Source organism: Eucalyptus grandis, chromosome 6 (assembly GCF_016545825.1).
Source record: "Eucalyptus grandis isolate ANBG69807.140 chromosome 6, ASM1654582v1, whole genome shotgun sequence".
Classification (NCBI taxonomy): domain Eukaryota; kingdom Viridiplantae; phylum Streptophyta; class Magnoliopsida; order Myrtales; family Myrtaceae; genus Eucalyptus; species Eucalyptus grandis.
The window spans coordinates 2,829,011-2,901,099 of NC_052617.1; the positions used below are offsets into that span (position 1 = coordinate 2,829,011).

The 72,089-nt window shown below is 39.5% G+C and overlaps 3 protein-coding genes and 1 pseudogene across 3 annotated transcripts in view; 1 reads left to right on the forward strand and 3 right to left on the reverse strand.

Moving 5' to 3' along the window:
- Positions 1-5,489, reverse strand: part of LOC104451382 (probable disease resistance protein At4g27220) — a 7,100-nt gene extending 1,611 nt beyond the window's left edge. The window contains exons 1-3 of the mRNA XM_039315960.1: positions 5,362-5,489; positions 3,888-4,472; positions 1-1,424 (exon numbers count right to left, since the gene is read on the reverse strand). The exon at positions 1-1,424 is cut by the window's left edge and continues 1,611 nt beyond it. Of these exons, the coding sequence (XP_039171894.1) occupies positions 1-1,424; positions 3,888-4,467 (2,004 nt within the window). The 5' untranslated portion in view covers positions 4,468-4,472; positions 5,362-5,489. The remainder of the gene's footprint in view (positions 1,425-3,887; positions 4,473-5,361) is intronic.
- Positions 5,490-23,037: 17,548 nt separating this feature from the next.
- Positions 23,038-24,402, forward strand: LOC120294921 (probable disease resistance protein At4g27220). Its single transcript, XM_039315961.1, has one exon. It carries the CDS (start codon positions 23,038-23,040, stop codon positions 24,400-24,402), a length of 1,365 nt encoding a protein of 454 aa, XP_039171895.1.
- Positions 24,403-34,221: 9,819 nt separating this feature from the next.
- On the reverse strand, positions 34,222-38,324 carry LOC104448291 (annotated as a pseudogene).
- Positions 38,325-45,685: 7,361 nt separating this feature from the next.
- Positions 45,686-50,647, reverse strand: LOC120294922 (S-locus-specific glycoprotein S6-like). The gene is made up of 4 exons (XM_039315970.1): positions 50,277-50,647; positions 49,927-50,175; positions 45,982-46,055; positions 45,686-45,882 (listed from the first exon to the last, which is right to left on the reverse strand). The coding sequence occupies exons 1-4, from the start codon at positions 50,645-50,647 to the stop codon at positions 45,686-45,688; spliced, it is 891 nt and encodes a 296-aa protein (XP_039171904.1).
- Positions 50,648-72,089: the final 21,442 nt, after the last annotated feature.

Below are 72,089 nucleotides of genomic sequence, written 5' to 3' on the forward strand. Positions count from 1 at the left end.
GCTTTGTAAGAAGACTTTCTCTAGGTGATTGGTCCAGAACTTATCCTTTGGAATTTCTTTCAATCCCATGTTGGCCTTGACCATGTGAGTTGTGCTCGTCACTATTTGCAATGCCATGTCCCTTATCAAGGGGTGTACTGACAGAGATTCTTTGTCTTTATCAACCCCCAGGCAAGCCTTTTTTATTTTGTCCAATATGATGTTACCTTTATTGTGCAATTCTTGCCGAGTGGCTATTCCACTTAACAAGCCCTCATCTATGAAAGATTCTATCAAATCCTTTTCGATAATTTTAGCTTTAGAGTACTCTCCAAAACAGAGTAGTAAATGCAAGAGACACTGCTGCACTTGAAGATTACCCAAGTTCATGTAACTGAGTTTCAATTTCTTGAACACATCAAGTTCCATCATCGAATTTTCTAATTGCTGCAACAAGTCTTTCCATTCATGCACTCCCTTTAGTCCCCTCATCTGAGTTGCAATCTCAATGATCCCAAGTGGCAAACCTCCACACTTATCCAAAACGGAGCTTGCGATTTTTTTAACTTCTGAAGGGAGTTCTCTCCCAAAGCAAAGCTTTTTTAAAAATAAGACCCAACAATCAGCTCGCAAATCTAGAGGACGTATTTTGACTTGTTTTTGGCAGACCATCTTATCACATACATCTAGCGATTGAGTTGTCATTACCAACTTAATGCTTCCTTTTTCAACTGGAATTCCCACATCCTCAATGTCAAAGTGCATCCACAGACCATCTAAACATAAGACAGCTCTCTTGCTCTTCAAATGCCTATTCAATATGCATGCCCTCCTCTTCACATCCTTATCCATTGAGAGATTGTCTAGTCCGACTGCATTGGCAACCTCGTTTTGTAGTTCATAGACGTTAAACTCCTGAGGTACAGTGACCCAAAACACATCATTGAAGACAGGATTCTCAAATACTCTATTATGGACATGCATTAAAATGGCTGTCTTGCCAACTCCTGCCATTCCACAAATGCCAATGAGGAAAATCTCACCCTTCATTAAATAGCCGCATATCTTTTCAATTGTCTTCTTACTTTCCTTGTCTACTAGCTCTGTTGTTACCAAGGGCAAACTTTTCCTACGTCCAGCAGCATGTATTGTCGACCCCTTTGGGAAGCTACAGTGGCCTAGAATATCTTCAACTTCTTTGCTCAAATCATTTACTCTTTCTACCTGCTGCGGACAAAGAGATCTGCCTTCTCGGAATGCTTGGACCATGCTCCAGTATTCTCCTCTTATCCTTTGTGCTTTCCTACACCATGTCTCCAACCCATCCATGTCTGCTTCTTGATTGCATAGTTCTTCCAGCTTTCTTTTCAGAGTTGGCATATTCTCGTCAACCAGCCCACAAGCACCTGGTTGACTATCCACGAGTGCATCATCTGTCCTCGCATCTAACATCAAGGAAATACTCAGTATTTTCTAGAAACATAATGTTCACAAAACAAAATGAAATAAGATGAAGTGTAAGGTTGTGTGTGTGTGTGTGTGTAAACAAATTATCAAGGGAGAGAAAGAGAGAAAGAAAGAGAAAGGGGGGGCGGTGCCTTGGGGGTCCTTGGGATTGGGCGAGAGAAAGAGAAAGAAAGGGGGTGAGAGCACTTGCCCTGTTGCTGGGTTTAGTTGCTATCGGTTTGCTTTGAGCTGTTGATGGAGTTCAGGTAGTATCTGGGCCTGTATGGGATGGGTTGAATTGATATTTTGGCCAGTATGGGATGGGTTGAATCGTTATTTAGGTCTGTATGGAAGTGGTTCTCCTGTATTTACATTAATATAAAAATGAAAATTGAAGTATGTATTTTAGCATAAATTACTCATGAAAACGCGTCATATTTCATATGAATCTTCCTGTTTTAAACAAAGTGCGATTCCAAGTAATATATATTAGTGTAAAATGTATGAACTCGATAACAGTTAGAATTTTTAATGGTAGTTATTACATGACATAAAAAAATATGTATGAAATCAACTCCGTTACTGTCGTATTAAGAAAATAATAAAATCTTTCAAATAAATATTTAAAAAAGAAAAAAAAAGACTTACAAAGAATGTTTGAGATTTCAATAATTGCTAATTTGCAACATTAGAGATTATTAAAACTAATCCTTTTTCCGGATGAAACTCATGGCATTGAATGGGGTAAGTAATCCTAGTTAAAGGCAAAATGAGTGGAGAGTGCAAGAAAATACTACTTGCAAAGAGAATAAGCAATCTCTTTCAATTTAGACTCCTAAGTGTCACTCCTAAAGGCAACACTCAAGAATGAGCTTGTTATTATATATTTTTATAGATGCTAACATTTATGTATCTATTCTTTTAAAATGTTCGAGCGGTACAATACTAGAAAAATTTAGATCAACCCCATAAGTAAAAAAGCAGAAGTTAAAAATAAAAGTCCCCTTAACCAGACCCTAAGTTGAATTTTGAAATTAAAACATTAAATAAGAGGAGATATACCTCATATCTACACCATATGTATAAAGACTAATATCCAAACTGTTCTATAAAAAAAGAACTATACTTGCTTTCAATTGGATCATTGATTGGTGGGTGACCCATTTGAACGTCACTCAAACGCGATGGTAACTAATAGCACCAGGAGAAAACTGAACCATATATTATCGATGGCTTGGAGACAATGCATGACAATATTTTGTCCCATTATCGTACTTGCGTTAATGTCCCAACAATTCCAACCATACTCATTCAAAATATGAAAACAAGCAATATTCATATCATTTAAATTTAAGATGAATGAAGGTGTTGTTAGTTAAAGTCTCATATAGGCGGCATTTGAATGTGAAAACAATCAATTAAAGGATGATTTGGAGGTAAGTATGAATCATTGAAAGAGCAAATAATTTACTGTACGCTGTCAGAAAATAATCATATGTTTATGATGACTTCTTTTCTGTCATTACATATTTTGTGATCCATCGAGAAGCAGAAAATTTAAATTTTAGGTTCATCTAATACCTTTTAGTTTGAAATTAAAGTATTTAGATATGATCAAATGCATGATCAAAGATAACTCCTATCTCTGTGCGGTTGACAGACATTAAAGGTTCCCATGAATGCAACGCTTTATTTTAAATCACTAACAGTATTTAGCATACAAACCCTCGTAATTTTATTTCCAATTAAGATTTCGTGTTGTTAATTTTCATGAAATGCGTTGCTTGGTCAAGAAATACGAGATCAATACACATTTGGACTTGTTGAAGGGGAAGCGAGGAAATTTTAATGAATTTTGTGAAGTCGTCGAGACAATACCAGTCCCCTCGACACATCGAAAATATTCTGAAAACTGGAAAATGCCTACCAAATGCATGCTTACCCCTTCTATGCATCCTCTTTTTTAATTTGGAAGTGATTTTGGTAATACGTCAGGGAAACATGGATGAAATATGAAATGATGTTCAAAATTTGGGCACATGAGATTGAAATTGAACCGATGCCTGTGCAAACTGATATAATTGTCCATTTCCAAAGTCAGCCCACTAGCAAGGAAAGTTCACTGATCAAGCGATCTTATATATACCTCCCTCTCCCTCCCGTGGTTCACATGACTCTGTTCATTTGTTTAAAAGTAAATGCTCTTCATGTAGGTGATTTGAGGGGATAGAGAGAGCCATGGCTCTTCAAGATTTGAATGTCACACTTGAAAAGCATTTGTCTGTTCATTTTCAAAGAACCATTGATTATTATTGACCGCTCTTAAACTCCTCTGTTCATTTTCTATTACTATTAGAAATCTAAACATCCTGCTATATCCAAATTCTTAGGTAAGGATTAGAAAACAAATTCAGTATCCTGCATGAGCTTTAACATATGGTGAATTTCGAAATTGCACATACCTTGTGGAACCTCTGTATTGGGTTCTCCCTCTCCTGCATTTACTGGGGCGAGGTCTCCACCGCCACTGGGATAACTCAAATTCCGCGGCTGAATGTTAGAATCACCGGCATGAGATTGAGGAGGTTGTGTCCAGAATGAAAAGTCCCCATGTGCAGTCATGTTTTGAGTAGGAAGATACTGATTGGGCACATCCATCTCATGCAAGGGACGAAAGTTTGATGAACTTGCACCTACAGTGCTTATGGCATCAGAGCTCATGTACGGCATGACAACGAATGAAGTCTCTCTCTGACCATCTTCATTGCTTGCAATCACAGGCTGATGCAGACCCACTTCAACGTTATCTGGTCTGAAGCTCGATTCCACCACTGTTTTACCCTTCAACGCCTTTAGGGCTTCCGATCTCACTTGGTCATCAACGTCCTTGCAGTCAGTGATCCCATATCCTCCAACTCCCGCTAAGTGGGCCTTGATCCTAGTCGCGCTTCCGGCATACTGCTTCTTGCAGAATTGACATTTCCACTTGTTGTTCCGCTGGAACTCTACATAGTTCCGAAAAGGGTCCGTCTCTCTGGGCATTTTACCTGTATCCCACAAAAGAATGAGCAGATATGTTTCAAGGAAGACCTTGAATTTGTTGGGTGAAGAATGACTCCGAGGCCTGTAAGATATTTAATTAATTTTGGACTTAGGAATTGGGTCAAAACCTTCATCAATCCCCAATTCTTTTAGAAAAAGGCCGTGCTTCAGTGACTCCCACCATCATTTCTACCCATATTCTCTTTTCACTCTCGGATATGAAGATGACATGTTTAATTGCGTTCTGGAAATTTTGCTCTTTAAATTTGTAGCTACTTTTTTGTTTATTTTTTCAGTGTCATCTTATCTTTGGGAACGTGGTTTTCTTTCTTGTTCAATGTTCATGGGTGTGTGCAATCTTTCTTGGGTAATCTCTCTATCATGGACTCTCCCTTCAGCCCCTAATCTTGCCCCTTGACTCCGCTTACAGCAAAATTTCATAGCCCGGGCTCAGCTGCACCCTCAAGTTTTTCCATTTACTTGGTTGGGTTCTTTACAAACTAATTCTAAGGATACGTGGTAAACTCTCCAGTTTACAAGCATCAAGTATGACTTGACCGGTGGCTTCCAAAAGCCAGTTTGAGTTGAGATTTGCAACGTAGTTCAGACATGGATCTATAGCATCTGGGACGAAGCACTTGACTGACCGCTCAGCTAATTATGAAATTTATTTTTATAAAGCAATAGAAGTCTTCGTTCTGGGCTCACCGGCACCACTATGTAGTAGAGAATACATTCCGATAAAAGAAAATCAACAAAACCCAGACAACCCATAAATCGACGATTACGGAGCGACATAAAGTAGAGGACTAGAGACCGAAGTGCAAAAATTTGGGTTCACAGGAGAGAAATGGGAGAACGAAAAGGTGGTAGAGATTGAGAGAAAGCGAGTACCTCCGAGCTGCTAAGAAGAGGGCTTGGGGTTGAATCCCTAACAGAGCGTCCGCAATGGAAAAAAAAGGTTAGCCGAAACGGAAAAAAAAATTGGGGGCAAACTCTCTGGTTTTGTGCAGAGGAGGAAGGAGAGTCGAAGACCTCGACGAAGATCCAGGAAAGAGAGTTGGACGATCTATATATATATTAATCTTAAAACGTCTAATACGTCTCAAGAAAAAGGTCATCTATATGTATTCCGGATGGGTGGGTCATACTTGACTAAGCAAAACGTTTCGACTGCTCAGTAGGAAATAGGGCCTTTATTAATAATAATAAAAATTAAGAAAACGTCTACAACGCCTCAAGAAAATGGTGATCTATAAATATATTCCGGATGGGTGGGTTGTACTGACGAAGCAAAACGTTTTAACCGCCCGAGCAAAGCTCCCAAATATAAATCTAGATAGGGTGAGGTTGGACAAGCACAAAAACACCCCTAAAGAATTCACAAATTTAGATTTAGATCAGGAGATAAAAGCTCTTAAAACTCAGAGAAGTCACTGCTTCCAAGGCAATAGGAACTCATCTTATTTCTTCTCGATTTTGTTAATCTTCTTACTTTGGAGGATCTGAAGTAATGGATTGATACCTAATGATGAAAGTGAAAAATATGCTGATAGAGCAAAATGGGTAGTGAGCAAGGGAAAAAAATTAGATGAAAACAATAAAACATTCTCGAATCATATCGGATAAATAATCTTAGTTGAGAATAAATAATCTTAGTTGAGAAGATGGAGCCTCCCTTTGACTGACCATTATTTTTCAGGCTTGAATGGCTAACCTAAAAACAAATTTAATAATTGTTTTAAATTCCTCCGGCTCTTAATGAATGCTAGAAGGATTGGTGTTTTTAATTTCAAATAGATTTTGGTTCTTTTCTCCAATCATCTCCTTAATGTTAATTTAGATTTCAATACATATTATTAATTTTTTTTTTAATTTCTCTTCCCCTGCCATCCACTAAATTCATCAATAACCGAAATTTATGTTGGGAGTTAGCCAAGGAGATCGAGAGGGAGAAATGAAATAGGGATGGGGTGTATCAGCCTTGACAACACATTTTAAAGGGACACGATCGCAAGAAGGTAGCAAATCACGGCGGCGTTGGAGCTCGAGAGGGGGAGGGCGGCAGGCCCCACGGCGCATGCCCCACCATCCCTCGCTCTCCGATGCGGTTGGGTCTTGTGACGTCGGCAATTGGTGAGGTGGACCGCACATCTATGTTGAGCCAGAGCTCCATTCAGCAACTCTGTGTCCCCATGCTTTGCTACTAATCAATCGGCAAATTGGACAATACCATTATTATCATTCTCAGATTCAATATGCGCGCCCTTCTCTTCACATCCTTATCATTTGAGAGATCATCCGGCTACATTGACAATCTTGTCTTGTGGTTCATAGATGCTAAACTCCTAAGATACAATGACTGGAACACATCATTAACATGACTTTCTTTACTAGTAGGCATTTATGGAACAGGGAGAGTTGGCACCCTTGAGGGTGTCTGGGTGAGTCTCCAGCAAGCTCATTGGACCTCGCCAAATCGGACATCAATGACCGCCACCAATGGACGGTGGCAGCTGTGGCGGCCAACGGCAGCGGTGGTGGAAGGAGAAAAGAGAAGGAAGAAGAACAAGAACAAAAGAAGAAGAGAAAAAAAAAGAAAAAAAAATTGAATTGCTTAATTTTTGAAATTGTTCTCTGAACAAAGAAATAACTCTATTTTACTCATTGATTTTTGTTCTCAAGAACAAAAATTTACCAAACAAATTTCTGTTCCAAATATATTCCTGAGAACAAAATAATAAAAATTGTTATAATTTGACAAGTTGCCAAACGCATTCTAAGACTTACATAATAAATTGGTTTACTTAGTGATAGGACAATCTGTAATTATTTATTTTCATTAGCAAAATCTTTTAACCACCCAATAGAAAATCCGTCACTTGACTTGGCCAACAAATTTAGGTCCCAAGTGTTATTATGCCTGGATTGTTAGAATTATTTTGATCATAATCAAATCCACACATTTTTGTTCAAACACAACATCCACGTAGGAAAACTAAACTCTTTCAAAATGTCCTCTAGTATGTTGGTCCAAAGCTTATGATCAAATTCCTACATTTTCTTCTAGTCTTGTTTCATCGCATGTGAACCGTCTAGTGCAGCGTCTTATATAAATCAGCAGCTGACACATAGCATTGCATCGTATTACGTTGATCCATGAGCTTTATTTCCATGTGGGAAGGAAGTTGTAAATTTGACGCGTGTAAAGTAAATGGTTTGGGAATTATTTGGCATTAACTTTTCCACCAGATGAATTTTTTTGCAAGCCATCCGACCATGTCATGCTGTATTTCTGATTTTGGCAATCCATCCTCTTTTAAGTGGATTTCCATACATCTATGCACTTGGATCTCAACACATTCTTTTAGTGGGAGCTTATATGGTCCTTTTAAGGGTTGATTCTTCCGTCATAATCCCATTGCAATTCCAAACTTTTTGTCATAAGTCTTATGGAAAGTATTAATAAAACTTCTAAGTTTTCAATCATTGACCAAGTTCTGTCTTTTTCATAATTCTACAAATGCCAACTCTTCTAGGAAAGAAGAATTATTTGTATTTGTATTTGTATTTGTATTAATTCAATATTAGGGATTATACGATTCCCTCCATATATTTTTTGCCCCTTAATTAATTGCTCTACGCATCACGAGGGTCAATCTACCTTGGTCCAAGAAAGGTAATAGGCCAGGTTGTCTAGTCTGTCAAGTCCCGCTCACGTGTCGCCCTTTCACACACAAGCGCGTCCTATTCTTTCGTTTCTTGCGTTTTTTTTTTTTGACAAGGTTTCTCACGTTGAATTCGCCAATTTGATTTATTCGTACAGCTTTCGCAATCCTAGGAAGGTGCCAGGAAATTCCCAACGTTTTGACCGATCATGTCCTAAATTGGGTCCATGCTGGCCCGGTAACCAATAATTCAAGCTCCAACCCCATTAACGTAGTAGCTTAAAGTTAGAAGCACCAACAATCAGAGGACCGTCGACATAACTCGTCCTTACGAAAATTTCCTAAAAAAAATCTTCATCCGAGGACAACTATCGTGTGCGATCGCTCCGCGCTGTCTGCTTTCGAAATGCTTCCTGTAGCTGCAACCAATCTGACCAATATCTTCTTCTACTTGACCTCCATAATGGAGGTTTTTTTTTTTTTTGGGTCGGATCCATAATGAAGTTTAATGGATCTTAATTGTGTGCCCTTTTTGCATATCTCTTTTTTTTTTTTTCACATCTCCTTTTTCAATGTGATGAAGGTGCGTTTGGATGGGCGTTTAGAAAGCATCCAAATTAAAAGTTCCCTTCAGCCAAAGAGAGGCGTTTGGCAACCAATTTCCAAGGAGCCTTTCAAATGAAAGCTGGCCCTTGGGAATGCTGAAGGCTTCAATTAATGAAAAAATTGAAGTTGTCGATTTTGCCCTAAAAAATTTGTTGAAAACCCACTTTTGTCCATTTTGAAAATAGAAAAAAAAAAAAAAAACCCTAGCTCATCCGCACTCCTCTCTCCTCCCCTTTCCGTCGCTTCGCTCTCTCCTCCCCTTCTCCCCTTCCGTTGCTCTCTCCTCCCTCGTGATACCGTTTCTTGCTCGAGCGACAGAGAGTCCAAGGGAAAGCGGCGAGCTAGAGCGGCAGAGCTTGAGTCGACACCTCGCCCGCGCGCCGGCCGGCCACGACTCCTTCCAATCGGCACCATCGAGCCGGCCGAACCAAGAAGCCTTCGTCCGTGCCCTATTTCTTGAGGTTCAGGTAGAGACTGAGATGGTGATCGCAGTCATGATTGTGGTCATGATTGTGGCCCTAGTCGATATTTTGGTGGTAAACATGCTTAAGCAATTGCAAATGCAACTGAGATCAATCTTGGTCGACTTCTACAGTGGCATTTGTGACTGTGGAGTGCAAACAGCTTTTTGGTGTCTAGATGGCTATTTTGAGGATAGGGCAAGAGATTCACCTATGGAAGTAATGCGTTTTTTCTATGCAAAGGAGAAGCTGCCTTAGAAATGAATGCTCTTTTTGGCTACAAATTTTCAGATGTCTTTCTTTTTGAAAAGGACTTAAGCGGCTAAGCTCTATGTTTTCTTATAGACATTTAGTTAGCACTCTATTAATACTGCTAAGCTCATGGCAGGATTCTTGGCTGTTTGTGGTGTTTTGATACACGGTCACGCTGCTTTCATGTCATATGACATGACTGTAGTCTTAAAAATGCTGAAAAGTCCTTTTGGCTTCAAGAAGCTATTCCTTTATGCAATTAACTCTGTAAAATCCTGTCTCACGTTCCCTCAAGCTAACCTCTTGGGTGTCCTACGTTGGTGATTTATAAGTTTTGGTGGCTTTTGGAGACTGCTATGACCTGGTGGGACTAATTGGGTCATTTAAAAGGTCCAAACTTTCAATGCCATATGGAAGAAATAGTGAGTACAGGGAAAAGGAGAAACCAGAGAAAAAGAAGTTATTATATCTTGGAACTGTACTACTCAGGATTTTTGTACATTGTTAGGGATTCTCAAGGAAAAAGAACAAAGATAGATTTTTCTATCCATGACTTGGACCAAGCACTGGGCACCAAGTATATATGTTTTCCTGATTGGATATTTAAAACATGTGATGTTCATGAGAATAAAAAAAATAGTTCTTATTTCGTTTCTGTGGTGTGTATTTCTATGTTTTATTAGTTCTAATATCATTTTTTGCCTTGGCAGTCTATGCTTGTTTTCTTCCATCCAATCAAATTTGGTATCACATTCACTTTTGGCAATCTGCTTGCTCTTGGGAGGTTTGTAATTTGACTAAATACTGCCTTTTGTTTTCTTACCTAGATAACTTAATTCTGCTTTTGGTTCTTAGTCATTGGCTGTGCATGCTTTGTACATTTCTGCAATTTGATCCCCATTGGTTGTGTCAGTATCTTATAATTGTTTGATTTCCTAGAAGTTAATGATGCTGTTTTCACAATTGAGTTTGATGCTCTTCTGATCTTCCTTATCACCTTTATTGCTTTTCTTCTTTTGGATATTTATATTCTTCTTCCTATGGATCCTTATCATCTTTATTACTTTTATGTAGTTATTGCTAGCCCGAATACTTGTAATTTGAACTAAATTGCTTACTTTTCAAAAAAACAGATACACTGCTCAAGAGGTGGAAATAAGCTCATCTAGGATTCTGAACAGCAATCTCTTCTTCTAGAGCCAAAAATGTTAGTCCCAATTCTATCTTTTTCTTCTGGGGTTTCAAAAAAACATATCTATGCTGTGTATTCATGTTCCTTGATGTTTGGTGTCGGTTTTACTTGCTGTTTGGTGATTGAAAGCTATCTTAAATGGTGAACTAAGTATGAAGTCCACACCACATGTCTCACTTGCATTTGTTTATATTGCATTTATTAGTAGATGGCAAGTTCATCAAAGGAAAAGGCATTTTGGAGCCTTGAAGATGTTGAAACATTTTGTAAGTTATGCGTTGAACAAATTGACAATGGCAATCGTCCCGCAAACAACAAAAGGGATGGATGGACGGTTATAATTAAGAAGTTTGAGGACCTAAGGGGCAAAAAGTATGATAAATGTCAAATGAAAAGTAAGTGGGATAATCTGAAGGAAGATTGGAAAAGATGGAGGACATTGGTTCTTAAGGAAACTGGATTAGGATGGGATCCAAAAAAGAATACCATTGATGCAAGTGATGAATGATGGGAGATGAAAATTCAGGTTTTTTCCATTCTTTTATTAAATTTTTTTAAGTTCATTTTTTAACTATAAAACTCATGAAAATGTTTATTACAACAGGAAAATCCTAAGGTTAGACCTTTTAGGATGAAAGGCATACATCCAGATCTTCAAGTTTTATTGGATAGAATGTTTGGAGATACTTTTGCCACTGGGAGCATCACATGGAATCCTGCACAAGACTTACATATTGATGAGGATGTTGTCGCCACACAATTTGACATTGGTGGTTCAGCAAGAGCAGGATTTACTGATGATAATATAGAGGACGATATGGGTGGAAAGAGCAGTGACCAACATCGAAGTGATAAAAGAACGTCGCAGAGTTCGGTGAGACAATCTCAAGGAAAGAAACAAAAGAAAAGTACGGCTGATAAGCTAGCATCGCAAATAGAGATGATTTGTTCAGCTATTGAAAGTAGAAGTTATGCCAAAGAGGTTGATCCTTACAAGGAACTCATGGAGACGTTGAAAGCTATACACGAGATAAAGCAAAATCAAGAGTTATATTTTTTTTGCACTAGATTATCTTTCGGAAAGGAAAGATAATAGGCAAATCTTTATGAACTTAGATGATGATCAAGAAAAGTCACGTGGCTCAAGTATAAGTTCGCATAACGTAGGGCTCACTAGGATATTTGCTATTTATATTTTTCACGTGTAATGTTATTGTAATTTAATATATATTTGCACTACTTATTTGTATTAGTTGGTGAGACATATTTATGCTACGTTATCAGACTTGTTTTTAATTGGTGTTTTTATCGAATGGAGTTTGCATACATATATATGATAAGTGTTTTTTTGTTGATGAATGATTTAAATAATTCGTTATATATCTTATTCTAATTCTATTTTGTTACTTTGATCAGTTATGGATTACTCTTCTGAAAGGGAAAACCATGAAAAAGAGGAAGAAGAATATTGGCAACTTTGTGTAGCTGCACATACTTGCGGTGTTAGTGTTTATCAGGCAATATATGGTGACAAAATACTGTGCATGACCTTATCATATACTGAAAATGCATGGTTGAGAGAGTTGATGGATATAGATGCTAATCCAGAAAGGTTTTATCAAATGTTTAGAATGGATAGAATTGTGTTTAAGAATTTAATGAATGATTTAGTGACACGATATGGTTTGAAAGGAACTAGAAATATTGATGTTGCAGAAATGTTAGGATTATTTCTTCATATTTTAGGACATAATATAGGTAATAGGTTAGCACAAGAGCGCTTTCAGCATTCTAGGGAAACCATATCCAGGCTATTTAGCTTAGTTTTGGATAAAGTATGTGAAATGGGAGCAAATTTGATCCAACCATCCGATCGACAATTCAAGGAAGTTTCAAAGAAGATCTACAAGATTTTTTCCACAATTTAAGGTAAGTTATGATTATACAATAGAAAATATGAATTAAATATAAATCAAATAATATTCTTCTTCTTGTTTTAGGATTGTATTTGAGCTATAGATGGTACTCATATTCCAGCGGTGGTACCTACGAGTGAGCAGTTTCGTTTTATTGGTCGAAAAGGAACACCGACGCAAAATGTGATGGCCGTGTGTAATTTTAACATGGAATTTACTTACGTGTGGGCCGGTTGGGAGGGAACAGCTCATGACACTCGTATCTTTTATGAAGCCATCAGGAGACATGATTTACAATTTCCTCATCCTCCAAAATGTTAGTTAATTAATAGTTTTTATGCATTAATATACGTATGTATTATATGTTGATTAAATTTACAATTTTTTTTTTTTGTGTAGGTAAATATTATTTGGTCGATGCTGGATATCCAAATCCCACAGGTTATTTGGGGCCATATAAAGAAGTTAGATATCATTTACCTGAGTTTCAACAAGGTCCTCAACCGTCAAGTTATAAAGAAGTGTTCAATCGTGCTCACTCCTCACTACGATTAGAAATTGAGCGAGCTTTTGGTGTATTGAAGAAGAAGTGGAAAATTTTAAAGGGCATGCCAAGTTATCCATATACAAAGCAAGTGAAAATTGTGATAGCAACGATGGTTTTGCACAATTATATACGGAGAAATGCCTTGAATGATACACATTTTGCTAGAGTAGATTTAGATCCCAATTTATATACAATTGATTCTGATAATGTAAATGGGGAGGGTAATGCTTCAAATGATGATGTAGCATATGATATGGCATGTTTACGTGATCAAATAGCTATGCATTTATGAAGTAATTAAGGATATTTGTAATTTTTAAGGATAATGAACTCTTTCCTCAAAGCATATGTTATCATGTTTTTATTGTAATTAACGTATTTTTATTTTAATTGAGAAAGAGCGCACGTAAATTTTTTCTATTTGATGTCTACGTGATCAAATAGCTATGCATTTATGAAGTAATTAAGGATATTTGTAATTTTTCAGGATAATGAACTCTTTCCTCAAAGCATATGTTATCATGTTTTTATTGTAATTAAAGTATTTTTATTTTAATTGAGAAAGAGCGCACGTAAATTTTTTTCTATTTGATGTCTACGTGATCAAATAGCTATGCATTTATGAAGTAATTAAGGATATTTGTAATTTTTCAGGATAATGAACTCTTTCCTCAAAGCATATGTTATCATGTTTTTATTGTAATTAAAGTATTTTTATTTTAATTGAGAAAGAGCGCACGTAAATTTTTCTATTTGATGTCTTTTAGTAAAAAAAAAATGAATTTTAATTTTAATAAAATTGTTTACACAACATCTTTAAAATTGTTATCAAATATAAATTAAAAAGGTTACAAACATTATTTTCTTAATTTTAAACAAATAAAAATATTTACATTAATCACCAAATGGGCTTTCTAAATGTGTTTTTTTACCAAACATCATTTATCTCAAAGTTGCTTTTCAAAGTAGAATTTACCAAACAGTCTTTGATTCTCTCCAAAGCCCTTGCGCAAACTACTGTATTTTCAACGCTTCCAACGCCGAACCAAACGCACCCGAAGTCTCTAGCTGTATGTGAACAGACTTTTCTTTACCAACACGGTAGGACTTCGGTCAAGAACCAGAACTTCTCGGATGGTGTGCTTCAAACAAGAATAATGACCCCACAGAGAGATGGAAAGAAAGAACCCATTAGTCTCAAAGTTGCCAATTTTATATTGGAGCTTGTTGACAGGGACGTTTCACATCTCCTTTTTCAGTAATGTGATGAAGTTTCTAACTGTATGTGAACAGACTTTTCTTTACCAACACGGTAGGACTTCGGTCAAGGACCGGAACTTCTCGGATGGTGTGCTTCAAACAGGAATAGTGACCCCACAGAGAGATGGAAAGAAAGAACCCATTAGTCTCAAAGTTGCCAATTTTATATTGGAGCTTGTCGACAGGGATGTTTTGATGACTATATTATGGTTCGATAACAATTGGAAATTAATTCGACCAAAAAAAAAACAATTGAAAATTAATATGTAGTCATTTGACATGCCCAAAAGCGTTTAAATAAAATGTCAAAAAGGAACTGGGTTTAATGTTGTCCGGAGGGCAAGATAGCTGGAACAGATTGCATCCCTCGCTAGGCTTCAGTTGGAAGAATTTGATGCAAAAGGCAGTTTGGGTTCTCTGTCCACCCCACAGGAAATTCGCAATAAAGACTGAAGTCACGAGATGATTGATGCTATGGACTATGAAGCGGTCCATATAGTTGCCTTTACAATATATAAGATTATGGGAAATCCATGATTTACTAGTCTATTCTCTATTAATATCATATTACTAGATTCTAAATACACATATATAGCTTGAGTTTGTGATGAACATTGACAAAAAAGTACTATACAAAAATGTCAGAAAAGACATAGACATTCTAGACAAATTAAGTATGAGAAAAATAGCAATTTCACCTTGACAAGCACAGTTACTAAGTACTCCAAATTAACCAATTCAAATGACTTGAAGAGGTGCATTCGATTGACCAGGGAAACAAAGGAGTACAAAATGAACACAGGGTAATAAGAATAGTAGGGATTCATGGAGGTACTTGAAATGTCTTAACATATAAGTAATTATAGGATGAAATATTGATATAATTTGAAAAAAATAAAGAGCAAGCCTGGACCATAAAAAAAAAAAAGAAAAAATATAGGAGGACTTACTTGAAGAGTACTTAGCACATGCATCTCCTTCGATACCTCGATCTTGCTCAAAAGGCAAATCGGATATTGCCAAAGGTTCAACTTTCCCCACGAGAAGCAAAGCAATGCATTCCTTGGTCCTCACATCTTTTGTGGACGAGAACAAAACTCTAACTCCGTCGGTTCCCTTTATTTTAATAAACACATTCGCCGAAAAAAAAAAAAAACCACCTCCATCTCCCATGGATGACGCCGGTCTTGTGATAGCTCTTCATTTTGTTTGGGTTTTGGCTGAATCTTTTTTCACTTATATTGCTAATTTAGAGCGCAACTTTTTCTATGAACCATTCAGATCAGTAGATGGGGGTGTCTTGACATCTCAAGGGATGGGATTTACAACTCCCTCCCGCCCACCAAAAAAGAAAAAGAAAAAAGAGAGAGAGAACTTAATGGACGTGTCTTGTCTGGTTTCACCATCACTTCTGGTGGGAAACTGGCAACGCATGTGACACGCCCTGTACGCTACTTACATACTTTATGGATAGGTCAAGAATGTTGGGCAGTGTCGTGAGGTCTGTTCGACCTGAGAGAAGGTGAGGCAAAATGGTATCATAGCCTTGTTGACCAGGGTCTTGTAAGACACGTGCTCAATTCAATCTATGATAACAACTTTTTTCACCAAAATCTATAATATCATTTCTAGATGAAAATAATATGTTTGTTCGGATTATTTTTCAAAGTCCATAAAATCTCAATGGTACCAAAACGTTCAAACTTGCCAGGTTTTTATTTACTTTCTCAATTATATATTTTCATGCTTTAAGGTTAATATTAAAGTTCAGCTTACTCGTGAGGAAGGCTGTTAAAATATTTAAATACAAAATAACATTTCATTTAACAACTTAAAATTTTGAAATAATTAACACTAATCACAAAATCTCACACATATCTTACTACATCATACTTTGGAGTCATTTGATGGCCAAGTTTGCTGAATTTGGTTGGATTTGGTCTCGAAGCATTTGATTAGTAAATTTGTCGAAGTAGAAGGAATTACTTAGACAAATTAAAAGTATAATAATGTAATCACAAAAAGTGTGAAAGTACAAGGGCTAAAAGTAGAAATTTTCTTTGTTCGAGAGATACAATTTTCTGCAAATTCAACATGGAGTTGAGGGGCTCGGATTTGCTTTGCAAGCCCCCTGCGTTTGTAGTTGAAACCCTAGCAATCAAAGAAGCTCTCGTGGATAAAGCTGAGGTGCGAGTTGAGTTCTGCACAGGTACACCGAACTGAAAGTCTTCTACACGTGGAGATAGCTTTAGACAACTTAGACTTAGGGTGCATTTGGTTCAGCATTTAAAAAGCTCATTGGGAAAATGAAAAACAGTTTAACCTAAAGGGCCTTGGAGGAAATGCAAAGACTGTTTGGTAAATTCTGCTTTGAAATGCAACTTTGAAAGAAATAATATTTGGTAGAAAACACATTTGTAAAGCTCCTTTGATGATTAATCTAAATATTTTATTTTTTTTTTTTTTTTTAAATTAAAAAATAATGTTTGCGACTTTTAAATTTATATTTAACAATCATGTTAATGATGTTGTATAAACAATTTTATTAAAATTAAAATTTCTTTTTTTTTTTGCCAAAAAATATCAAATGGAAAAAATTTATGTACTCTCTTTCTAAATTGCACAAAGAATACTTTCATTACAATAAAAACAAAATAACATATGCTTTGAGGAAAGAAACTTATTATCCTTAAAAATTACAAACATCCTTAATTACTTCCTAAATTCATAGCAATGAGAAAAAGCCTCATCCAGAACATCATCCCCATATTCATAGAGCTGAAGAGATTACTCGAGAGCAAGAACAGCCCCCTCACAGGTTCCTCATGGATTGCCTCCGTCTCCTCCTCAAGGACTACAAGAATGAGATAGAGGGGCTCTATTGGTTGCTCATAAGCAGCTCCAAAGAGAGCTCTTATATGACATGCAGAAACATGAATTTGCAAAGGCCAGATCAGAAGCTACAGAGACCGTTGCTGTCATGGAAAAATCAGGGAATAATCATATGCCTCAGGCTTCCAATGCTCCCAGTGGAGTGTTGCGCCAAAACAAGTCCTTTAATGAATTGCAGAGTAATTCTAGAGTGGCTTCGGCTCTGGCAGACGCTGCAGCTGAGGCCACAGCACGGTCTGTGCTCAGGGAAGTAAACAGAGGGACTTCCACGCTAGCTCTTAGTTCTCTCAAAGTGCCCAAGGTCAAGTCTTGCAATGGACCAACAGGTAGTGGGGGCACTCCAAGCAATCGTCCCAGAGAAGTACTGGAATCTTTAAGAAGGCAGCCCTTTGGTTCTGATGATGAAGGTTAGAGCCAGCTAATGGATCATGTGCTGTTCTACTTCACTTGAAAATGAAAGCCATTGTAAATTATCTAGAAATGTTGTGCAAGTTTGTCCCATGAATAGCCATCAAACAGAGCAAGAGACCATGAGCTAGAATAAAAGGAATAGGATTCTAATCGATGGACATTTAAGCGAGACAATCCTAAATTCTTTTACTGCATTTGGAAATACCCAGATTTTCAAAGTTTAAAACTAACAATGTGTGAGGAATGAGAGAAGCAAAGCAATAGCAACCAGAAGGCCCAAACATAAAAACCTCACGGATAATAAATGGAGTCAAATAGTTAACAATTGTTGAATATAACTGATACCATAGGTGAACTCAATTTCGTTGGTCGATTAGCTCTACAGTAGCAAATAATACGAGGATTCAGTGGAGGAACACCCAACAAAAGCAGTAAATAAAACAAAGAGAAATTTGCCAATCGCAGATAACTTAATTAAGTGGCCAAAAGAATACCGAAACGCCATGAATCTATGCTCTCATTCTAATTGAAAGCACACTCACCATTATGATTCAAGATGATGAAGAGAGAGGGATCCGGTATGACAAGATTCAAATGGATGGTTGCTTTTATTTATTTATTTGGCTATTCTTTTCCCTGGAGTGTGAGTTCTCTCCTTTTTGTGGCCCTGTATAATGCAATAGAAAACAGGATTCAAATAACAAACAATTAGATCTGAGAGATTTACAGATGGGAAGATCTAACCTGAGAACGGAAACGAGAAAAAAAAAAAAAGCAAACGGATCTCAGACGGAGATGCCAGAGAGAGAGAGAGAGAGAGAGAGAGAGAGAGAGAGAGAGAGAGTTTAAAAGTATTCGTTACCTCGGGGAAGCGATCGAGAGGATGGGATTTGTGCTGAGGAGACCGCCACTACCCAAACCTCACTACCCACAAGCAGGGGAAAAACGTGCGAGGATGCAGGGAATCGAGCAGAGGCGATGGCCTGAGTGGTCGCGTCGGAGGGAGGGAGGAGTCGAATTGCGAGCTGCTGCGTCCTCCGTTTCAGAAGATCGAAGTAAGAACAAACCTAGATGAGGAGAAGAATCGAGCTGAGGAAACAAACCCAGATGAAGAGAAGAATCGAGCGGAGGAAACAAACCCATATTTTTCGTCGGCAAATCTGAAGGTGCTGGAGATTGTCTTTAACGGATCTGAAGTCGGCGTCGTCGTGGGGCTCTCAGGAGAGTGAGCGTGAGGACTGGAGCGTGTGTTTCTGGAGGTGCAGGGAGAAACCCTTGGTTTTGTTCTTTTAGAAAGGGGTAAATTTGGGTTTCTAATAATTTTTAGGATAAAAAAGGGACTTCACGAAATTTCATTAATGGAGGACTTCAGCATTCTGAAAATGCTGAAAGCTCAATGCTTTAGTCTCTACGAGCATTGAGCTTTCAGCATCCCCAAGGCCAACTTTCAACTCAAAACTCATTGAAAAATGGTTGCCAAACACCTCTTTTTTTCCCCAAGGAGCTTTCAGGGCTGAAGGGGCTTTCTAAATGCCCAACCAAACACGAGATGTTGTGAATTGTGTCATGGGCCAAATGAAATCCCCTTGGACTTCTAGGTCCATCATCCAGGGATTGTGGTCTTCTATTGGCCCAACTAGGAGCAGAATTAAACTAAAATATGAGCCAAGAGAAGCAAATTGTGTTGACGGATTGGGTGCCCACCGACCCGAGCTCGAACCCTTCCATCCAATTGGGTTGCTTATCTCCCTTGTTCCTTTGGTTAATTTTAAGTTTTGAATTTGGTACTAGTTGTAATTCATTTTAAAGTTAGTAATCTAAAGTTATTTTCGACCCAAAAAAAAAAAACATAGACTTGGTTGTGCCACCTAGTGAGATAGTCCCTCAAGCACTGGTGTTACGGTAAACTCACCTTTCATGTCCATGAACTGGTGGGGTTCTTGCTCTTGCGTAAGGGCAGTTTACCATTCACGTTGGTACTTACATGTTTAAATAAGAGGATCGGAGTAAAATCGTCAGTAACATGATGGCTAGACATTTCTTTTTCTACATTTCAATAGCAGGGGTAGTAACTTTGATCCATTGTAAGTCTCTAATCGTAAGCCATATGTTGCCATGAACAACATGGCAATGCTGTTGAGATACGGACGGTTCATTGTGTCAAGTACAATGCCTTAATCTGAAAATAACTACGAGTCGAAGTTCGGTATAAGGTGTTCTCATCAAAGCGATGCAACCCATGCTTTAAGGCAACACAACATCTCGAAAGAGATGCTCTTGCAAACATTCTCTCCTTTTAGAGATAGATTTTGTCATCCTCGTTTCTCACGTCCTAAGGCATAACCAAGAAAAATTCGGACGAAAGAAAGCGATCGTGTGTTCCCGTAGTCAATGCTGCTGTCATCGCCCGCGACCCTTAAATTCTTCTACAAAATCTGTCTCATTATAGCATTCTTACTTCTCCTAATAACGTAACATGGTGATAGATGTGAAAGCTAGAATGAGCACCTAGAGGGGGTGAATAGGTGCCGAAACAATTTTGCGAGATAAGTGCAGCACAAATTAACAAAAGATTATGAAAAGGAAATTCCTCTCTTTTCAAATAAACAAGTTACGATCAAAGTAAAAGAGCGTAGGGAAGAGAATATGAACACAGAGATTATAGTGGTTCGGCTTAATCCAAGCCTACGTCCACTCTTCCGCACTGACAGCTCACCGGCTGATTTCACTATGAACAAAAGAGTTGTTATAGTAAAGCTCTTCCTTGATTCCACAGTGTAGAGACTCTACTACACTTCCTCAAGGTCTCTCAAAGATATAGACTCTCTTTTGCGTACAAGATTTCGCTCAACATTTTAATTGACTAAGAACAAGGAGCTTGGACTTTGGAATTCTTCTATCGCGCACACACTCGAGCAAATGAACGTCTTCCTTATATACTTTTTTATGCCATCATACCTGTTGGCACTTACCAAAGGAATTCTTCTAATCTACCCGTTAGACAGAATCAATTAGGAAGATCTTCGAGCTATTTAAGGAACATGACGATAGCCCATCAATTCTGCTCGCCCATATAATCAGGATCTTGGTTTTCATAAGTAAAACATTCCAAGTATATCTCGCCAATGAACAGATCCACAATCCCTAAATCAATCTCGATTTGAATAATGGATTCCGACATGCTATATCCAGCCAGGAGATCTTCTCCAGTCGATAAAGTCAAATCCTTAATGAAACATCAAGTTCTGAATAAGTCTTCTTCGATGGTCTAGAAACTGTCAATGAGGATAGACTTTGAGTCTTGAGTCTAGCAATCCAGAGGTCTTCAGACTTTGATAGAAGAGTCTGCAAGTCTTCGTACTACACTGATGGAAACGTTTTGTTAGCTTCAAAACACTCAAGGAAGTTTTCTCGAACAATCTCCCCATTTTTTATGGTGACAAAACTTTCTTGCAGATTTGGATAACTTTGACCTGCAAAACATTACTCAAGCAAGTATGCATATCTCACAAAGATAAATGGTTTAGTAATAACACTAGAATCTGCATCCACAGAAAGTAGGTTAGTCTTGTAGATGAACAAAGCCATGAGATATCAATAGTACTTAAGATAAACAAATGTTCAAACAATCAAATCCAAATCCAGTCCAAATCCAAACAGCCAAACACAAAAATCAAGTCAATCAAACATAACCAACACAAAGGTTAAAAAGTGAGTTCAAAGTTCAAATCTGCACCACATCTTCTGCACCACATCTCTCCCCCTTTTTGTCAGCATTAAAAAGGTAGAGATGAAAAGAGAATGGAATTAAGATTGCTTGAGAACACGAACAAGCTAGAAATCTCCCATTGACTGGACAATGCCTTCCAGCTTTTTCAAGTCCTCCTTCAGTTGCGCCACTTCTTTACCCTTAGCATTTGCTTGAACTTGAAGAGCAAGGGCTTGGAGTTGATCATTCAAGGAAACTAAAGAAGCTTGTCCTGCATTCTGCAAGTTCTGAATTTCGTATCCTAGAGCATATATTTGACCTCGCATCTCCAAAAGAACATCAAGTATTCTCATGAAAGTCTGGCTGAATTATCGGTCTTGAGTACCGACTTCGCACGATCGGGCGGTGTATAGCGGATGATGGCAAATCAGCATGGTCACGCAGATTGGGCGATGAAACATCGTGTCCCTCCTCAGGAAATTGAGAGGCATAGATGTCCTCTGGATTTGCTGGAGAGCGGCTTACTCCTTCACTGGTGACAAGGAATGAGGACGTTCCTCTCTTCTCAGGATCTCCCCCTGTTTCCATGCCTTCGGGTGGAGAATAGTGTTCATCATGCTCTGCTTCCACTTGATCTCCTCTCTCCTCTTCTTCTTCTTCTTCCTCAATTCTTTCCTCCTCCGCATCTCTCTCCTCTGCTTCTTTCTCCTCTGCTTCTAAATCTTCTCTCTCTCCCGAGTCCTCTCGTACTGCTTCATCCGTGTCTTTTTCCTGTCTCTCAATTGATTCTAGAGCAGAACGACTCAAGTTCTTCAATGCCATTGCAGAAATGGTAATATCATCCTCATCCTCTTCATCCTCAATGATGAGAGCTCTTCTTTTCTTGAATGGAGCGACCATGGGCTCCTTCCTTTTCATTTTTGCAGCCGAAGAGATTTGATGAGTCTTAACAAGGGTTTTCTCGTTAAATTGCTCCAATGCCTTGTTGAGCTCCTTCAGACGCATTTGGATTGAATCTTCTTTCCTTTTTGTTTAGCTTTATGAATCTTCTTATCATGAGAGCAAGCTCTTCATCATCCATATAGTCTTCAAAATCTGTGACATCAGAATCATCATTAAATTTTAATGCAATGAATTTCTTACCTTTAGGATCTTCATCTTCGTTGATTTGCTCCACTTCATAAGACTAAAGAGTCCCAACCAATTCATCGATGAAATGATTTCCCTTGTACTGAGGCAGCTGGTGAGGATTGTTTGCCACCATATCAACAGGTGGTTATGGTGACGCAAGAAGTAGAAGACCTTATGAGACATGGCAGTTTCCCAAATGGACTATTTGAGCCGATGGAGACTACATTTAGTAAATTGTTAGAAGGAAAGATGGTGGGAGAGACATTTCAGAGAAATATTACAAAGATTTTGGAGTGTCTAGCAAAGAATCAAGTATCCCAATTAGGCATTTATGGGATGGGGGGTGTTGGTAAAACAACTACTATGGTGCACGTATATAACATACTCATTGAAAAGGCAAACTATCAAAATGTGTTGTGGGTCACTGTGTCACAAGATTTTAATGCACAAAAGTTATAGGAGGACATTTGGAAGAAACTGAAATTTGACACACCACAAGAAAAGGACGTGAGGCAAGGAGCAGCAATGTTGTCCGATTGTTTAACGAAAATAGGGAAGTCTATAATGATCCTCGATGATGTGTGGGAATATTTCAATCTTGAAGAGGTGGGGATCCCTGTTGGAGTAAATGGAATTAAGTTGGTCTTAACCACTCGATCCTATGATGTATGCCGCCAGATGCTTTGTCAAGAGAATATAAAAATCGAACCTCTATCCAATAAAGAAGCCAAGAGTTTATTTTTGGAGGAGCTTAAATTCAAAGTGGACCTTAATTTGGAAATTGAAGTAGTTATGGACTCCATTGTTAAAGAATGTGAAGGCTTGCCGATTGGACTCATCATGATGGCAAGAAGCATGAGAGGAGTGACCAATGTGTTTGAATGGAGGGCTTCCCTGGTGAAATTGAAAGAATCAAGTATGGGGCAAACATGTATGGAGAAGGTCTTAATGAATCTGAAATTTAGTTATGATCACCTTGGTAATTCCAATGCCCAACAGTGTTTCTTATCTTGTGCACTTAATCCAGAAGATAGATTGATCGATAAGTTCGAGTTGATAGAATTCTTTATCGACCAAGGATTGATTGGTGGATTGAATACAAGGAAGGAGCAATATGATAGAGGCCTCACCATATTGAGCAAACTTGGAAATGTTTGCCTATTGGAAGATCATGGGCACGAGATGAAAATGCATGATTTGATTTTAGACATGGCATTGCATATCATGAGTACAACTTCCATTGTAAAAGCAGGAAAGAGGTTGAGGAGGATTCCACCAGAGGAATATTGGACGGATGTTTTGGAGAAAGTTTCTCTGATGGAAAGCGAAATTAGTGAATTTCCATTGAACATGTCACCAAATTGTCCTAAACTATCAACTTTACTACTGAATAGAAGCTTGTCAAAGGATGTGGTCCTCCTTGATTCTTTCTTCAAACAGTTATGTGGGCTAAAGGTTCTAAACCTGAGTGGATGTCAACTAACAGAACTTCCAAATTCCATCTTAGAATTGGTAAAGTTGAGAGCACTATTACTAAAAAATTGTATGTTTTTGCGCCGTATTCCTTATCTAGGGAAGCTCACATCTTTAAAAAAGTTGGACGCTAGTGGTTATACTGTTCTTAAAGCACCCGAGGGTTTGGAAAAGTTGGTGAACTTGAGATATCTTGACCTTACCAACTCATATATTGCGAGATTGCCCAAAGGAACACCGGACCATTTACTAGACTTGCAATGTCTTGAAGTTTCGGTAAAAGAAGAAGACATTACAAAATTGGGGGCATTGGAGGCATTTGGATGCTCCCTTCAAAATATAGATGATTTCAACAAGTGTGTGAGGTTTATTGAGCAGAGTGATAGCCCTTGCTATTACAAACTCGAGGGCATCTAGGATCACTGTTTATTGCGAAAGTAAGTGTTGACACTCAATTGGGGATTTTGGGGAGGAGAGTCCACATTTGGGAGTGGGGTCATGCTATTGTGAGCATGGGGGGGGGGGCATGCACCAGCATTTTTATTTTGATTCCCCGGGATGTGCAAAAAATGATAATGATGAAATGCAATGGTATAACAAATTTGTCTAGCATGGGTCCGCTTAAATTCCTTTAGGAGCTAAATATAAAAAATTGTGAAAACTTAGGGGCGTTGTGACATCCAGATTTTTCAACCCTGTCTTCTACTGAATAAATCGGACATTTCATTGATGCGCTTATAGGGTTATTCTCAGAACCGATCACTCTCGAGATAATTAGACTATCTGGGGAAATTATTAAGAAATTTTAAGGCAATAGACTTGAGAACTCGATCAGGAATCGGCTTCTCGACCGTGTCCATCTTTAGAGGTCATTACGGCATAGTTAAAAATTGATTTGAAATCGAGATAGACTTGATCGATAGAGATATGTGGCTAATCGTGGGTGACACCACCGAATTAGAAAATTATCGTCGGCCGACACTAGACTGATTTTCTTATTGTTTTGGTACCCTGTGTCCGTATTTGGGTCATCGAGAATTTTCACGATAATCAAGAGTCGCCATTGAGTCGAGTGGGTTCATAGTGGCTCGAAGAAAATCGACCACGGGTCATTTGCACTTAAAAATATCTGAAAGTTACCCAATAGCCTAGATCACGCTAAAAACACATCGAATAGAAATTAATCGTCGATTCGAGTCCGATTTCAGAAATTGAAGTTTTGGTCATGTCACAATTAATTCTAGAAGTGTCGACTCAATCTCAGAAACTTTTTCAGAGATTCCAAGACTTTTACGGAAAATCGTTGCGGACGCCGTGGAAAATCAACAGAAATTCAGATAGGCCAAATTAAAGATAATTTGGACTTCCAGGCCGAGCCTTTGAGTGTCAGGGACTTGCAAAGAATTGTACGGGATTTTTCTTCAGAGAAATTGGACCTCAATTTGGAGAGATTGGAATTAAAATTGAGTTCGAACTTAGTTAAAATCGCATCTTAAGATGGGGGTGTGCAACATTGGTATCGATTTGGATTTAATGGTGATATTATCTTATTAGAAAGTAAAAAGGGAGCATTAGGATATTTTTTAGGGCTTTTGGGGGGACAAGCATTTAAGAGAAGAGATGTTTGTGTTGATCTTTTCTTTGGCTTGTGGAACACGCACAAACGGCTGGCTTCCATCTTCTCACGCGGACGACCCCTGCCTCAACCGAAGGTTTATTCTGCTTTTGCTTTCAACTTTCGCTTCCTCCTTCCTCGATCAGTCCCTGCCGCCTGCTCTACTTTCGGTTTTTCCCCTGCGAAGCTGCCATCCGCAACCGAAGCCTCACGCTTCTGCCGTTCAACCATCCACGCGTCTTCAATTGCTGCCACAGCTGCTTCAAGTTCCCACGCCAGTCAACTCCAAGCCTTCTTTTCTTCAAATTGTTGACCAAGCTGCTGCCACGTTGAGCCAGCGAAGTGACGCCGAACGAAGCAACTCGCAAGCCAGCTCGCCACCTCCTTCGGTCAAGCTTCTTCACCCAGCAGAACTAGTTGACCCGCAACTCCCCCGTATCGTCCGCGAAGCCTCACCGTCCACGCGTCCGAGTTGCTTCCTTTGGTCTTCACGCCCCAACAGCACGCGTCCAGGAATCCACCGAGTCAGTCGAGTTTGGCCAGCGAAGCAGCGTCCACGAGCAGCTTCCGTCTTCAGTCTTCTCCAGCGGCGTGCCCTCAGCCTTCACGAAATTGTCGAGGCCCATCTTTGCCTTGTTTGGCCCACCTTCATCAGCCCAGCAGCTCATTTGAAGCCACCGAACAGCCCAGCTTCCAGTTTGCATTTTGCTCAACCAATTGAGACCCACAATTTCCAGCCCACAAATTGAAGCCATCTTCAGCAAGCCCAACTCAATTTGGGTCCAGCCCAAAAGCAAGAACAAATCTCAGTTGGGCTGAGATTTGTTGGGCCAAGGTCAAGGCCCGGTCCAAGCCCGCCAGTATTGTCGAAAGCCCGATTTCGGCCGCCGTCGCGGTGTTCCGATACCCACTTTTAATCAAGTGAGTTTTACTCACTAATGCTTTCTTAGCTTGCTAATTATGCTTAGGGTTGGTTAGATTTAATTAAGTGCAATTAGGTGATTAGATTAGGTTAGAACAATTAAATTAGTGATTTAATGATGCATGTTAAGTGTTTAGACCTAATTATTAGCAAGTAGAAAGATTCGGTTATTTATTGAATGCATCTCGGGATTTTTCCCGACCCGTTTCGAGCTCCAATCAGGCATTACGGGCCTAAATTGGATTTTTAATATTTATTTATTTAATTTTCGAAATTAATTACTTAATTAATTATTTTTCCGGAAATTCAACCGGGATGGCCGGTGCCCGGAATTTCGTGCTGATTGTCGTGATGCAGCCCATTTATTTAATTGAGCTTCAATTTATATGGAATTGATTTAAATTGTGAAATTTGAGGATTTGTTCTAAATTGTTTGTAATTGAATATTTGATTGGTAGATGGCCGAGTATGGGTATATAGCACTAGTTACGTTGATGGGCTATATAATAGAGAGAATGGTGAGAGCTAACTGAGTATATTATTGGCTGAGACCAATCAGATACGATATTATTGGACATACGTGATTCAGTGATTAGAAGTATCACTGGCGAAAACGGCGCCTTAAAGAACGCACGTGAATGACTTATAGACAAACGTGGTTTGGTGATTAATGAAATATCACTGGTGAAAACGACACTTTAAAGAACTCATGATGTTGTCTATTGCCGATGTCATCTTGGCGAAAACGGCGCCCTAGAAAGGACACGTGGTTCAGTGATCAAGGATATTACTGGTGAAAACGGCGCCTTAAAGAACGCACGATGTCGGTGATCGGTATGTCATTGGCGAAAACGACGCCCGAGAAACACATGTGATTTGATAAAGGAGTATACCATTAGAGAATTATGGTATGAGTAGAAATGACTTAGAGATGGTTCGAATGACATGTAATCGACTAAGTCGATTGATTAATGCTTGATCGGATGTTGTGAATTGTTTGAATATCTATGTTTAACCTTAATTTGCAAGTGGAATCTGAGGCCAAGGTAAGTTCTTTGATCTGTGCGTGTTTAGGCAGCCCATAGTGTATTGGCTTACTAATCGGGTCTTAAAGGGTAGAACTCGCTGATGAGTGATCTCATTGGTTATTGAATAACCATTTCAGGGCCCTGAGGAGGAGCCAAGGAAGAGGAACCTGAGGAGGAGAAAGATTTTTGAAGAAGAAGATGATCCAAAGAGGGATCTTGAGTACAACCGGGATGTGGATTGAGATCTCATCCCTTTTGTGAACCCTGTCTTAGTGTAGATAGGTGTGAGACTTGTTTGCTGTAAATAGTATTGTAAATATACTATGAGTTGTGCTGTTAATAAAAGTGTGGTTGTGAATTTCAATATGAAAAATATGGCATGCTTTTCTATCCCATTGTTTTATTGTCTGGGCATTTAAAAACTGCTTCCGCATGCATAAACGAAAGAAAGGATTGGTGATACTTAGTCCTAGGACATTGCACTTTAAAATTGACTAAATTAAGGGATGGGTGTGTGCCCAAGGATCGGGGCGTGACAAGCTCTCTATGGAGAACAAGACGAAGAAGTAATCGACATCCTTGCCCCGGCCCTTGCGCCTCCCCACTTCCCCAACCTTTGGCTTTTGGGAATATATAAATGTCCGAAACTGAAGTATCTCTTTGGGCATGGGTCTAAATCCAACCTTCCGCATCTACGAGAGATTGGTATATGTGATTGTGAGGAAATTGTGGGGATAATAGCAACAATTACATCCCCACCACCACATCCGCTCCCACTTTTCCCTAATCTCAGAGAGATTTCCATTCAAGACTGTGATAAAACAAAGAGAGTGGTGGAATCTGAGTGGATGCCCCACTTCCCTACTCTAAGAAGTATCAGAGTAATCAAATGTGAGAAGATGGAGGAGATAATCGGACGTCCTATACCATACGTGCCAGTTGAAGAGATTTCTCTCGCATTTCTTAACGTAGCAAAATGCAATAACATGAGAAAGCTGTTTCCGCATGAGTAGCTGCTCCATCTTTGAAATTTTCTAAGAATCGACATCGAGGGCTGCGAAAAAATGGTGGAGATGATAAGCGGAGCGGGACAAGGCCAAGAAGGAAGCATAACGACTCCTGTAAACAACACCCCTTCATCCTTCCAGCCTTCTTCAATTTCTCTCGCAAAGCTAAAGCAGTTGAAGCTACTCAATCTACCCCAACTGAAGAGCATATGTGAAGTCCCAATAAGCTGCGATTCCTTGAAATTTTTGTCTGTGTACAGATGCCCTAAACTGAAGGGGATTCCTTTGCAACTGCGACTGTGTGAAATTGAGGAGCTTTTGTATATTTGGGTGGAAGAAGAGGAAATGTGGAAGACGCTGATGTGGGATCATCCCAATGCTCAGGCTATTCTTCAACCTTATCTCTGAAAAGGGGAACACACGCTATTGATCGTTTTTCATCGGTGCCTTCTCCAAATGCTATAGGTTAATGAGTTTAATTGATATACAATTTGCTTCACTTCTTAAAAGTCCTTGTAAAGATGTAGCTTTTCTGTCTATATAGTCATGCAGCTCTAATAGTGGCCTTTTGCAGAATTGTCCACCGAGGGAAAGGATCTCCAGCGACTCTGCTCTTGAAGAAAGCCCTGCTACTCGACCATGCTTTCCTACAAACTCAACTCTAGTCGCCATATGAATTGACTTTTTTCGTGTAGCCATACTTTGTGTATTTTGAACGCGATCACATTTTTTATTGGCTACTAAAAATGAGTCAATTCGGTCGATATTTCAGGTTAGTCAAAAAACAACAGATCTGAATATTTGGGAAGCCAAGGAACTAGCAGAGTTTGTTTCCTAACTTGTCTTATAACTGAAAGGACAACTTATTATTATGGATTGATCTTCCTAGAATTTGGCCTTCTAAGAAAAGAGAGAATTTTGGGCAGCACTAACTTTAATCTATTTGTGTTTAGAAAGGATTTCAACTATGATATTGCTCTACGATTGAAAATGTTGTGCCACATATGCTGCTTTGCTCTTTTGGATCAGACCAACATGACCCCGATTAAACTTGTTTCGACATTAAACTATCGGGTATAGAATACTTGATCTGCTTAGTTGTATCATCTGTGGAAACGTAGGCCAGGGAGTTTTCTTTTCAACTTTTGTTGTAAAGATTCACCTCAGCCCCACTTTGAGTTAAGATGTAAGAAGACAAAGAAGAAAGAATTGCACAGCTATCACCCCTCTTTTAATGGTTCAAAGTCGTGGATGGATGGAGAACCCTACAGCTTTAGCTCAAGTTGCCAAAAGATCAGAGCAGTTACCAGTTACCATTAGCAAGTCAATGGCAAAAACCAGATCTCTATGTTCATGGAAGGAGTTTGAGCTATTGTCTAATGATCCAAATTTAGCTGAGTACATGAGGTAGTTAAAGCAAGTAATGTTTTTGTCATGCTCTGGGATCCAATCTATCCTCTCATCTGATCTAAATATGCTAGGAGGAAACTTTCTTTTATCATTTCCAGGTAACTGATTGCTTTGCTACTACAGGAAATTTAGGTATTTAGCCAGCTTAGACATCCAAACATTTTGCAAAATTATGGCAGTGAAATTGTGAGTCACCTTTCCACGGCATCTACATGTCCCAGCTCAATGGGCATTCATTATTTGACTCTCCAAAATTTCAACATATTCATACACACTCAGGTTGAGGATTGGCTTTACATAGAATGTGCACATCACAGTTCAATAGACAAGTATATCCCGGAGCATCTTGGGACCCTAACAGAATCAGTTGTCTGTACTTTTTTACTCACCATATTTCACTGGATTGGCTTCCCTGCATGTTAACAACTCCATACATGGGTAATTCTAAACCTTTGATCAAGCATCATGAGATGACTTGCATACTGGATTAGGACGATTGGACCTTCTTCTTTGTGCCTACAGACCTGTTAAAACTCTTTGTCTTGCGCAGGGATTTAAAGGGAGCTAATTTACTTGTGGATGCATCTAGGATAGTCAAACTTGCTGACTTTGGGATTGCTAAACATGTGAGTTTCCACCTCTTCACTGCAAGACTATTGAGTGCATGTAGAAATTCCTTGCTGATCTGTGGCGCTTTCAAATGTGAAGTCAGAAACCCAAGGTGACTGCGTACATCTCATTATTGGTTTGTGGCATTTCATCTGTGCAAAAATCTATTATAGATGGATGAAATGTTATTGAGTAATTTTCTTCACTTTTTTCCCATTGTTTTGGGTAAAGTAACTATGTTGCATAAACAGGGAAAGATTTCTTGCTGTAAATAGATGTTGAAACCTAATGAGAGTTCTTTCCTTTTCTATTGGTTTTTAAAAAGTTCCTAAGAGTGGTAGTGAATAGAATGCAATACCTTTGGCGAAAGGTTGTGGTGTTGTTTTTGCTGCTCCTCTGCATTATTCCAAAAGAAGGATTGAATTTAGTTACAGTAAAGAAGGGCCTCCTTCCTAACATGGGGTAAATGAAAGTGTATAGGTCCATAGAACGGAATTCTGGACAGTAGCCAAGGTAGTGTTGCTCTCTTTTTGAGTTCTTAAGCATTAGCTGAAATCATGTTGTTGATTGCTTCATGGTCCTTTTTCTCAGTAATGAGCTAACATAAGTTGAAAGTGGTTGATTCAGTTATCAATCTGATGTATCTATGTCTATAAAAATGTTGCTATTTTATCTAGTGTTCCATGAACACACCAATAGTTTTCGGCTTTACTAATGCCGTACCATTTCTTAGCTAACCGGACAAGCAGCTTACCACTCTTTGAAGGGAAGTCTAAACTGGGTGGCTCCAGAGGTACCCTGCTTTTGTGAACGCGAATGCTACGTTCCTTTTTTGTCATGGCGGAATGATGAAATAATTTGTCCTGCAGCTCATACAATCCTTAATGGCAAATAATTACAGCACGGATCTCGATCGTACTGCCGACATGTGGAGCTTGGGATGTACTATTTACTGAAATGATAACTGGGAAACCTCCTTGGAGTGAGTATGAGCGGGTAAGTATGCTGCATTGCTTTTTCATTTTCTCTGTTTGTCCTTCCAAGGAAGATGCTTACAACCAAATCGGTGTCTCCATTTTCTGTTGGAAGTTTGGGATTGTACGTATTACCATTTGGTATGTGATCTGTGTCATGAGTTTTTGTTTAAGGTTGAATCATTAATGCAGGTTCAAGCTATATTTAAGGTGATGCGAAGTTCTCCAGCAATACCTGAAACATTTTTTGCCAAGGGAAAGGATTTCCTGCATTGTTGATTTCGAAGACAACCTTCAGAGAGGCCTTCAACTGCTATGCTACTTGAGCATGCTTTCTTGCAAATTTGAAGTTGCTGATGACTGACTTATTTCAAGTGCCATACGTTATTTCATTGTCGCAAAATGGATGTTGTCCTGTAAAGTTCCATATTTACTAAACCAAAAGGATCACAAGGTCCACATATGTGATGAAGTACTTGCATATCGACAAAATAAGATGCATGTTCCTCTTGCATGGTCTGACTGGTAGCATACCAATCCAGGCAATTTTGACAGTGTTGCTTAATCTGAACCTTTTACTACAAAGTGCATTCTTTTCATAAACATTTTATTCATCAAAATTGAATGGTATTGATATTGCTCCAAATAAGCAATAGATCAGCGAAACACAAGGAAGAAAACCCAGAAAAGGAAAAAGAAGAAGAAGATCGAAGCAATAGTGCATCAGAATTCCTAAACTCATTTGGAAAGCAAATACTTTGTCAGCTTGGTGGGAGGAACATAGGCAGGTTCGGCAAACCTGCAATGTCTTAGGATTGCAGAAGTGAAGGGAGAAGCATCAAAGTTATGGGCATTGGAGGCTCTTGATTCTTCCTCCTTCAAGAATGTCGTTGATCTCAACAAATACATGAGATTTCTCCACCCAAAGTGGCCCTCATCACCATCACCAAATTCCAGTGAACCAAGAAAAGCCACTGGTCTACCTGTGAATGTGAATGATGATGATGATCTAAGATTTGGAACTTTCGAGAGGAGAATCGGTGTGGATTGTTGCGATTATGCTCTTTTTAGGGCGGCACGGGAAAGTCTTTCCCCTTATGGTTTTGCTTCCAAGTGATGCTGTAAGTTTGCCAGGTTTTTCCCCCGATGGTTGTTTGTCACTTCCTGGAATGCTTTTAGGATAATTTTGCATCTTGTGTCTATATAATGCAAATAGCCGATGAAATCTGTTAAAACAGTTCGTTTATGAGATTTAATGGGCTTTATATTTATATAATTTACTTTCACTAGTTCAAATTTTTAAGTCGGACTTTCTCTTATGTGCAAATAACAATTTCTACATGCAATGCAGGATAAACAAGCTTCTTTTTTTTTTTTTCCTTTACAATTAAAGTGATTCCTCTATCCTAATGTATACCGGAAATATATGACATGAATGATACAATTTGTAACGGAACAAGAAACTCCTTGAAATTTTGCAAAGTCGGAGGCATAGCTCAGATCGAGCAATGACTCTTGGCCGCATTGGATTCTCTCTTTGTTTTCGTTTTCTTTTGTTCTTTTCCTCATTTTTCAACCAACATCCTAACCTTAAGGCGCCTTTTCTCTTTTGTCCCCCAGCTTTTCCCTTTTCTTTCGTACAACTTGCTCCTTTTCCTGCCTTTTCTTTAATTGTGTGCTCTGCCCAAACCCTTAATGAAGACAACTAATTGGTGTTTAGTTTTCCAAAGTGTAGCATTTTTAAGCACCATCATCGACCATCAAGTTCGCTAAACTCAGTCATTAATTAACTATTCTTGTTTAAACAGGAGCTGCACCAACGTGGAAAGAAAAAGATAAACAAAAACCCAGGCAAGAACTCGTTGGTTTCCAAGACTCCGTCATGAAAATTGAAGAAAAGAAACTATGAGTATGTGCTGGATTTTTCTCTGCTGCCGTGTCCTTTTTGACCCACTTTTGGCCCAGAATTCGACCTTTTCCAGCTCTCCCTTTCTGTTCCTTTTGTGTTTTTTCACACTTCTAATTTCCTTCATTCACACACGAAGGAACGTCGTATTGAAAGTGGCCTCCTTTCGGCCAACCAGGAGGAGGAACGGAAAGGACCTTACTTCGAAGAGCGGGCGCGTCCAAAACTGTCATAAGAATTCCCATTTAAATTCGCCCAGGAAAATTCAGAGTTGGGTTGTGTAATAGGTTGGTTCACAAGAATTACACTCTTATTAGAAAGGGTAGTGCAATCACAAGAATGTGAGATCACACGGGAATACAATGCCCCAAAAACCTAAGGGTTCACAAAATGTTACAGAATCACCGCAGGGAGCCTACTTGTCCTTCTCAATAAGTACAAGACCACCCTTTGATAATCAGAGGACATTAAAGCAGTGTTGTATGAGTGTCTTTAATAACGACTGACAGATAAACACAGGGAATTAAGGAGGAGGTGGAGAAATAATAACTCAAACAATGGGTGGGGGTGTTTGAGACGTTTGAACGTTTGTCTGTTGTATATCCCCATATAGGAACAATGTGGACAATATTGTAAAAGACTGGCATACTTACAATCTTGTTAATACTGTGTCTATGCAATTGGTTTAGAACTTTACTTCACAATTACAATTGCAGAGACAGCAGGAGGCAGAAAGATCGGATGAAATGTCATAGGAAATGTTTTCTAGCAATTGGATGGCCTGGAATATTTTGGGGGCAGAGATGGACACATTTCATTCAACTGTATTGTATCCTGGCAGCTCCATTCGATACCTACCTCATATTTGACAGAACAGAAGCTCCATGTCGTCCCCATCATCGCACCACTTAGGCAAGCGGCTTGAATTATTCTCAAAGAACCTTAGTGAGTAAGCATCTTTTATCTGCATAAAAGACAATGCTATTCACAAAATGTCAAACGGGATTCCTCATGACAAAAAGTCATGCTTCAAAAGGCAAACTAGATTATAGTTTTCTCAATCTTTGAAGAAAGTGACATCCATATCTAGATAGTAAGTTCAAGCAATTATGGTCAGAAAGATAACCCAACTAGGGCCAATCAGATTGCACTTACAGTGAACTCTGTAACTTGAATGGAGCTAGAAATTGGATCAAAGAGTCCTACTGCTTTGTCCATTTCAAGAACAAAAACTACACATGAGGTGGACTTCCCGTCACTGTATACCCAATCGTCTTGCTCTGGAATTGTCAGCAGTTCAGCAAAAGATGAGCCCCTCATTTCAATTTCGACCATTAGATCAAGAAGATCCAAGCCTTGTATGCAACACAATTGTAAGGTAGCCATAAATTAGAGTAAGTGTAATTACAACCATCTAACATTTGTTAACTGAATGTCATTTAAGAGACATCGATTCCAGTTGCACCTCAGTGTGCAAAACAAGATGCATAATGTCATACAGACAATTGCAAATTGAATGGGATGGTACCTCTGTTCCTAGTCGCTTGTTGAGTGCTTCATTCCACATGTTTGCAGCATAGGCTGGCTGCATTTGGTTCCATATTGTCATAACAGAAGCAACCTACAATAATACAATGCTTTTTTATAAAACGAGTGAACCGCACTCCCATCACACAAATAAAGCACCCACGTGGCAAGCATATTATATGCATCGTCGGTCAAGCTGATAGCAACTCTTAAGAAAAAATGAACGAAGTCTACTGTTTTGCTGTCTTAATATCATATAGGAGGGCATAAAAAATGAATATTTGTCAAACCAAGTCAGATTCTTTTCCGTAATGTTAGCACTCAACAGAGTCACATGCTAATCTGCTATTTGGTGAGATCACTATTTATTTTTTAGCCATTTATTTCATTCAATTGAATTCATTTGAAATCATGGCATGATTGTCTAATTTCAACCAGGCTGTGTTGTTAGGATCTAAAGCACAGCATCATTATATTTCAGGGTCTATCAAAGTAAGGGTAAATTGCTGTTTAGCAGTCATGTTGAGAAGCAGAAACTATTTCGTATCCAGCATCGAAGAATCTCAAGGCATCTACAGATATACCTTGAAAGTAGCACAAGGCCTTAGTGCTAGAAAATTGTCTAAGACAAACTGAATGCATCCACAAAATATGTATAAACACATATGCACGTACACAATCTCTGTACCACATGAGCGTCCAATGATGGTGGATAATTTGCATCGATGGTGTCTATCTAGCTAAAAAGCATGTTGTGATAACCATATGGTTTCCCATTCATACTCTGTGCATACTTCCATGCAGCAGTCTCGTTAAATTTGGCTCGCATATCAGGATGCAGTGGAAGCAATGCAATGTGGGGATTTGACTTGTCTTTGTTAAGCTCAACTCCCACCATCCATCCCATGGTAGCACAGCAATGACATCTTCTCCCTGCAATGATAAGAACAATACAAAAGTTGCATTATCTCCATTACTATGTTGGAATTCTGTGGCACCTGCCCCCTCCACCAACACAAAGGAACCGAGCATGTAGCAATAACCCAAATGTGACATTAAATTTGTTAATCAAGGTCTGCCTCAAGTAAAGGATGTCATTTCATCAAATTCTACTTACAATCATCGTCAGTAGGTGGCCGTGTCGTGTGTAAAGATGGTCTTGAAGTTTAGTAGAAATAGTTCAGACACACTGTATTTTCTATGTTACAAGTATGATGATGCTACAATAGAGCTTCTAGTAGAAGCCTAAATAGGATATGCTCCAATTCAACATGAAGCTAAAGCAGCATGTCATCGTTTGCTTACTCATCCTCTCTTACAATCAAAAGTTTCTATTGGAGCACAGAAAGGAAAGACCTGTCTTATTATAGAACATAAGATGAGCAAGGAGATTTAAGGACATAGAGCGTGACTAAAGCACACTTAATATGCAAAATGGAACGATCTCAATGGGAACCATATTTGTGAGAGAGGAAGTCCATGATTAGAGAAAAGTTACATTTATAAAGTAATCACACAAGAATACAATGCCCCAAAAACCTAAGGGTTTACGAAATGTTACAGAGACACTGCAGGGAGCCTACTAGTCCTTCTCAATAAGTACAAGACCACCCTTTGATAATCAGAGGACATTAAAGCAGTGTTATATGAGTGTCTTTAATAACTAATGACAGATAAACACAGGGAATTAAGGAGGAGATGGAGAAATAATAACTCAAACAATCGGTGGGGTGTTTGAGACGTTTGAACGTTTGTCTGTTGTATATCCCCATATGGGAACAATGTGGACAATTATTGTGAAAGACTGGCATACTTACAACCATGTTAATATTGTGTCTATGCAATTGGTTTAGAACTTTACTTCACAATTACAATTGCAAAGACAGCAGCAGGCAGAAAGATTGGATGAAATGTCGAACATCAAAAGCAATCCGTCAATGTATGGAAAAAAAGAACAAAGAGGAATAGATAAAATGCTTAAAAACAATCGCAATCCCTTTCCTCAAAAGGCTTTTTCTCCATGAGTCAATATAAAAATTAGCCCTTCAAACTGAAAAAGAAATACACTAACCCATATCTGTTTCCAAATTACCTGTTCATTATCATGTCCATATTCATCAACCCAAAGCTTTCCTTCAGATTCCCTTAAGCACACAGCTGTGTGACCAGCATATGCACCACTGACCCATTTCTCTAGTCTCAAAACCACCCCACCTCCCACGGATTTTTGAAATTGCAAGGAAGTCTCCAGAGTGGATATCATCAATGCTGATGTTTGTAACCCAGGGCTAGGGACGTTGCTGAAATGAAGCTCCCATATGCTTCTGGAGAAAATCAATGTTAGATTTCTCCCCCCACCCAGTATTTGAAAACAAGGGAAACACATCCCACAGCGCTTGAAAGGTGCCTAGCATCCTGGCTTGCATCAGAAAGATTGACACTCCTCTACTTTTCACCTGTAATTGAAATAATGGAAAATCCAAGTGTGACGACTCACCAATATGCACATGCAAGAGCAAAAGAGAAAAAGGATAATTGCAGCTTACATATTCAAACTTAGCTTTTCCTCCCCACTCTTGAACTTGAATGTGTGCTCACGAGATAAAAAATAGTAGTCCCATGTCACATGGTATGGGGTTGCAAAGACATAAATATCCATACATGTCCAGCTATGAGCTTTGCTGACCTGGATGAGCAATCCCTACAGCTAGTCATTAGTTTCCATATTCAGCAGAACCAGATGCAAAAACAAGGACTATCGAGCATCAACATGAGGCAGTGCCCACCCAGATGGGAATTGCCCCCATAAGATAATCTGATTTCACATCAAACGAAACAACCATACTCATATGAGCAACCAAATCACTAAATCCTTCTTCAACCACCTGAAACCTAGACACAAAAAACTCAAGTGACCAACCATGGAACCACCAATTTGTGGAGCTTAATCAAGTACAAACAAGCAGATGAAAGAAGGAGAAAAGAAACCGCAGCAAGTGACGAAATTCACTGAAAAATATTGAAGTAAGACAGCTCAGTTGATAAGAAATGGAACATAAGTAGATAGAAACTTAATCCAGTTCAGTACTTTGAATCAGTTAGAAAAATCAACCTCAAAGTAAACAAAATAGAAGGCTCAAAGTAAGTAACTAAGTTAACAAGAATTTATCGGAAACTGTCAAAAGCTGGCAAACGATGGCCACTGGACCCCCATCAACAAACCGATACAACCTCACATCTCCCAGAATTATCACAAAATCAAATTGTAGCAAATTGAACTGAGCACTGAGAATCGACCAGAAAACCTCAAAAGCTTGTGAACAGCGACCATCTCTCCGCATTACCAAACCGTCACAAGCTCAAAACTCCCAAAATCATCCAGAATCACGCTCAAAATTGGGAGAGAGAGACAGAGAGTTTTCTCCGTCCGGGTCTCCCCGCCCCCGGCGACCAGGATCACGTATCAAACTATCAAAAGGTTGATATGATACTGTAGAGGCAAGAGCAGCAGTTCGTTTTGATTGTCCTTGGACGCTTGGTAGTTACTAATTAGTGTGCTTGGCCAAGTAAATGAAACATTAAAGCATAATCGGAGCTGAAAATATTTTGCATTTTTATATTGTGTATTAGTTCCGCCAAAAAAATCTTAAATTATATCTACCGTAATGATATTAATGTCTTAATTTTTTTATATCACAAAAAAAACCTTTAAAAAGGTTTTAAATGAGCATTGATCTCACGGCGAATAAAAGTTAAGATTTTTAGAGACAATCTAAAGGCATTTTAATCTTAAATATAAGTTTTGGGGTAGGGATCAGCGATTAGAAGTCTAACCCTTTGGAAGTGAAGATACTTCGACACCATATGATTTGCCCTCATGTTCCGTGGCAATATCCCATCCTCCCTTCTTTTGTACTCCTTATATATGGAGAGAAGAATTTTTCTCAGCCACTTCCATAACTCTTTCCAACCATACTTTTTTGAAGCTACCCAATGAATCAGCCACAGTTAAATAATTTAAATAATTTTAATATATGGAAAGCAAGAACTTAAATTTATTAAATAACCGGTGCCAAACAAAACTTGCCGTCAAACTGCAGCCATTGACATCTTCAACTACACTTGTATTGCATATTCGCTCTCTTCTATAGTCACGATGATTTTCACTATCCCATCTTTTCAAGACTTAGCTAACATAAAAAATCTCCATCCTTGGATAAAAGTGGAAACATCATAAAGAAGCAAGTGCTTTGAAAAACTCTTCTAGATAACAAAATCCTGAGTATTTTGTTAATGGTGTAAATCTTAATTTTGTATGAAGCTATGCGTATGTTGTCAACTTGTCGGTAGGGATTCGATGTTTAGCTTAACTTCGTAGTGTCCATGTAGTCTTCCTCGTTGCTAGACTGTGTCTTGAGCTTGAGCCCGTATACGAGAGTCTAACCCACATTTGAAGAATCTATTGATCGGTCACGCACGAAATGCACAGTATTCTGTTATTAATTGATGTGCACGCAAGTATCGGGCTTTTCTCTGCTATCTCCTACTTTGTCCCTTTATCAATTTTTCTATTTTTGTTCGAATCCCCTTTTATCATTAAAGGAGCTGAACGTCCATTTTTCACCTCCACACTTAACCAAATCCATTGGCGCTGATTTCGGGTTCTTGCTCGATCAGCGAAATGGGGAAACTCGGAACCGAAATTGGCGCCGGAAACGGTGGCGTTCTTGAGGCCTAGCCTCAAGATTCGAGTGGCATGGAGAGGGTGCTTCCGTCCCAAGCTCTGCCGGAGAACGTTGACGCTCAACGGGGTGATCTGAGGCACGTGCGGACGGGCTTGGAGCAGGACGGGCAAACGGGGCCGCTTTGGATTGGAGTGTGAGCTGTTTCCGCCATTTTCATGGAACTGCGAGGGACGCTGGTGGTGACCTGGTTGGGGAAAGGATGGAGCTTGAGGAGGATGGTGAGGGACACGTATTGAAACCGACTCGACTTAGGGTTCAGGGACGAGTTTGCAAATCGGATTCGGGTTGCGAAATGGACGTGCATCTATCTAGTATGGGAATTTTTTCTAGAAATTGTGAGACGATTTCGGGAATTTGACAGAAACGAGAAGGGATCAGAGCACGGGGCAATTTAAATTTATTTTGGCCAAACGTTCGAGCAAATAGTTTCTTCGCCACAAGACTTCCCTTTTTCTTTGTAGATCTTAGCAAAGGAAGTCCATCTGCTCTTCGGAATCTCGGACCGTGATCGATCGCAATTATTTGGGCTTCAGATTGTAATAGCGGCCTTGGAGTTCCTCCTTTCAGCTGCTAATGAAGCTACAAAACTTAACATGAAATTGCCTTCTTGGAATTTGCACGTGTCTTGTCCAATTTAAATTTGGTTGATATTTCAGGTTAGTCGAAAAACGACGGATGTCAATATTTAAGAAGCCAAGGGACTAGCAGAGTTTGCTTCCTATCTTGTCTTATAGCCGAAAGGACAAAATTTATTTATTATGGATTGGTCTTCCTAGAATAAAGCCTTCTAAGAAAAGAGAGAATTTTGGGCAACGCTACCTTTAATATGTTTGTGTTTGTATTTAGAAAGGATTTCAAATATAATATTGCTCTAACTTGTCGATTGAAAATGTTGTGCCACATACACTGCTTCACTCTTTTGGATCAGAGCAACATGACCTCGATTAAACTGTTTTGACAGGAATAGAATATTGATTTGCTTAGTAGTTGTATCATTTCTTGAAACGTATGCTGGGAAGTTTTCTTTTTGTCCTTTGCTGTAGAAATTCACCTTAGCTCCACTTTGAGTTAAGATGTCAAAAGATGAAGAAGTAAGAATTACGCGTTAATCACCCCTGTCTTGACGCCTCAAGGTCATGGATAGATGAAGAACCTTGCAGCATCAGCTCAAGTTGCTGAAAGAACAGAGCAGTTACCACTTGCAAGTCAATGGCAAAAAGGCCAGCTTATTGGACGTGGCACTTTTGGAAGTGTTTACATTGCAAGCAACCAGTAAGTTAGCTCCAGGAAACTTCTACATTTTGCATTTTTTTTAGACATCCATTTAGCTAAACTTTGATATGTTATGTGACAAAGAAACCAGAGCTCTGTGCGGATTGAAGGAGTTTGGGTTATTACCTATTGATCCAAATTCGGCTGAGTGCCTGAAGCTGTTAAAGCAGGTAATGCCTGGGATCCAATCTGTCCTCCCATCTGATCTAAATATGCTGCAGAAAGCATCTTTAATCATTTACAGGCAATTGATTGCTCTGCTACATTAGATTTTTTTCAAACTGTTACACAAGAAATTGAGGTACTTAGCCAGCTGAGATATCCAAACATTCTGTGGTATTATGGCAGTGAAACTATGAGACACCTTTCCATCGCATCTACACGTCCCAACTCAATGGTCATCTATGATTTGACTCATCAAAATTTCAACGCATTCATACATACTTGGGTTGAGGATCAGCTTAACGTATATCTATAATATGCACATCATGGTTTGATAGACAAGTATATCCAGGAGCATCTTAAGGCCCTAACAGAATCGGTTGTCCACAATTTTATCCGCCATATTGTGACTGGATTGGCTTACCTACATGTTAACAACTCCATACATGGGTAATTCTAACCCGTCATTAAATGACTTGTATATTGGATAAGGATGATGGGACCTTCTTCTTTGCGCCTGCAGACCTGTGGAAAACTCTTTTGCCTACTCAGGGATTTAAAGGGAGCTAATTTATTTGTGTATACATCTGGGATAGTCAAATTTGCTGACTTTGGGATTGCTAAACATGTGAGTTTCCATCTCTTCACTGCCAGAGTACTGAGTGCATGTGGAAATTCCTTGCTGATCTATGGTGCATTTAGTGGCAAATGTGAAGTCAGGATGACCGATTGATTAGGTTAGCACAAAAAGAAAAAAAAGGAAAAGAAAACATGCAAGCTTGTTATTCTTCATCTATGCTCTCTTGATGCGTACTTCTCATTATTGAATTGTGGCATTTCATCTGTGCAAAAGTCTATTATAGATGGATGAAATGTTATTGAATAATTTTCTTCACTTTTTTCTCCATCTTTTTTGGGTAATGTTACTATTTTGCATTAATAGGAAAAGATTTCTAGGTGCAAATAGATGCTGAAACCAAATGAGAGTAATTTCCTTTTCTACTGGTTTCTGAAAAGTTCCTAAGAGGTGTAGCAGATGGAGTGCAATACCTTTGGTGAACGGTTCTTCTCGTGTTGTTTTTGCTGCTCCTCTGCCTTCCAAGAGAAGGATCGAATTTAGTCAAAGTAAGAAGCGCCTCCTTCCTAACATGGGGTAAATAAAAGTGTACTAGTCCATAGAATGGAAATCTGGACAGCAACTAAGGTATTGTTGCCTCTTTTCAAGTTCTGAAGCATTTGATCTTTTTGTCAATTATGTCAACGTCCTTTTCTCAGTCATGAGCTAATATAAGTCGAAAGTGGTTGATTTAATTATTTTTTGTTGATCTGATGTATGTCTATGTCTATGAATATGTTGCAATTTATGTCCAGTGTTCCATGAACACATCAAATAGTCTTTGGCTATACTATTGTCGTGCCATTTCTTAGCCAACTGGACAAGCAGCTTACTGCTCTTTGAAGGAAAGTCTAAACTGGATGGCTCCAGATTTACTTTGCTTTTGTGAACGTTTAATGCTACATTCTTTCTTTGTCTTGGCAGAATGATGGAATGGAAATTCCCGCAGTTCATAAAATCCTTGACAGTGAATGATAAGAGCACGAATTTGATCGTACTGCTGATGTCTGGAGTTTGGGATGTACTATTATTGTAATGATAACCGTGAAACCTCCTTGGATTGAGTATGAGCAGGTAAGAACGCTGCATTGCTTTTCATTCTCTCTGTTAGTCCTTCCAGGGATACGCTTCCAATCAAATCTGTGTCCCTGTTTTCTGTTGGAAGTCTGGGACTGTGTGTATTACCATTTAGTATGTGATCTGTGTCTTTAGTTTCTGTTTAAGGTTTAATTATTGAAGTAGGATCAAGGTATATTTATGGTGATGTGAAGTTCTTTACTAATAACCTAGACGTTATCTGCCAAGGGAAGGGATTTCCTGCCCTGCTGCTTTCGAAGACAGCCTGCTGGAGGCCTAGGATTCTCTAATTTCTTAAAATTGATTTCTGAAGCGAAAAGGAAATGAGGGGTCAGATTTCTTTAGAAACTTCCGAAATCTTTTGGGGCTGATCTTTCGGAAATGCAAATACTGGACAGAAATTAAATTGGGGTAGGTGTCAACAAAAAATGGGCCACATGTCAAGCTTGTGTAAGCTCTCTCGGAATGCACCACGATACATGTATTAATAGATTTTCCATGAGCAGTGCTGTGGTACCACATTTTATAGAGGACAACAACGATCGATCTTGGGTATGAGTAGATAAAGCACATTTGGGATTAATCCCTCGATAACCACAGAAAATCCCCTCATTGCAAACCCAGGCTGGTGAAGAATCGTTTTCGGATAGCGCTGGTGAGGATGAACGGTCTTCTAACAACGGCAGTGAGGATGAATCGTCTTCTGACAACGGCGACCACAGTGAATCCTTCTGATGATGGTGGAGTTAACACCAATGCCACGTCATCCTGCTTGATCGATGTTTAAGGTATCTCTGGTTCCTGTGGGATGACGTGATTAATTAATGCCTTCTGTTCCTATCTGAAACAACCTTCTATGTTCATGTATTTCTCGGATTGTATACTCCCTCATCCCTAACTTGATAAGCATTTGTCTTTCTATTTCTCTGATCCCCACTTGAATGGACTTCTTTGTCTTCGTTGCTTGACTACATCCTCTCTCTCTCTAGCTTCAACGTTGTTCACTAGAGCTGATCTCAGAGCTCGGATCTGATGAATTGATCTTCCATAGCAAGTAGCCAGAGTCGGCAGGGTTCTTGATAGATAATGTCGTCCTCCTTCTCTCTTTAGAGAAAACAATTCTTCCCCAAATTGGAACAAATATGCTTTTGAATGTGTTAATATGAACGTGTAAGAGATTCTGTTGGTGACAAAGAAGCAAGAACACTTGCATTGGTAAATGTAGTGGGGATTGAGTAGCTTCTACGTGTCACTCAATGACTTGAAACTTATTGAGGGGACTTGATAAGCCATTGGAATTCTATTCTGTGACCGACAGCCAATTTCTCTACCACGAAAACAATCGTTGATGTAAGGTGCTGGAAGTCGAGTTTGAATGTGCAATTTAAGCTGGCTTTTGTCTTGAAGTAGAAATGCAAGTGCCTTGTTTAATTGTGAAGCAGTAAATACTCTCTTCACGGGAACTTTGGCTGCACGGTTAACAAGCGCACTGCCTGATCGACAAATATCTAATCTCAGTTGAAGCACAGTCGCCGACTTTTTAATAATTGGAGACGGCATGTGGCTGCTACTAGCTTTTTGAATCCTGTTACAGATTGATTATGTCTTGTTATTCGTACCCTAAGAATCTAAGATGTTTGAAAAATGCAGTTCCTTCTTGACTGTTATAGATTATCTCTTACTTGAGGAGATTGGAATCGCTGTTACACGGATGGCTCTGTGAATCACGTTCCATTCCTCATACAGGAAGGCAGAGATCAGCAAGACAATTTGGACCTCTCTTGGTGCGTATGCAACATCTTCACATCACGAAAGTGAAGCAGAGGAATAAACAAAACTTAAGAATGTGGGAAACATTTTACGGCCCGTTCTACGCTCCGGTGCACCTTTGCATGGGAAACCAAGTGCGTTGTCAATAATTAGATTGAAGTGGTTGAGCGTCAACTGTTCGATCAAAGTGTCCGTGCGTCAAAATTTCGTCAATGTCAATTGCGGAATTGATCACAGAGAAAATAGCCATGCCGGACCGTAGATCAGCCAACATTTTATTATTTTGTACGAAGTTACTCAAATGGTATTAAAAATTATTCATATTAAAGCTGTTCGTGTTATGTAAGGTGGCCAATGTACACATCAACGATTTTCGGCCAAAATGGGCTTGATGTACATAATTAGTGAAATGTAAAAAAGTTTATGACTTAATTAGTAAAATCAAAAAGTTTAGAACTGATTGACAAAGTTATAATAGATTTAAAACTTTTGGACAATTTTCTCCACAACAATATAATCAAATTCCTCCGTTCCCCAAGCCGGACCCCCAATCATTTCTTCGCCAAGTGAACCCTTTTTTCTTTTTCTTTTTCTTTTTTTTGTGGGTTCAACTCCCATAGCCTCATGCTCTCTGCTGCTGTAAAAATTGCACGAGGCCAACAAAGCCAATTCTTGGTTGGATTATTGGATTGTAATCAAGATTCATGTAACGCCCCAAACCTCGGGCACGCAACAACCCCTTCCTTGGTCGATAGAAAGCGATATCCCAAGACTCATCGCCGACCCTTCAATTTTAATCGTTCATTATTCGCAAGCAGAAAAGGAACCATCTCCCCATCAAACAAATAATTAAGCAATCAAACAGGGATAGTGAGATGAACAACAAAAACACAACATCTACTCATATATATACATTTTTACATTGGATTAACCTAGGAGGATCGCTTCTGATCTACAAGCCCAACAGAGGGCCAATCCATCCTCTAAGCCAGACCAAAAATAAACTAGGTTAGATTAATCCAACTATACACAAAAAGAACCATCGGGCTCGGCACTACAGTCACTCAGATCCAGCAAACTTAGACTCCGTTGATTCAAAGTTGGAGCCATACGGGTCAGTCACTAGGGAAGCGGAGCCAGGATTCTCCATTGCGCCGTCAGGAGGGTCTAGCTCCATGGGGTCCCGATCAGCGTCCTTGGGGCCCCTACCGTGCGACCCGTCAAAACCTTTTAGGGGACCGATCAGCATACCGACATCTTGTATAAATCACGCCAAGAACCTATAGGGTATCCATTGCCCCGGTCCTTCATCCACCCAGATGGTGGAGAGATACTTCTCGTACAGATGCAATCAACCTGGGAAGCGGTGGTGCGTCATGACAGTATTCCAGTCCTTAGGGATACCGAACCTCATTGGCAGAAGCGCCATCCTAAGGATTTGAAAGAAACATTTTACCTTGTCGCAATTAAAAAAATTAAAATCAAGGATTTAATTGCACTGGTTAACTACTTAATCATTTTTTTTTATGACCGAGAAACCGCCGGAGATCACCTCCCGACCCTTCGGTACCAATGGGGCCTCACCGCTGTTTAAACGTAATCCCTAGATGTAAACTCTGGAGGGCTAGCTTTGACCTAGTAAATCACCTCTGACACCTCCACTTAAGTCACAACATTTAGAAATTTGAACAACATTCAGAAATTCAAACTTGACATCCCCACTTAAGTCGCAAACATTCAGAAATTTGAACTTGTTCTCTCAACGATGAAATAGTAAAGTACAACCATCACGGCTACCTAAACCACTTAATTATTGATCATTCATGTTGTAACAATTAATCAATTGACTTTTAATCATTATCATTCGGGTCCCCATCTTTTTTAGATCTTTTATAAATCTTGAGGCTTGATTTTTGAAGATTTTTCGTTCTTTTTAAAGAAAAATACTCAAACCATTTTTTGAATTTTTAAAAAAAGATATTGTTCAATAGTATTATCACATTCTATTAAAAAGACCCAGGCCGGCCCAACCTAGTTATCAGGGCCTTCGCTATCGGATGGCTGGGAGGACGATTCACTTTGTTTTTCTCTTCTTTTTCTTTTTTTCTTTTTCCTCTCCCTCTCTTTCCTCTAGTTTTTCTTCCCCTCTGCGCACGTCAAACTAGCTAAAGAAAAAGACCTATTTTGAAGGGAAAATATTACAAATAATTCATATACTGTATTTAATGTGTAATATCATCCCTGAACTATCGATAAATGTCCGATATAGTCATTTCGTTACTATTTTTCCTTTTTTTTTTCTTCTCTCTTCCCTCTGCCCCCTTTGACGGAGCCGGTCGATATTCGGCCCCTCCGCCGGGGCCATGATGGAGCCTGTCGATATCTAGCGACTGCCATGGTTGGTATCCGACGAGGGGGCCCTCACTTGGACTGGCGAGGGCTATTGCTCACGAGGGCGGCCCTCGCCGGCGTTGGTCGGGCGACAGGCCGCCTCTACGTTGGAAGGGTGGTCTTCCCCCTACATTGGAAGGGCGGTCTTCGCCTGAGCAGTGACCCTAGCTTGCCCAACGCGGACTTCCCTCCCCCATGCCTAGTAGAGGAAAGAGAGAATAAGAAGAAGAAAAAAAAAAAAACAAAGAAAAAGACTAAAATGCCCACTTCCGTTAATTTTAATTAACGAAAGGACGAAATTGATGAATTTTCAGATAGTCAAACATTTATCAATAGTTGAGCAAATCGATCATTAAGTAGAATTTCAAGCATCATTTGTGACATTTTCCTATTTTGCATATCCGGATATCTCATTGACCGCCTAGACGGAAAGGGAGTCTCTTTTGTCTTCTTTCATTTTATATATCCCTTTTTCGGTTTTTCTACTTTTTCTCCCCCTTGCGTCATCTCTCTCGAGTATGCCCAGAACACCCAAGGTTTGCTTGCCGATCCTATAACATTAAAAACTCTAGCCATCCACACGACGCTCCTCAGCCAACTAGAACACATTCACTCGCTGGATTTCCGCGGGTCACCAGGCCGATATCGCCGGACCAACGGCCACCGCCAGCCATTCTCCGCCAACTATCGAAAGAAACAATACACACGAGGAAACAACACATCAAGCAACGAACCGAAAAAACGTATCCGTGTCTAAGGACCAACAAACGCCCAGAGCCGACCCGAAATCAGAGGAGACCTAAGCGATATCTGGTTCGAGCATTTCATCGAACGGGTGAGTCGCATTAGCTACAAGGGGGAAAAACGAACCAACTGAACCCTGGCTCGCGCCGGAGCTAACAACAATCAACAAGCGACAACCCAAGAGCCGCAGCACACATACGAACGGGGCCGGGACAAGTGCGTTCTGGACAACGGCAAAGCCCGCAAAGGGGCAAGGCAGGGCACGAAAACCGGGGTGGTTCGGCCGAGTGCCCCTACCCGGCTCACGGCGTCGGACGGCGGACGAGCTCGAAGATTGGGCTGCCTCCGTGCGCCTCGCGCGCCTCCGAGCCGAGATCCTCGGGAAACCGACTCCGAATCGCAAAAACTATGACTGCCTGAATGGGGACCTACCGTGGCTTCAAAGTGGACAAGGTGTGGCGGCGAATCGTCCGTTTCGGTTCGGGAGTGGAGGCCGACGGAGGCTCTCTGTCGCGTTCTCTCTCAACTCACGGTCTCTCTTTCGTGGCCCTTCCTCTCTCCGATCCTACTCTCTGCCCTTGGGTCTCCCCTATTCTCTCGCGACCGTCCTATATAGGCCGAGGAGGCCGGTCGACGGAGGTACCGCGGCGGCCGGTCCTTGGCGCGCCGACCGGCCTCCCCTTGGCCGAACCGGCGTCACATCCCGTCCCCTCCGCGCAGACCTCTCTACCTTGGCCAGGCCTACCGCCTCGTGCTCCTCAGCGCATTGAAAAGAAAAAAAATCTATGCCCAAATAAAAAGCAAAAGAAAGGAGGAGGTGATCCTACATCCTCCATAATTGTACGGGGAAGTTCCATTGAGGATTATAAAAATGAAAAGCTACTTCTTTCAGGAATCTACTGGAACTGACGAGGAGCATATGGGATGGGACCATCGGTTTCAACTGCCCTTTCGATGCATAGGTGTGAACGGATGTCCTCACCTCAGGAGCATTCCTCTGCAGCTCCCCTTGCTTGATAATGGCTTCCCTTGCCCTGTATTCACTCGAACGTTTCCTCCCGTCGATGCCTAGTGTCGTAACACGCTCTCACTTTGAAACTAGCAAATAGGCCGCGCTACGCACTGGTAAATGACTTTTATTACATCTTGAAAAGTATCGCAAAACGGTCACATTACCATTATGGAAACTTACTTGTTATAGCATTGTTTAAAAATTAGAAAAAGAAATACCCACGCTGTCCCAGTCCCTTTATCTTCGATTGAGTAATAATAGCAATAGTCCTCGCTCACTCTCTTAATCTCTGTACTGAAAAGTTAAGAGGCATATAACTTTAGATTACGATGTTCATTTTCCTCTTATTTTTATTTATAGGTACGGCAAAAGAGTCTTTCGGATTAGATTTAAATTGTTATTTGATATTAAAAACTTAACCCTAGCCCAAATATTTAGGAAGTTCGATTTTGAGGGACGATTAATGCGAAGAATGTTTTAAATTACATTCTGGAAAATCAATTGGACGATATACGTGTTTTTGGGGGAATTTCACTATGGATTTTCAGTGCCACACACTGATGGTACAATTCTTTCGTTATGCAAGAGCTCTTGAGATCAATACACGAATTAGAAAATAGCTACTGGCTAGAGACGAGTACATTTCCTCAACCCATGGCTGCGCAAGCTAGTCCGATACATCTTAGAACCATTTCCTCAACATGTGGACATGACCAATTCGCAGCTCCTTTGTTCCAATAGGTATATTGTGAAACACACAACTTTTTTTAGGTAATTTCTCAAAGCATTTTGCCAGAATAATTATTTATCTCAATATTTTATCATCCTAAAAATTAAAATGTCTGCCTCAATATGAAAAAATATCGCAATTTTGCCCAAATTTAGTTGTTACCCGCAATTCACAGCCCTTAATACCTCCTAGTTAGATGAAGTATGGGGGCCAATGAACCTTCTCTCACGAGTCAATAACTATTATTATTACTCTTCTGTGCTGCCAGTTAATTGTCCATTAGAGAGTAAAACAGGGGATCGATGCCGCTCAACCATGGGCCGATGTCTAGCGGCGGAGTCGTTGATGTGAGATGAGAGGGACAAAAGGAACCCACCGAGCAAACAAGTAGAATCCTATGAAGCTACCTAATTTTATAAAGTACTTGTTGGGGCCCTTCCATGCTACAACGTCAGGGAAATTACGGTTGGCCATTCCCCAAGTGAAATCTCCTGGAGAAGGGTCATCGGGACTCTTCCAAGTAGATAACTGCCGATCGAGGCCAGTCTTCAAGTCCCATCCAAGCTTCATTTCTGGCCCCCTTACCCTCCGTAAGGGGGGTGTGGACGGGAGAACCAATGGGGCCGGTATATTTTTATCGAGACCCCGGACCCAGGCCTCTACCCTTAAGGACCTGCTCAGATCCAAACGGTTGGATAATGAAAGCTTTGCCACAAATAAGTGTCCAAACCGTCATTATTGCCTTCTCTCAGCACAAGATTTCCATTATCTAACAGCTGTAAAACCGGATTCTCGGCCCGTCCAGTAGTTTTCGTGGACCAAATGACGCTGCTCTTGTGGCTTAGGAGGACTATATCGCCTGTGTTATTGATCATCAACATGCCACTACAGTCATTGATTGGGTTGCTTCTATTTGCAACCCAAACAACAGTTCTAAGTGGGATGTTCTTGTACCAAATTCCCAAGTAACGGCCCCTCGAACTGCCCAGACTGAAAAATCCCAGCTCAAAAGTTCTTCCTCTCGAAGCTATTGTCTCCCCGTCACTTAACGGTTGAGATGCATCAATAGTGTCGACTGCCACTGCAAAGCGCAAGAAGAACAGAACCAGACTTCCTGTGACAAGCAAAAGACACAGGTTGTCCATCCTGCTGGTGTTCAAGGTTTAAGCTTTGTTTCTGAAGGGGTAAAGAGACTGCCATTTGCCTTAATTAACGCAGTTAAAGGCGAAAAATATGGGAAGCGTGGACTTGGTGAATGGCTTGTTCAATGAGACTAAAGTATGCGTTTTCAACTTTAGACGTCAGAATTTGACTAACAGTAGCGGATATAAGAGGGAGGATCACGGGTAAGATGTTCATCTGACAATGAAACTTTGACTAAAGTTCATTACTTTGACTAAGAAATCACGAATTTCCCATTGTCTTATCTATTGTAAGGGCAACTATATCGACCCTTCATAGTCCATTCAACACCGTGACTTTAGTCTTTGATGGATTTATGAGATGGGCCTGAGTTGGCCCGTCCGCCCAAGTTGGGCCCAAAAAGCCCGGCCCACGGGAATAGGGCCCGTGGATGGGGGAAGGTATAAAAAGGAGAGAGAGAGAGAGAGTGGCACCCTTTGGCAAAATCAACGTACGCTTCTCTCCCGCGTTTTCTCTCCCGAAGAACAGAGGCATACGGCTTCCAATTTCTTCCCTTCAAGGCTTCATCGACCGGATTCTCTTCCTCCATTGACGACGGTGTTTAATCTGTGGCTAACAAGGTACGCTCGACTCCGTGGTGTGCTTTACGATCGGTGATACGTGTAATTCCCGGGCTTCGTCTTCCGCATAGATTTAGGGACTCGATTTAGTGTCGAATCCGGTTTTTCGGGGATCAGTCATTCCCAACATTGGTATCAGAGCCAGGTTTCACGTTTTCCCGATCAATTTCATGTTCTTTGATTGAGTTTTCGCGAAGAAACTTTCGGCCGTACGGAATCGGGCGAAAATCCCGACACCCGAGACTTCTTCGGCCATTTTCATGAGTTTTCGAATGTCAAAAACAAATTCTGAAAGCACTGGGAGAAAGACGACGTCGAGACGAGTCTGGAGATGTCTCGAGCGCCGCCGGGCGACGCCGCACGCGCCCACACGCCCGGCCGGGAAGGCGCTGCGCGTGGGCGCGACGCGCCCGGAAGCGCTCGATCGCCGAGCGCGTGCGTCACACGCGCCGGCCGGCGACGCGCGTCGCGCGCCGGCCGGCGCGCCGCACGCGCCGGTCACGGACGACGCGTGCGTCGACGCCGGCATGACGTCACCCAACGGTCAAGAATCGCCGGGCTGACGTCATCGATGACGTCGCCGATGACGTCGGTTGGCCGAGCGGCGACCCGACCCGCGAACCGACCCGACCCGACCGGCCGACGATGGCACGCGCGTGGCACGTGCCGCCGACGCCCGCGTGACGTCATCCCGCGCACGCGCACGGCACGTGCGGCCGGTTCGCCCGACCGGTCCGACCAGTCCGACGACCGACGACCGTTGACCGGCCACGACCGTTGACCGGCGACGACCGTTGACCGTTGACCGACCGTTGACTTTGACCGTTGACCGTTGACCAAAAAAAAAAAAAGAAAAAGGAAAAGAATGTGTTTCTTTTTCAATTAAATCTATGTGGATTATATGTAATCCCTTATTTGTTCTGCATTTGTTGCAGGAACAATGCCTCCCTTGAGGTTGCGCACACCTATTCGCGCGCTTCCGATGAACAAAAGGATAAGGTCATGTCTAAGTTGATAGCCGAGGCGACCGATCATCGATGGGAGAGAGGTGACTTAATTGATCATGTCCTTGAAGTCAACGGGAAAATTCAACAGGTCATATGGAATGGTCGTCCTATATCACAGTCAGAGATGGTGCGATTTTTCATAAACACTATTCCACCTGAATGGCAAGATGTGTTGAATCGCATATGGGATGTCAACGGAGCGCTTCCTATAAGAAAATTGTGATGGATTTTGTAAATGAATATTATTGTATTGTTTCAAGGGAAAAGATCAAGAAATTGAACAAAAAGAGGATCTTTCCCGGTTCGTGTCCGACTTGGTGTTAGTTGTATTGGGTGATATATGTTAAGTGTGATTTGTGGACATATTATGTAATGATTACTACCTAATTGTGTTAATTGAAAGCATTATTATTTTTATTAGATGTTCTATTATATATTGCTTTCTTATTATTGCTGGTTCTTTGTGGGTAATTAGCTATGGGTAGTTTTAGAAGTTTTTGTAGCTTCATAGAATTGACTTTGCATAAGACAATTATATTGATGATAGTTTTAAGTTAGGATTTTGGAGGATGATTGGAAACATAGTGACCTTTTGATTCTGAAACCTTACTTGAAATTATTTATTAATATGATGGGTCTATGTAAAAGTGGATGCATAAATGATAGGCATTAATTATTCGTGCATGTATATCTGATGTGTTCAGACTGATGGTTTCAGCAACTAAGTATGTGATTGCTGATATGAACAGCAACAATTGTGAAATATTGAATATGAAGATTCAATATGTGCTGGAAAAGCAAGAAGCACTAGAAGCTCTTGACCAAATTATGGAAGATCTTGAGGGTGCCGTGCGCCACCTTGAGCTAGTAGAGGACCGCCTAACGGCATTTGAGCCGAAAATAAATATTGGCAATGTTGGTTCTAGCTTAGAAAGGGCTTTGAGCTCTAAGCGCAAGCGTATTGATTCGTTCAATATATGGGCATGCAAAGGATCAAGTCCTTATTGCAAGAAATCAAGGGTTAACCAACACAAGAGAGGAAAACGTCCTCAAGTAAAGAAAATGTCAAGGGTGAGGTGTTACAATTGTGACAAGAGAGGTCACTATGCTTGCGACTGTCGTGAGCCAAAGCAAGTATACACCTCTAGTACATTTGAGAACTTTGCTTATGTGTCAAGTTCTGCTTTATTGGCTGAATCCAATCCTTTGTGGGCTATAGATTCATATGTAACAGACCATATAGCGAAGGATAGAGAATTCTTCGTGGAATTTTGACGAGTACCAACTGGAACTAAGTGCATCTATGTAGAAAATAACTCCAGGGATGAAGTTAAATGGATTGGCACCGGCCAATTGAACATGCGTGGTGGACGCAACTTGTTCCTACATGAAGATCTATATGCTCCGGAAATTCGTCAAAATTTAGTGTCTGTTTTGATGCATTGGTTAAGCTTGGTTTTTAGTATGAACTTCCATAATAGATGTGTAGATTTGTAAATGGATACAAACTACTATGATTTTTGGTCACTTTCGGATGGTTTTATTGTACTAAATGTTGACTGTGGTGATGTCAATATGTTATTCCCTTGTTTCACGTCTTCTACTTTATATGACAATGATGTGAATATGGTGGCATGCTAGACTTGGTCATATGGGCCAACAACATATGAAAAGACTAGCCAAAGAGGGCTTGTTAGGCAATATTGAAAAAGTCGATTTGCTTATATGTAAGCATTGCCTAGAAGGGAAAACGGCAAGGAAACCATTTGGAAAAGGTAAAAGAGCTGAATTTCCTCTGCATTTAATCTATTCTGATGTCTGTGGTTCAATTAATATGAGAGGAAGGCAAGGGGCTGTTTGTTTCATCACTTTTATAGATGATTCTACTTGATTTGGATATGTCTATTTGATTTCTCATAAATCTGAAGCATAAGTTGTTTCAAAAAGTTTATGAACCTGGTAGAGAATCAATTAGACAAGAAAATAAAAGCATTGAGATCCGATCGAGGTCGAGAATATTAATCTGATGAGTTCAGAAAATTATGTGATGAAAAAGGAATAGAAAGACAGTTGTCTATTCCATATACTCCTCAACAAAATGGTGTTGCGGAGAGAAGAAACAGAACCCTCTTTGGAAAAGGTTAGGTCCATGATGGCGCATGCTAACTTACTCATCATTTTTTTTTTGGAGTGATGCGTTGCTAATCGTTGCCTTCATACTTAACCGGGTGCCTTCCAAATTAGTTATTTCCACTCCATATAAGTTATGGATAGGTAGAAACCGGACTTAAGTTTACTTAAGCCATGGGGTTATGCTACCTATACTCATGTCCTCTCACAAGTTTGGGAAATTGAGTCCCAGATAAAAGTAGAGTATTTTAATGAGATACTCCGAACACTCGAAAGGGTATGTGTTCATAGGTGAGCAGGAAAGTGGGAGAATAACTGAATTTTGAATCATGGGATGTCACATTCTTAGTGGATGAATTTCCTTAGAGGGGCGAAATAGGGAAGATTACTTCCTATTTGAAACCTTGGATCAAGATAATGATATCGTGGAGTTCATCCAAGTGGGAGTAATATGAGATGTGATGAATTGAATTCAATTTATTCTCAATTGCAACCACCTGATGTGACGACATCATCATTACCTAATCCAAGTGGGAGCATAATTAGGAATGATGTGCTAAGTGTACAATCTCCCATACGGTGAACAAGTCGCCGAAGTATTCCCCGTCGATGTTTTGACATTGAAAGGGAAACTTTTATGGTTGCTCCGCAAGATGAGGATGAGCCGAGAAATATTAATGAGGCTCTTAATTGCCCTAGTAAGGAAAAATGGATTAATGCAATGGATGAGGAAATGGAGTCAATGAAGTCAAACCAAGTCTGGAAACTGGTTGATCTTCCAAAAGGATGCAAAGCCATTGGGAACAAGTGGGTTCTCAAAATAAAGCGAAAGGCTGATGGCTCGATAGAAAGGCATAAGGCTCACCTTGTGGCGAAGGGTATAATCAACGGGAAGATATTGATTATGAAGATACATTTTCTCCGTATTGAGATTTACCTCGATTCGCATAATTCGGCAATAGTGGCTAGTCTGGATCTTGAGTTACATTAAATGGATGTAAAGACTGCTTTCCTCAATGGAGAATTAGAGGAATAAATAAATATGGAACAACTTGTCAGTTTCATAGTGAAAGGCCAAGAAGAAAAGTATGTCGACTTTGGGGGTCGATATATGGCCTTAAGCAGTCGTCAAGACAATGATATATACGTTTTCATAATGCCATAATAGCATATGATCTTACAATGATAGATGAGGATCATTGTATATATATCAAAAGATCCAAGGATCAATTTGTGATCATATCATTATATGTTGATGATATACTAATTGCCGGAAGCAATATGGAGTTGGTTAATACTTTTGTCAAGAGACAGTTGTCTTCCAACTTTGAGATGAATGATATGGGATTGTAAACCCATAAACACTCCTATTGCAAAAGGTGAAGGATTGAGCCATAGACTGTGTCCAAGGACTCCACAAGAGAAGGAACAAACAAAATATGTTCCTTATACTAGTGCTGTTGGGAGCTTGATGTATGCTATGATGTGTACAACACCCGACATATGCTTTGCAGTTGGAATGATGAATAGTTACCAATCCAATCCAGGTCAAGCACATTGGAAAGCCGTTAAAAGAATACTAAGGTATCTAAAGGGGACTGCTGATTATACGCTGAGTTATTATGGAAAGGATCTGCAACTCAAAGGCTATTCTGATGCTGATTGGAGAGGAGATTTAATGAAAGAAAATCTACCTCTGGATTTGTTTTCTTACCGAATAATTGCACCATATGTTGGAGCAGTAAGAAACAAAAGTGTATAGCCTTGTCCACGATGGAAATTGAGTTCGTGGCATTATCAGCAGCAGTATAAGAAGATGTTTGGCTTAAGAGATTATTGGATCATTTAGGTGTTATTGGAAGTGCTGCAGATTTGTTATTAGTTAACTATGATAATCAAGCAGCAAAAGTGTACACTAAAGATCCAAATATCATGGCAAGACCAAACATATAGATACCAAGTATAATTTTGTCAAGGATATGGTTGCACGAAAGGATGTGAACTTAGAGTACATACTACGTATAGAATGGTTGCAGATCCTATAACAAAGCCAATACCTAGAGATGTGCTTTGTGGCCATGTGAAATCTCTAGGACTGCGTAGAGAGACCGATGTACTAAATATTGTAATTTCCCTAAGTGTTCACAATTTGATGAATTTGTGTTTTCATCATTAATGCCTATGAATCTTTGTTTGATCTTTATGCATCTTAATGCTTAGTGCATTACTTTAAGTTAGGAAAGTATGTCGGACATATATGAGATTAGCCCACTCACACGGGTAATCGCCTCTATTTACTTGTGTGATAAATAGAGATGAGACTGTTTTTAAGCTTATTATCTAGGTGATAATCGAGAGCTCAAGCTTAAAACACGTATGTCGCCTTAACTGGGTGTTAAGATGAGGACATAATCCTTACTATGTCCGAGAGTAAAATACCCCACATATTTTACTTTATCTCGTCTATGATGCCGGATGTGAGTTCTAATGAATTTAGTGAATGAGTAGATACGTGAACTCAAGTTAGACATTGGGTATGTCTGAACTATCATCTGTACGGTATTGAAAGGTGTAGACATACGCTCCATGGGAAAGGAGTTGATACCGTAATACGTATTTCATACTACGTATGCATGAGACGACCAATAAGAGTGGCAAAAGTTTGATCTCAACTTTTTATGTCGTGTGAGACTCTTGAGGAAAAGAATTCCTCAATTTTTAGTCCCCTCATGACTCTTACTTATTCTCAAGATTTCTATTTAGTGTTTGCTATCTTAGGATGTTGCCAATGGTCATGAGTTTGATTCGATCTAATGGGGCATTTCTAGAAAAGCAAGCTGAACTGAAATTGAGAGTTTGAAGGAAAGAGGAAGATCGATTTTGGAGAATCACATTGTAGTTTTGTATTCACCGGTTAACCAATTATGAATGTCTCTGGGATAATCATAATTGTGAATACAATATATATATCATTGTTTAAAAGAGATTAAGAGAGATATAAATGTGATCGATCGATCTAGGGAACTGCATACTAAATCTACTCGGAGTGTGACGCTCATTATGAGCTGCTATATATTCCTAACAGATGTATAGCAACGAGCTCTCAAAGTATGCTGGTCGCACGGATTATTCACTGGTATGAATGTTGAAGAGAGGAAAAGAGAATTCTGTTCGGCCCACCATGTTAAGAGAAAGTCTATGATGGATTTTTCTCTGATGAGGCTGAGTAGGGCCTGTCCGCTCATGTTGGTTTTGTACCACCATGTGCGAGTGGGAGATGATGGATTTATGAGATGGGCCTGAGTTGGCCCGTCCGCCCAAGTTGGGCCCAAAAAGCCCGGCCCACGGGAATAGGGCCCGTGGATGGGGGAAGGTATAAAAAGGAGAGAGAGAGAGAGAGAGTGGCACCCTTTGGCAAAATCAACGTACGCTTCTCTCCCGCGCGTTTCTCTCCCGAAGAACAAAAGAGGCATACGGCTTCCAATTTCTTCCCTTCAAGGCTTCATCGACCGGATTCTCTTCCTCCATTGACGACGGTGTTTAATCTGTGGCTAACAAGGTACGCTCGACTCCGTGGTGTGCTTTACGATCGGTGATACGTGTAATTCCCGGGCTTCGTCTTCCGCATAGATTTAGGGACTCGATTTAGTGTCGAATCCGGTTTTTCGGGGATCAGTCATTCCCAACAGTCTTCATGCTCATTTTCTCTGGGCCGGACAGAGAATCCAAGCTGTCTTCATCAGAGTCTTCCATCCGAAAGCCTAGTGATGGAATTCAGTCTGTTCAAACCATCTTGCCATCCAGAGAAAGTCAAAACCAGTTCCTTTTAAGGTCCTGCTTAAACGCTTTGCAACATATTAGATTACTTCATATTCATTTTCCAATATTTTCGAGGCACAAATTAGTGTCCAGAACGCACTCATCAACAAGCTCCAATATAAAAATTTTCAACTTTGAGACTAATGGTTTCCATCTTTCCATCTTTCCATCTTTCTAGTGGTCATTATTCTAGTTTGAAGCTCAATCAGGGAAGTTCCGGTCCTGGACCGAATTCCCGGTGTGTTGACAAACTTGTTCATATGCAGCGACAAACTTCATCACGTCACCAAGAAAAGAGATAATTCCATTAAACTACATTATCTTATCTTTGTTCCTGTTCTTGGTCATTGATTAAGAAATACATTATAGAATTCAAGTGGAAGAATACATCCGGCAGATTGGCCAAAGGAAGCATTTCAAAAGTGGTACACATCGAGCGATTGCACGCATTTGTTGACCTTGGACGGAAGATTTTTCAGGATACTAAAGTGGAACGACTTATGTTGATGCTCTCTAACTATTGGCACTTCCAAGCTACTCCATTAATAAGGTTGGAGCTTGAATTTGCAGTCATTAGGCGAGGATGGATGGAGTTAAAACGTTGTAAAATCCCTAGCATGTTTTGAGGATGACAAGTTTGGCAAAATTAGATCGAATAGGTGAATTCTACCTGAAAAAAAAAAAGAAAGAGCAGAGCGATCCGCATTATGTATGAGAATGGGCCCTCACATGGCCCAATCTTTATCGGACCAAGCTGGACCGACCTTCCAATGCGTAGTTCTATTTGCTATTTCATTAAAGGGTAAAAAAATAAATGAATGGGAATTGTATAATCCCTCAACACACCATTCCTCAGAGAGTGGGTGTCCTATCAAATTAAAAAGTATTAAAAAAGTTATAAATCTATTACACCGATACTAATTCAATCTCCAATTTTTAAATTAAATAGTTTAATAATAAACCTCTTTATATTAGTATCAATTCAGTTCATCTAACCAATTTAGGCTAGAAATCGCTAACATAGAGACCGGTTGTCTTACATAGCATGGTCGACACTAATGTGGACAAATTTTAATGATTTTTGTGATTTTTTTTCCTTTTCCCTTTTCTTTGCTACTATTTCCCGTGGCCACCATAAAAAATCAAAAAATTATTGAAAATTCACAAAAATTATTAAAATTTGTTCACGTCAATATTATAAGATAGCCAACGTCCATGTCGGCGATTTTCAGTCTAAATTGGCCGAATAAATTGATATTATACAAATATGGAAAATTTTATGATTAAATTAGTTATGTTTAAAAGTTTAAGAATAAATTGATATCAATGCAATAGATTTAATCTATTTGGAATGCTTGTAAAGTCCTTTATGCCGTTTGTCCAAGTATATAAACCTAAAATCGACACGCCCCCATAGATCCTTAAAGTCCACTAGAAAGTGATGAGATGGGCTCGAGCCTCTTTCATTGGATGCCTAGGAAATAGTCTCATTAAAGTTTCCAATTCCAATCCAGCCCTCTCCCAATTTCTTAACCCAACTTATGAATTCTTCCCAAAACACTCGTTTAAGAACACAATAAAGAGGTGAGTACACCAATGAAAGCCATCACAATTGTTCCGAATTTTCTTTGTTAGAAACCTCAATATGGATTTGGTTTTTGCCTACAAAAGAAAGGGATAAAGCTACAAGATCTTTACCCATGACTGCTAATCCGCCCACAGTATTTTCTACGGGAACTGAGAATGACTAAGTAAATTCAACCGATAAGAATCATTATCCATCTAGTATCACATTTTGTGGCCAATAGAAGCACAATATCCTGGTTACAAGATCGGCATGTAACCTTCAACTCTCTCACCGTCAAGTTCTCAACAATGCCTCGACAATTCCAGGCTATAATATTGATGGCTACAATACGAGCATAATTTGGCTTGCCTCCATGTTTCTACTAAACATAGAAAAAGAGTCATTCCTCAACCATACGTCACTTTCGACCAAAAAAAGAAGGGATAATTGCATTAGGAATCCTAAAATTTGTGAACAAAGTGCAATATGATCCAAAAAATTTCAAAACTTGCAATTAAGTCCTAAAATTTATCATAAAAGTATAATCGAGTCCTAAACTTTCAAAAAGTACAATTAAGTCTTAAAATTTATCAAACTAGTCAAATCAAGTCATTTTATTCATAATATTTTTAAAAAGATTTAAGACTCGATCGCATCTTTATAATAAGTATTAAGACTTGATTACATTTTTAAAAGTTTTAATATTCGATTATATTTTTATGATAAGTTTAAGGATTTAATTATATTTTTTGAAAGTTTTAAAACTTAATTGTACTTTTATAATAAGTTTTAGGATTTCTGGTATACTTATCTCAAAAAAGAAAAGTCAAACCATATTTGATTAGAGAGCCACACGCTAATCTATGGTTTCTCATTGAAAACACCTTTCTGCTAGAAAATAAACCAAACTTGGTGTGCACACTCTTCCACATATCTCAGCAAGATACGGAGAAAGTAGGTGGACGTCTCAAATCGGTTGTCGGAAGGAGGGTTAAATCCCAAACCGGCTAAAGATGAGGGAATTCGTGGCGTGGGATCTGGATATGGGTCCAGGCAACTGTTTTTTAAGGAGAGGTTCGGATTTCCTCGTAAGGTGAGCAGGGGAAAACTTCTAAAACGTGGGGATCTCACTCGTTCGTCGAATCGGCCACCTTCAACAGAGGAGCATACGCAGCACGCCGAGAAAGAGAGAAATAAAATGGTAAACGGGATGAAAAGAAACTCCCGGATCGAGACCGGGAGAAGGAAGCCCCCATGAAAGGGAGAGAAACGCTCTCGGCGAGAGAGAGAGAGGTTTTGGAGTTTGCTGTGTTAGTTGCCGTGTCATTGATGTCAGATTAGATGGACGAAAGGAACCCACCAAGCAAACGAGTAGAATCCTATGATACTATCTACTTTCAAAATCTGAGGAAGGGAGAAAGATAGTCAAAGTACGCGCGGAAGTCCACAAAGCAATTGAGCGTAAAGAGTTGAGGATAGAGTGGAAGGGAAAGTCGAAGGCTGACCCTGCATTCGGTTATTGAATTCCGACATTCCACCGACTCAGCATCGATCCATGAGCAAGAAAGACAGCTCCAAAGAACCTTCGCTCGCCGTGGGTGCAAGTGGAACTGCATCATCCTATCTTATATTGGATGAGTTGAATTCATTTGATCCTCAGTTGCTGGGTGGCGTTCCAATCTCTCCCTGATCAGAACAAAATTGAACAGAGCGGGAGTTTCTCATTCCGTCCACAGCAGAATTCCATCGTTCCAAGCTTCCATCTAGAATTCGGTACCAGAAGCTTTGGTTGACATTGCATATTCACCAAAATGATGAGGAGAATGTAACCAATTCGGACCTTCCCAAAAGGCACGTGCAGCTCCCGAATTCACCATACAAGTAGCAGAATCTAAAGGCTCATGCTACCACCGAGATTTCAAGTTGTCCTAATTATCTGCACAAAATTTAGTTGAGAATGCAATGATGTGCGATTGATCATAAGCATACAAATAGGAAGGATGATGTACTAATGAATGGATACGAGGAAACGGGGAGTTCATATCCATTTGCTGTATTCCTTTCCAAATCGCATCCAGAGTAAAAGGTCACCCCAAAAATTGTTGTCGACTTGAGTAATGCAGAACTGAAGATTATTATTATTTACCTTCTAGGTGCTGAAGTGTGGTTGAAGACTTTGACCATAGCCAAGTCTCTTTTCTCTTTTTTCTCATACGCATTCAGCAAGCCTTTTTTTTTTTTCGACTTTTCCCAGGCCAGACACCCATCGTTTGTTCGCCAGGAACCTATTGTCGTTTGACTATGACTACGACAACCTCTTGCATTTTGCTCCTCTTAAATTGCATTGGTGCAGACAAGCCCAACTCTTGGTTGGAATTTTGGAGGGTAATGACGATCTGTGCCTTCGAATTTCAAGAGCAGCTTTGGTTTTTCTTCTAGTACGTATCATATCATGCCCACTAGTATATATCGTTTTACCGATCTCTCGAGCTCTTTTTGGCACTTCAACTAACAAAAGATTAAACAGAGAGTTGCGGTGACCAAGTCTTACCAAAATTTTGTCTGGTCTTTTTCAGAAACAACTGTTCTGGAGTTTATTTCCAGAATGCGCTCTCTATTTCATAAGATAATCAACGTTTCTGGTGAGTAAAGAGCGAAGACTTTTTTGGCTGTGTCAAAATAAATTTCATAAATTGCTAAGCAGTTGGTCCAGCGCTTGGTTATAGATGCTATATAATCTAGTCTGCATCACATCCCAGGGCGAGATTTTGAGCTCGATGACTGTAGATTTGCAAGTGAGGTTGCACTCTCTTGCAATCTGTAACTGGCAATCACAAGACTAGCGCTTGGCTGCGACAAACTGTCATATTCAACGCAGCAAGGCCATGGCAATTGAGAAATTATCCAGGAGAGATTGCACAAGCATGAACAGTGAACAAGACAGAAAACCGCCTTTCAAAAGAGAAGAAAACTTTGAAAACAACAAAAATTATTTCCTTGTTGGTACCCAGTCACTTGAAACATGTCTATTTATTCTTCTGTGGGACACAGAGGAAATGCCGAGAGCGACGGATCCATTATGGGAGCTTGTTGAGGTTCTGCCTAGTAGCAAGTGGAAGTGTAAGCTCTGCGGAAATGAGAATGCCGGAGGCATGACAAGGATCAAGGTTCACTTTGCTGGAGTTGGAGGATAGGGGATTCATGGCTGCAAGGTCGTCGATGGCCAAGTGAGGTCAAAAGCCCTCACTGCATTGAAGGGTAAAATGTAAGAATGTTCCTAATGTGTAATACATTAATTGATATTGTAATTTACTGCTTTTACGGTTACCATAAAATAAGGTTGGTCTAAGGTGAAATAGAAAATTTCTTAATTAGTCTAATATGGGACTTTGTTAGTGTGGGCCGAGTTGAGCCGACTCGTAATAATGGGGTCTGGTTGGAAATTCTATAAATAGTACTCAAGTCTTTCATCTAACCTTAATTCACACATGTGTCCTCACCTAAAGGGCGTTTACCTAATGCTAAACGTGAGGGGCTATCTCATTGAGCCAATGTTGCAGAGGGCAATAGAGGAGAAAGACTTGACACATGGATCCCATTGATGAGTGGGTAATCCATTTTCTCCTTCCGCTTTATGTTTGATGGATCCCAAAATAGGTGCGTTAATTTTTCCACTCAATTATATATGTTCTTGTTCTAGTTACGGAGATATTGGGGTTGCGCAATTTGCATCGAACATGTAGTAGTATCGAGCCTTCATAACTCTAGAACTCGAACGCACAGAGATTTTGCCATAATTTGAGATTTTCGTATTTTTTCACTCAATAAAAATCAAATTAAATTATATATTCAAATTGGGCTTGACGAGAAGAGAAGAACCGTCGGCAGCACGTCGTCGGAGGAGGCCGCACGCGCTCCCACGTGTGGCCATGCGCCGCCTGAGCTTCGATCACGCGCCCCCACGCGCGGCCACGCACCGCCAGGGCGTCGGAGACGCACCCCACACGCCCTCACGTGCTCCCACGCACAAGGCGCGGCTCACCCGTTCGCTCCACGCGCTGTGCACTCAGGCGGCGTGTGCAGGTGTGTGGAGCGTCGGATTGGCGCGTGGCCGACGGCGTTGGATTCATATGATCATCCTCTACGTCATGGTGTATTTATTTTACATATTTGATGTTTTTATGTTTGTGAAATTACATATAAAGCCCTAAATACGTGTATTTTTAGTGTATTTTTGCGTATTTTTCTTGTATTTTTTGTGATTTTGGAAATACATGTGATGGGTTACTAGTATGTTATCACATAAACATTATGAAGGTGTGATTCATTAATAAAATCAAACTTTATTATAAATTGAAACTGGCTTAATGAGATACAATCAATATGGGATAGTATTTGAGTTATGTATTGAGATGATGAGAAATGGTAAAGGTTATGAAAATACTCCTTGACACACTGGTAATCTTTGAATGATGGACGTCTTAAGAACTCATGACCAAACTAATTGTACTGATTAACACAACTACTAAATGTGGGTAATGTATGTCAGTTAAGTTATTACATATTGTATCTAAACTCATTTGGTCACTGGTTAATATCTATTAAGTTAAATATTTTTTATGGTTAATAAGTATGACAACATTTATATAGAGCAATAATATCTACTATTATAATTTAGATATTTGGTTATGTGATTTGACCCAATTTATATGCCACTGATTTATGCAATGATATTTGTTACTTAAAATTGGCTAAAAAATCAGCTGTTGGGCTTGGAGTCATGTTTTGCCTTATGAAACTCATGAGCAATAGTTGATCAGCTATCAAGCTTGTCGATCTGGTGTACCATGTATTGCTATTGATGTTAACTTATGATAGATCTTCTAGATCAGCATTATTTTTATATTGTTATGGTAATCTGTAATCAAGGTACATAAGAGATGATTTCTTCTCTGTTATCTCATTGGAATTTATCTTTCAGGTTCGCTATATACATATATGATTAATTTTTATGAATGGATAAAGTAATGTAATTAGCATGATATGTGATTTTAGTGATAATCTGTCCCTATTACTAAAGTTAAAATCACATGTATATGATGCATATGAGTAGTAAAGTTTATATCCCTGGTATGAGAGAGTTTTAAAGATTCAATTGAGTAGTGACCGCCAAAGTGGCATGCTTGATTGGGTTTGAGAAATTTCGGTCTCGTATGTTGATTAGGATGTCTTCTGGTCTAATGCGTGGTCATACTCCCAAATAAGGTAATTGTGTATTAGTTCATGGAGGGATACATGATGGTGTGGTAGAGGATTAGCTGATCTCAGTGGTTCATCTGCCCAAATGTGATGAATTCACGAAAATTAGAATATATTATCATAACCGCTATTATGTGGGAAGTGTACAATTGCATATTATATATTCTGCCCAAAGGTGATTATATGATTATGCATGTAACTCTCTAGATGTGTACTTGTACGTCAAGTTACACGGTGCTCACATGATGCTAATTATATACATTACTTGTTTTTCAGTCACATTTTTTGTAATTAATAAACTCCACTATTATTGAGGTTTTTTCCGCTTCAAATTTTAAGTAGTAGACATATAATTTGCTGCTTGGGAAAATAGCAATAGAATTTGTTTACTGTCCATAAAGCGTTCCATTCAAGAACATTTGAAAAGTGGCTTGTCTACTTATTGTACTACTAAAAGATGATGAAAGCTTTAATGGCTTGAAGTTATGTTCTATCTAATACGAAATTAGGACACATCTGCAAAGATTATATTTAAGTCCTAATGGCATATACATCTTGTATATGATTGAAGATGTTGTTTCCAAAATTTTATATTTAAGGAATAATCTCACACATGTCTAAAGAAAGAGTAGAAAATTTGACAATGTTGATATTGTGTCTACTCTTAACGGTTATTTAAAGACTTATATAAATTGTTATGGAAGTAAAATTACCGAGATAAATAATAAAACAATTATAATTAGTCTTAAAAGGTTGTCGGGCTTAATGGTGGCCGTGAGTATATTAGCAAGTATGACAATGCGAAATAGTTTAAAGGGTTATTTGTCAAATACTTGGTAGATTATGAGATGGAAACTTAATTACCATGCTTGAAAATTCTGACAAAAAGATTTGGCCGAAAGGCATAAATGCAACATATTGAACATAAAGATGAGTATGATTAGCAAGAGTAATATATCCGGTCTTTTGTGGGCTAATATTTTGAAAGCAACATTTTCATATACAAAAAATGTTTCTTATCAAAGTTATTTCATAAACTTCTTTTGAGTTATAAACTAGACATAAATTACTTGAATCATATTAAATTTAGAGGTGTCATGCAGAAGTGAGGTTATCTAATTCGATATTAAGTATGTTGGAATTTAGATCCACTTAGAATTATTTTGTATCTTACTCAGATTGTTCAAAGGAGTATTAATTTTATGACCCTAAAAAAGTACAAGAATTATGGAATCACATACTATAAAGTTTCTACAGTTTGACGTAATTATAGAGGATAATTGCTCTCAGACTATTAAGAATAATAGTGCGATGGAATATCCTTGTGTCTTTGTCTTTGCTTATACAGACAATTGTGGTACAGACAATTGTAGAATTTTCTATACCATAGACTAAACTTGTTGAGGTTCAAGATACTATTCTTAACATAGTTATGATGAAATCTTTTCAAACCTCTCAAATATAAAATGAAGTGGTTGTAAATTTACTTAGGAGATTTGTTAGGAAAAGATGATCAATTATTCCATTAGATTATATAGTCTATTTTTGAAAGGATGGCTGCAATATCTACTACATGGTTGATTTAGCGACATAAATAAATGTTGTTTCTTATTCTCAATCAAGTATGTGATTAGATGCCATAAAATGCGATATACAATCTATGAAACATCATAGTGTTTGGAAACTAACTTACTTGCCTAAAGATCACAAGTTCATTAGTTGCAAATTGGCCTATAAAATTAAAAGGATTTCAAAGGAAAATTGTGAAGTTTAAACTAAACTTGTAGCTAAAGTTTTCACCCTGAAAAATGAGTGGATAGTTTATAGTGAAAAAATAATTATTTCTTTCTACTATTTTTAAAAATTCTTTCAGAGTGAACGTGACATTAATAATTTACTTTGATATGGACTTATATCAAATAGATACAAAATCTATATAGTGCAACTGGATGATTTTGCAATAAATTCAAGTAAACTTGTGTGTAGACTGAAAAATTCTAATTCATGGTCTTAAGCAAGTTTCCAGACAATATTATAGAAGTTTCATAGTGTTGTTATCTTGTTCAATTGAGAACAAAGTAATTTAATATACTACAAGGTCAGTGGAATGAAATTTATTTTTCTCATACACTATGTACATGATATTTTGTTTACAAGTAGTGACTTTGAGGCATCTTTTGTCTTTTGTACTGAGATCCGTAAGGATTGTTCTCACCATATAAATATTGGATTTTATTAGATTTATCTCAGAGGATATTTGCTGATTGTATTTTTGAAATATTCAATATACATCATTGCAAATCAAGAATTGTTCCTGTTGTTAAGGGTGATGGACTGAATTCATTACATTGTTCGTATTTAGATATTGAGAAAATCTAGTTAAATGATGTACCTTGTGTTAGTGCACTTAAAAGTATAATGTATACTCGAATTTGCACTAGAATAACTATTGTCTTTGCGACGGAACTTCTAGGTAGATATCAATCAAATCCAAGACGCGATCCAAGAAAGTTTTAAGGTACTTAAAGAGGACATGAGATTATATGCTAATTTACAAACATGTTTAATTATTACAGTTAGTAGGGTATTTAGATGTAAACTTTGCTGGCTGTTTTGATGATATGCAATCAATAACGAAATACATATTTATGTTAGCATGAAGTGCAGTATATAAAGTTCTATGTCATCTTCTACTATGTAAGCAGTGTTTGTAACATTCTTTTAAGCTGTTATTTGGGCTTTTAAGCTCCAGAATCTCATGAAAGAGTTAATTTTTTTAACTTTATAGATAGATCCATACGGTTATATTGAGATAACAAATTTATAGCATTATTTATTTACTACAGAGGTCTCAAGGGGTCTAAATATATGGTAGTTAAAATTTTTGACCAAAACGAAACGGTACAGAAAGGTGACGTAATAATATAACATATTTTCACAGATGATATGGTTGCAGATCCACTAATTAAAGGCCTACGCTCATGTGTATTTGAGTGACATGTCATTAGTATGGGCTTATGAGCATCGTGAGATGTTGTTATTTAGTGGGAGCTATATTTTGGCTTTACTCTGATAAATATTTCATTTATGTTCGTTACACTTTGTAACGGTTTGATATGTATCAACTTTTGCATTTAATAAAATATTTCTGAATGTGTTGTTATTATGTTGAATACATATTGATAAAGTCTCAATGTACTATATAAATCTTGAGTGAAGGCTAGGGGCATCCGGTTATTAGCCTTGTCCATATGTCTTGTTATACATAAATAAATGTTAACCGTAAAGACAATACATATGTAGGTTCATGGAACCATAAAGCATTCTCTAGTGGCACAAGTTTTTGTAACGCCTAAGGTAAGAGAATGGTAACTGACAAATGGGATCTCTCTATGAGAGATGTTATCTATTTGACACATTACCATATTGAATCCATATCAATAAACTTGAGAGCACTCGTGACCATGGAAGGCTCTATGTGTATACTTACAATTACTGCCATGATTCGGTGTTTAAGATTTTATGGGATAGGATTGACTATTAAGAATTATCTCTAGACCAAATGTGCGCACATACGGTACGATTTTAATTAATATAGTCAAAGTGGGAGAATGTAAGAGTTTTCCTAATATGGATTACATTAATTGATATTGTAATTTACCGTTTTTACGATTACCGTAAAATAGGGTTGGTCTAAGGTGAGATAGAAGGTTTCTTAATTAGTCTAATATGGGACTAGCTAGTGTGGGCTGAGTTGAGCCTGGCCCTTAATGAGGGGGGTCGGTTGGAAACTTCATAAATAATGCTTAAGTCTCTCATCTATCCTAATTCTCACATATATTCTCACCTAAGGGGTGTTTACCTAACGCTAAACGTGAGAGGACTGCCTCATTGAGCCAGTGATACAAAGAGTAATAGAGGAGAATGACTTGATGCGTGGATCCCCTTGATGAGTAGGTAATCCATTTTTCTACTTCCACTTTATGTTCAATGGATCCCAAAACAGGTGCGTTAATCTTCTACTCAATTATACATGTTCTTGTTCTAGTTATGGAGATCTTGGGGTTGTGCAATTTGCATCTAACATAAAAGAGCAGTGGAATCGAGCAACAGACAAGGCAATGTTGAAGAGTGTCCACATTAGCCTGTGACTGTGAGCAATGAAGATGCCTGGAGAGACGCTTCATTCCGTGCCATGCCATATCCAAGCTCTGATGTCATAAGCACTGTAAGAGCAAGTTCATTAGCCTTTCTTCCATTGCCAGAGTAATTTGCCCAATCAGTCTCTTCGTGATCCAAACATGATCCCACATAGGACATATCATTCTGCCCACAACCCCCTCAAAACATGATCCCACTAAATACAGAAGAAGAACAACCCAATACAGATATACACAACTTATGTGCATCTCCAAATTCAGCTTAATTTGTCTTCTAATACTTGCCTAAGAATAGGTGTCACACCCTGAACCCCGAGATACGTGCACATCCCACTGTGGTCGATCAAATATGCGAACCCCAGGGTATGTCGCCGACCCATTCATTTATTTACGCATGCGGAAGCGAAACAAATCCCCTGACAACATTTAACTTGGGATAGAAAAGCAGGCAATCAATCACAATACCAAACACTCATTTACAAACACAAAGGGGTTTAAATACAACACTGGACCGCCTACAAAATAGACCAACTCGACAAAAAGGGAGATTATCCTAAAACCAACTAGTATGACACATTCTCCAATCCTTATGACTTCACCTCTTCAACTCAACAAGGCCAACCAAAGCTATGTAGCCGCTTTGTCCACCAAAGACCTGAAATTTTAATCCCCAAACCGGGATGAGACAATATCTCAGCAAGTTTAACCCTCTAAACCCCTATTAGAAAGAAAATACGCCCCGGGTGGCTTAGCCACATCACACAGAGAACTTACCTCGCCTCAATTCCTTCATGCAGGTTAGCACAATTTATATAATTCAACCATGTACAATTATGATAACCAAACAACCATGGCACAATCACATCATCGGAACAATTCAACCACTTGGATCGTCTCAGCGATCAATCGACTTGGCCGATTACATGTCATTCTAGCAAATCAATCATTGCTCTCGAGTCACGGCCCCACTCGGCACGACCTTTAAAAGGTGGTAGATTACGGCCCGGCTGGGCGTGACCTCTAATAGGTGGCATATCACGGCCCCATTGGGGGCGACCTCTATCAGGTGGCAATTCACGGCCTCACTGGGCGCGACCTCTAATAGGTGGCATATCACGGCCCCACTGGGCGCGACCTTTATCAGGTGGCATATCACGGCCCCACTGGGCGCGACCTTTATCAGGTGGCATATCACGGCCCTACTGGGCGCGACCTCTAATAGGTGGCATATCACGGCCCCACTGGGCACGACCTCTAATAGGTGGCATATCACGGCCCCACTCCCATAAATATCAACACTTGGGACTTTATAAAAGAATCCCTATTATCACAATCACACTCAATTTGCCACAATTAATCATCAAATTCAAATTCTAAATACACAGGTGATCGGCACGGAATTCTGAGAGTATAAGGTCCCCACGAAATTTTCGAATTTTAATAAATAATTAAATTTATTCCGAAAATTAATTAAATAATAATATCCATATTTTTCACAATCCACACTTAATTTATAATATCCGACCATCAATTTCAAAATCCGAATACACAACAGCGATCGGCACAAAATTCGAGCAACCGGGGTCAAAAATAAAATTTCCATTTTTTAATAAATAATAATATTTTAATAATTTCGGAATATAATATAATATTATAATTTCCAAAATTTCGAAACAATTAAATAATTCAAAACTAAAACCCTATTATGTCCCATCAAGATTTATTATTAAATAAACTATCTTATCCTTTAATTAAACACAATTTAAATTAAACAAACCTTTTAATCCAAATCACAATTAAATAAACTAAAATATCCACATAAACTTGCTTAACTTAGACTAAGCACACTTAAGCATAATTAACTGTGTAATCAAAGTTTAGTGAGCTAAACTCATTGGATTAGCGAGCTGAGTGGACCAAAACGACAAGGACGACGCGAGGATCAACTATCCTCAAGGCGGGCCGAGCATCCGGGCTCGGGAAGGCGGCCAAAACGGCCCACGAAGGGGCTGCCATACCCATTTTCTACAACTGCTGCTTTGGGGTTGGAGGAGGCGGATCCGGCGCCGGAATGGGCGGAGGATCGGGGCGGCAGCTCGATGGTGGCTTGGACGGGCGAGGCGGCGGCCAGGCGAGGCCTCACGGCGGCGGGGACGAGCTTCAGCAGCTCTGGAATGCGTGAACAGGGGCAGACGGAGGCGGTTGGGCGTCGCCAAGCGCGGACGGGCAGCGACGGCGAGCTCCGGCGAACGGGCGATGAGCGACGGCCATGGTTGCAACTTCTTCGACAAGCTCAGATCTGATGGGTCTTCGAGCAAGAACCCGAGATGGAGGAGAGAGGGCAACGGCGAGCGGACGCACGGCTGCACGTGCGAACGGCGGCGACAACGACGGCACCGGCGGCAAGCGACGAACGGCGAAGGAGGCGGACGGCGAAGGACTGATTCAGCTTCTTCCTCTGCAAATTTTCTGGTCTTTCGCACAAAGAAGATCGAGGAGAAACCAACAGAAGGGAGAGAGGAAGGAGAGACAAGGAGAGAAGAAGGAGGGGCCCTTTTCTTTAATCCAACAAATGGCCCACCATGACATCACTTGATGATGTCATACTCCACCATCTCCCACAACCTTATTCCAATGAGTTCACTTGCAATTTCCGCCGGGGTCCAATTCTTTGTACAATAACTTTTTCAATTTCACTTGATTCTCTTCTAATTGAATTAAATTAAAGCCCATAAAATTAATTCAATGTCACCACGCTTCAATTCACATCTTCACTTGTCTATATAATCAACTTAAGTCCCAAAAGCGCGACCAAAATCGGCCTACTAATTTCTCGAGCTAAAATAATCATTCTCGGATTTAATTTGCCAAAGAACTCGATT

Coding starts and splice junctions, on each gene's coding strand:
- LOC120294921 (XM_039315961.1), top strand. CDS start 23,038: ATGTTGTCCGATTGTTTAACGAAAATAGGGAAGTCTATAATGATCCTC.
- LOC120294922 (XM_039315970.1), bottom strand. CDS start 50,647: ATGGACAACCTGTGTCTTTTGCTTGTCACAGGAAGTCTGGTTCTGTTC. Junction 50,176..50,276: donor GAGAATCCGGTTTTACAGCT/GTTAGATAATGG, acceptor GGATCTGAGCAG/GTCCTTAAGGGTAGAGGCCT. Junction 45,883..45,981: donor GACGCACCACCGCTTCCCAG/GTTGATTGCATC, acceptor GATTTATACAAG/ATGTCGGTATGCTGATCGGT.